Genomic DNA, 72089 nt, shown 5'->3' on the forward strand with positions numbered 1-72089 from the left:
GTCAAGAAATAAATAGAAGAAATGGGGGAGTAGCTAATGTGGGACTGATATCTTGGGAAAGTACTGGGGTGGAAGGATTGGAAGTCATGGTGAAGATAAGGAACAAAATTAGGGATTATAAGGCATAGTGGTAAAAGATGGAATGATAAAGATTACTATTAGATAAAGGAATACTCAATTCATGGGTATGGAAGTGTGTACTTCAAGGGTAGGACCAGCCCTGTTTGTGGCTGAGGTTGAGTAGAGGACTAGGTCATAGAAACTAAGGAGACTGAAGAACTAGAAAGTTGGGGTACTAAAGGGACATCAGTTTGTATCTTGTAGTCCTTTAGTATGAAGGCAGGAGATGAAGAAGACAGGGAGGCATTTAAATCTGTTGTAAAAGGAGTGAGGTTGGTAGCTAGCAGCCAAAAGAATGCAGGTTGATTGATAAATTTATGTAGTGTGAACCATGATGTGAGTAGATGAAGATCCAGGAAGTAGCAATTGACAAATGAGTGTCATGGAGACTTTTTTTTTAAATAGAAGTCCAGGGGTTCATATCACTCATTCATGCATGATTGGATCATCGCCACCAGAAATTACAGAAAGGTTATCCTTAAAAAGCCCAGGTTTAATGTTTGATGTATTATCAATTGGTAGAAATTGCATAACATACTGGGCCAGGTGGCAAAAACTGGTCATCAGTTGGACACCTAGAAATACATGATCAGGTGGCTAGATTGACACATCAGCTTCTTATACCTAATAGACAACACGCAGTCAATAAATTGTGCTAGAATCTACTAAGCACATCACTACTAGATGAAATGTTGCCTTCAACCTCCTGGATATAACTCTGGTTGATAAAAATTTAGAAATAAAGTTTTTGATAGATGTTGTCATATAAAACCCATTTCCAAATTTCATGGAATGTAAAGCTTTGAAAATAGAGATTTAGTGGAAGAAACTAAAACCACGTATATCATAACAGGTTGGGATAGAGGTTATCTTCATCCTATCTGCTGTCGAAATAGTCCTGAAGTTTGTTTCAGTGAGTCTACAGAAAATGAACTTATATTCCAGCGCCCTTATTTCAATTAAAAGAAATTAGGCAATGTATCTGATTGGACAATAGTCTGTATGACTTTAAGTAAGAATAAGAGGAGTCTATCAACGTCTGTCAGACTTCTTTTTCTGATACACTTCAAAGAAAATGAGAACTAGATAATAGATGATACTACTACCATCAAAAATAATAAGACAGTATGGTGTAGGGGATAGAGTTCCAGCCTTAGAAATAGGAAGACCTGGGTTCAAGTCCTCACCTCTGACATATGCTGGTTGTATGACTCAAGGCAGGTCACCTAGCCCCTCCTTACTCTAGGCCAGAGGTGTCAAACTCCTGCAGTGGCCTCCAGACTTTTCAGTGTAGTCTCAACCAGATTAACATGTAATTGGGAAATATTTAACAAAATAATTAAATACAATACAATAGCATGCTGATTTGTGGTTTTCTGAGTCAACATGTGGCAGTGATCCATTTCTATTTGACACCACTGTTGTAGGCAACACTCTTAAACATGAAAAATGATAATGGGTCTTGATTGAGAGATTTGAGGTTTAGAAAGCACTTTACATTATTTTAGTTGATTCCCATAATAATCTGGTGTCAAGTAGGGTCTACAGATATTTTCCCCATTTCACAGATGGAGAAATTTAAAATTAATAAGCCAGCAAGAGATTTTGGGCAGGGAAAGCCATTGGTCACTCATTTCTATACATGACTAGTTCTGAATTCACCTTTATTGATTTGTTACCATTACATCATTCAGTTATTTAGTTTCAAGCAAGATAGAATCATATTCAATGTAATATTTCAGTAGCGCTTACTCTTTAGTAGCCAAACAGTGTTGTGAGCCATACTCCAAATAAGGAAGACCTTTATACAAAAGTCCTGCCTTTGACATATACCGGTTGTGGGACCCTGAGTAAGTCATTGCCTCAGGCAACTCTGTTAAGCCAGAAGAGGTGTATACCTGAAGTGGTAGAGGAGGTTTTCTCATGTGGAAGTTCTCTTTGCCTGTGAAATCTGCAAGACTAACCTGAACCTTAAATGTTATATTTCTCTTGCATACATTGCATTAGGTTCTTAATAAGAATTTTTGAAAAATTAAGTGAGTAAAAACTTGTCTTTCTCACACAAATGTATTAAAAATTTAAAATTCCTTTAAAATATTAAACATTAAAATTTGATATTTAATATCACTTAACATAATATTACAGTATTTAAAGGTAAAATCTAATATCTATAACTTTATAGTAATGTATATGATTAATGTCTTTGAAATTATGCTATCTCTGAAAGTGGCATCTGTGATCATCTGTCTCTGTAGCCTTAATTTGTATAAAATGCATTGGACTGGGTAGGTGCTTATTAAACTGTTTGTTCAAAATAAAATAAAATATTTATGACTTGCTTGAAGGTGACTGGAAGCCTAACCTAACATATGCCAGAACTTCATATTTACTTTTCACAGAGATAGTCAGCTATTCTTAAATCTGATTTTTCACTCCTCCAGAACTCCAGCCTTCCTAGTCAGCTAATTTATCTATCTACTCATATGGTCCACTGGCCTAGAGTCCTTTGGAGAGTAGGGGAGCCCCGGGCCATGAGTAACTTCTATCTCTTCCATATTCAATGAAATCTATAAAATCCACCTACCTCCTACCTCCTACCTCTACCTTCTACCTCCTACCTCAGAGAGAGAAAATAATCTTTAGAATCACAAAATATCTTACAAATAAGAAAGGAAGAAATAATGCAACTCATCATGCCTCTGAAGAATTTAGATAGTTAGTCTATATCGTTATACCTATAGATAAATATCCTTTCATCACTGGGTTGGCCATAGCAATTCTCAAAAGCCATCTAAGGGGCTGTGATTTGCATTGGTGGAGGCTATACTTGCATGGATGAAATCCAAAATCCATGAAGTATTGAAACATTTAAATATTTTAAAACTCATTTCCATTTTCCATGAGAAAAGAGCCTAGAGTAACCATTTACTTTCAGGTGTGGATCAAGGGCTTAAAATATTGGGTTTTTTTTTTTTGAAAATTCTAAACTTGACCAAAGAGGGTAGAAAATCTAGTCCTACCCAAACTAAAATCTGAAATTTATAGAATTTCAGTCGGTAGGAAGGAAGCTCAGAACACATCTAATCCAATGCATCCCTGAACAAAAATCTAGCCTATACTTGAAGACTTCTAATGGGTGGGGGGGGGGGGGGTGGGACTTACTGAGGAAGCTCATTCCACTTTGTGAGAGTTCTCTTTGTTAGGAAGCTCCCATTAAATAGCCAAAATATTCCTCTTTGTAACTTATGCATTATTCCTAGTAGTTCCTTCTGGGGCCAAACAGAACAGATCTAATCTCTGTTCCACATGGCAGCCCTTAAAACTTATTTTATTTTTCCTTTTTTCCATATATACAATGATTTTGCTGTGACTCACAGTTTGTAAATTATGAAAGGAAGCAATCTTAATGTCCAAACCAGGAATTTGGAAGACTGAAGCTTTTGTGTTATGAAACCTAGGTAGTATGCAGCCTACTGGGAGATTGTTTCCAGAGCATCTTGGGATGTCAGTGAGAATCAGAATGACTTACACCACATCACCCAGAGTCAAAACTGTTGCATTATCTTTTCTCTTCTTGCTTCTAATATACTTTATAACAATTCTGAAGAGCCTTTCCCTATCTGAGGTAGGTCAGTTTTATAGGTTCCATTGAATATGGAGAAAATAGAAATTCACTTGCATGTGTTAACCATGGCCTGAGTCTCCTACTCTCCAGAGGACTCTGGGTTAATGGACCAGGTTTAAACCTTGGAGCCATCCCCCTTTCTTTATTATGCCTCTACTCCCTATTCTTTTTTTCCCTGGATTATTTATTCATTTATTTAAATTTTTAGTTTTCAGCATTGATTTTCACAAGAGTTTGAATTACAAATTTTCTCCCCATTTCTACCCTCCCCCCACTCCAAGATGGCATGTATTCTGGTTGCCCCATTCCCCAGTAAGCCCTCCCTTCTGTCACCCCACTCCCCGCCATCCCCTTTTCCTTTACTTTCTGGAGGGCAAGATAGATTTCTATACCCCATTGCCTGTGTATCTTATTTCCTAGTTGCACGCAAAAACTTTTTTTTTAACATCTGTTTTTAAAACTTTGAGTTCCAAATTCTCTCCCCTCTTTTCTCCCAACACCCCCTCCCTAAGAAGGCAGGCAATTCCACATAGGCCACAAGTGTATCATTACGTAAAACCCTTCCACAATACTCATGTTGTGAAAAACTAACTATATTTTGCTCCTTCCTATCCTATCCCCGTTTATTCAGTTTTCTCCCTTGACCCTGTCCCTTTTCAAAAGTGTTTGTTTTTGATTACCTCCTCCCCCTATCTACCCTCCCTTCTACCATCCCCCTTTTTTGTCTCCTTCCTCCTTCTTTCCTGTGGGGTAAGATACCCAACTGAGTGTTTATGTTATTCCCTCCTCAAGTCAATTCTGATGAGAGCAAGATTCACTCATTCCCCCTCACCTGCCCCCTCTTCCCTTCCAACAGAACTGCTTTTTTTTTTTTGCCACTTTTATGCGAGATAATTTACCCCATTCTATCTCTTCCTTTCTCCCTCTCTCAATATATTCCTCTCTCATCCCTTAATTTGATTTTTTTTAGATATCATCCCTCCATATTCAACTCACCCTGTGCCCTCTGTCTCTCTATATATGTATATTCCCTTCAGATACCCTAATACTGAGGTCTCATGTATTATACACATCATCTTTTCATGTAGGAATGTCAACAAAACAGTTCAACTTTAGTAAGTCCCTTATGATTTCTCTTTCTTGTTTACCTTTTCATGCTTCTCTTGATTCTTGTGTTTGAAAGTCAAATTTTTTACTCAGCTCTGGTCTTTTCACTGAGAAATCTTGAAAGTCCTCTATTTTATTGAAAATCCATTATGCTCAGTTTTGCTGGGTAGGTGATTCTTGCTTTTAATCCTAACTCCATTGACCTCTGGAATATCATTCCAAGCCCTTCAGTCCCTTAATGTAGAAGCTGCTAGATCTTGTGTTATCCTAATTGTGTTTCCACAATATTCAAATTGTTTATTTCTGGCTGCTTGCGGTATTTTCTCCTTGATCTGGGAGCTCTGGAATTTGGTGACAATATTCCTAGGAGTTTTCTTTTTGGAATCTTTTTCAGGACGTGATCGGTGGATTCTTTCAATTTCTATTTTGCCCTGCGGTTCTAGAATATCAGGGCAGTTCTCCTTGATAATTTCTTGAAAGATGATATCTAGGCTCTTTTTTTGATCATGGCTTTCAGGTAGTCCAATAATTTTTAAATTATCTCTCCTGAATCTATTTTCCAGGTCAGTGGTTTTTCCAATGAGATATTTCACATTGTCTTCCATTTTTTCATTCCTTTGGTTCTGTTTTATAATATCTTGATTTCTCCTAAAGTCACTAGCTTCCACTTGCTCCAATCTAGTTTTTAAGGTAGTATTTTCTTCAGTGGTCTTTTGGACCTCCTTTTCCATTTGGGTAATTCTGCCTTTCAAGGCATTCTTCTCCTCATTGGCTTTTTGGAGCTCTTTTGCCATATGAGTTAGTCTATTTTTTAAGGTGTTATTTTCTTCAGTGTTTTTCTGGGTCTCCTTTAGCCAGTCCTTGACTTTTTTTTCATGGTTTTCTCACATCACTCTCATTCCTCTTCCCAATTTTTCCTCTACTTCTCTTACTTGCTTTTCCAAATCCTTTTTGAGCTCTTCCATGGCCTGAGACTGGTTCATGTTTTTCTTGGACGCTTTTGATGTAGGCTCTTTGACTTTGTTGAATTCTTCTGTCTGTGTGTCTTGGTCTTCTTTGTCACCAAAGAAAGATTCCAAAGTCTGAGTCTGAATCTGAGTCTGTTTTCACTGCCTGGCCATGTTCCCAGCCAACTACTTGACCCTTGAGTTTTTCGTTGGGGTATGACTGCTTGTAGAGTAGAGAGTACTTTGTCTCAAGCTTGAGGGACTGTGCTGTTGTTTTCAGAGCTATTTCTATACAGCCAGCTCTGCCACACCAGTACTCCTCCTCCCCCAAAACCACCAACCTGGACCTGACTCAGATCTAAGCTGGCTCTGCACTCCCGCTCAGATCTGCTCCTTAATTCCTCCCACCAGGTGGGCCTGGGGCCTGAAGCAACTGCAGCTGTAGTTCTGTAGCTGCACCACCTCTGCTGCCTCTGGGGTGGTGGCCCAATTGTGAACTCCTTTCACTCTGTCCCAGCAACTTTTCCCACTAACCTTCTCTGTTGTCTTTGGTGTTTGTGGGTTGCGAGGTCTGCTAACTGCCACAGCTCACTGATTCAGGGCATTAGGGCCTGTTCTGCCTGGCTCCCAGTCTGTTTGATCCAGGTGGGCTCACACTGGGCTCTGCTCTGCTCCCAGATCTGTGCGATAGACCTTACCCCATGACCATCCAGGCTGTCCTGGGCTGGAGCCCTGCTTCCCTCTGGTATTTTGTGGGTTCTGCAGTTCTAGAATTTGTGCAGAGACCTTTTTTATAGATGTTTGGAGGGCCCTGGGTGGGAGCTCACACAAGTCCCTGCTTTCCAGCTGCCATCTTGGCTCCACCCCTCTACTTCCAATTCTAAGGAAATCTCTAAAAGAAAGCTCATGTTTAGTGTTTACCCCAGTGAGGAACAAGGTTCCTTCCACCAAAAGTACTCAGTATGCAATATAGTTATCAGGTATGGGACGCAATTTTATTTCTTCAATCAGAGAAAAATATGACAAATAATCCTATGATTCACATATGAATCATATGATTCAGACTTCTTTGAACAAGCATAGGATGCATAAAATACTCCAATAGCCCATTATAGTCATTAAACTCCATAAAGTAAAGATCTTTGGGTGGCTGCTGAACAAATGCTCCCTGCATACCTTTGACCTTCACCAGTCAAGCAACTTGGCAATGTCATGGAGGGTCAGTACAGCTCTCCAGGCCCTTCAAAGTATGGGTTTAGTCCTCCAGTTTCAGGATTCTTTTGTCTGGGAAGCACCTTGCTAAGGAAATCTACCTTTTAGAGGTTGGTGCCCAACCAAAACACATTAACTCTCATAGTCAGGATTATCTCTGAGGTGAGCCTCATGGTGGGAAATGCCCATTTTCTGCATAGATATTCTCTGATTTGTACTCAGAAAAGAAAACAAAAGCCATGATTTAGAAGTCTAGGTCACCTCTCAAGGTCCCTTGGGTAAGCATAGGTGACTCATCATGTCTTTGTCCCGTACATAGGTTGTCTTTTTTTTTTGGTGGTGGAGTGGGAATATGTGAGAGTATGAGAAAGAGAAATACTCCATTTTTCACTCCAATTTAGAAGAGAAAGCATACAAGAAGAATAATAAAATTGGTGGGCCATTTCATGGATAGCTTTTATAGATCACAATGCAGACAGTATTTCTTTCCCCTTCTACCTCCTTCCTCATGGGGTGGATGGGAAACAATCCTTGCAAATATTCCACAAATTTGAAATTTAAAAAAATTTTTAAAAAAAATTTTAAATTGCATATTCAATCCTTTATATCTATGTCAGGACACAGGTAGTATTCTTCATTAACAATCCTTTGAAATCTTCTTTGCTTATTGCTTTGATCAACATTCTCAAAGTTGTTCATTTATAGTATAACAACATTGTATACCTTGCAGTCTCATCCAGATGATCACGAAGTGTCAAATTGATCAGAATTTCTGCTGATCATCCCTTACACACCCTTCCCCTCCTGTATTATGCAGATTTCAACCTATGACTTGGTAGATCACATTAATAGCTAACATTTTAAGAGTCACAATATACTTAATATAAATGATTTTCTGAGCCTCAGAGTACCTTGGTGAAGTATGTATATACTGTACTTATTATCCCCATTTTACAGGTAAGGATATTGAGTTGGAGAGGGGTTAAGTGACTTGCCCAGGGTGACACAGCTAGTAGGTATCAGAGCCAGCCCTTCTTGAATCTGAGACCAATACTCTAGTCACCATATTTTTTCTAAAACAGTCACTAATCCCAGGCTACAAAATGGTGTACTCTACCTCTGAATAGGCCCAGGAAACTACTTTTGGCTGCAACAGATACCACATCTTCCTCCTATTATTATTAGAAAGAGATAATCAGTGTGTGGTCATTAATTCATGAAGTATGTCACTACTTCACATCAAGTTAGGAGGACTGTACAATGCAGGAAAAATTTGAAGAAAGAGGTAGGAGAAAAGGAATCACCAGGTACCAGGTAGCAAAGGAAGTAGGTGAAGCTACACCTAGAAAGCAAACCAACTTATCAAAGTAACTGCAGACCATTACACGGGAATTCTAGGAGCAGATGAGTGACAAATGGGAAGGATTATTGCGCTTTATCCAGAAAGCAAGCAATAAACTGAATAGTCAAAAGATGTTGGTCCCCTCCACAGGCCTCCATTAAATATAAGTAGTTTCAGAGGAATTTCAAAAGAAATAAGTGTGGGGCAAAAATACCATATTATTTCTTAAATGTTCTCCTGTGTGTACTAGTGAGAAGAGCTTTGATGCTGAAATCCAAAGACATGGGTTTGAATTGGGCTTCAGTTAAACAGCAGCTGTGTGATCATGAGGAAAGCTCATAATTTCTGAGCTTTAGCTTCTTCATGTATAAATGAAAATTATAATATTCACAGGGCTTGCTTTACAAGGCTGTTCTGAGGAAAATGAGCTAATACAGTGGAATGTGTCCTTCAAGAGCAAAGACTTTTTTTTGCGGGGGGGGGGGCAGTCTTTGAATTCCTGTGGCCTAGCACATAGTAGGAACTTTATAAATGTTTGAATTTAATTTTACTTACTCTTAAAGAACTATAAAAGTGAATTATTTTTCAGTGCAATTTCACAAGTATTAATTTGGCATCTATCTGCAAATTTTCAAACCTTCTAAATATATTTCATTATACCTTTAATGGTTGTTTTGGTTTCTGAAAAGTTGATGATCCCCAAGAAAATGTGATATTGAAACTGGATCTGTTCTCTTAAGGAAATGACATTGGAAATATGAAACGGAGATGCAATTATCTTCTTATGATGAGAAAAATGTCTCATCACAAATAAAAAAGTCTTTTCCTGAACTAAATAAAAAAGAAACCACCAAGTTTCTTTATATTTAAAAAAAATATAATCACTATGAAATCATGCAAATAGTATAAGAACCTAGTCAGGAGGTTGTTGACTTTTTAAATCTGCAACAAAAACCTCATGGTTCTACTTCCTTCTCCCATCCCCCTCAGTAATTTCATATCTATTTACTTTAGGGGAGGTAATCTTTGAAAGCAGAACAGAAATATACAGGCCTAGTTCATGAAAGGCATGAAAGGAAACATGTGCAGCTACAGATAGTACCTTGTGACATTTAAATTTGCTAGTTAATTTTTATCCACCTCATTAATTGAAAGAGATGTTTTCTTTTTTCTCCTTCTTTTCTTTGTGACAGAGCCGACAGAAAATCCATTTGGCACTTTGAGGACACTGCTGGATACTCCTGTTAAAGAAAGTTCTCTTTGAGTTATTTGGTTTCTTGCTTTCCTTTAGAAATGGGAGCTGTCAGTGGATTTATAAAATACTCTATGCTTATCTTCAACTTCGTATTCTGGGTAAGTACATATATTTTTTAAAAAGAATTTCATGATAGAAACAAGGCACAAAAAAAAACCAAACCAAATTATGGATGAACCTGGACTGTAAGCTAGAGAAACAAAAGGGAAAAGGGAAAACTATATTCTATGGATTTATGTTTATTTTGTTTTACAAAGCAATTCTTTGGCTAGTTTGAGTTTATTTGTGACATGAAAGATTTTTCAGAACCCCCAAGATAAGCATTTCATAAATGTTTTTGATATTGCTGGTATAAAACTGATGAGGGACAGGACCAATAATGAAAATTCTTTGTAGTTGTCAGTCCAGAAGGGATCATTCCAAATGGTGAACACTATTGTACAGAAAGATCTCTGATCCCATTTCATTTCCATTCCTTTCTCCTCCCAAACCTTCCCACCTAGGTAGGATACAAAGAAGCATATAGGTGAGATTGTAGAATGAAAAAATATACAGGAAGACAATGGTGATGGTCAAATAAAAACAATGGATTGGAAAAGGTTGGGGAAAAAAGGACACAATTATTTGTTTAATCTTAAAAGTAATAAAAGAATGATCACCTTGATATTGAGTAATATATCTTTTTAAATACTACCCTTAAAATTGAAACAAGTTTTGTTTTTCAATCATATTATGCTTTCCAAACTAGAAAGTACTTCGGTATAAACCAGATTCAAGTGGTGTCCTAGCTAGAAAGTCCCTTGGTATAAACCAAAATCAAGTGGTTAAAAAAAATCCAGATAACCCCGGAAAACTTGTCTGTAAGCACAAGTAGTGTAGACCACTTCACTGGATGCAGATGGGGGTGGGGAGGGGAAATTACTATGAAAGTTCTGTTGAGTACTTTCAGAGATGATTTTTAAGTGAGTGGTCTAAAACCTCAGAAAATGGACGAACACATATTTTCAAAATAAGTATAAATTTGCTTAAGTCAAATAATGGCATAGAGGATGAGGAATAATGAATGCTGATTAATTTTAGTAATAATTACTCAGTACATACACACACTCACAATAAATTGTTGAGGTTGGTGGTGAAGATATAGTGCTTATTTTTACAGATGGAATAGTTACATGACTTTTGTATTTTCATACAGCTAGCTAGTAAATGTTAAAGCCAGAATATGAACCCTAGTCTCTTTTGACTTGGCTAGGTAGTTCATTATAGCACACAGTTCTGTGCTGCTTGGAGGAAATAAGCTTGATGTGAGGCATCTAGGGATTGGTTAATGTTTTGCCATTATTATTTAGTCTACATTAAAGATCCAAGATTCCTAAGGTGGGGAGTATAGCATAATCACATGAATAAGCTAATTGTTAATGGACTGACTTTTTTTTTTTGTCAATCAGAGTTAAGTGACTTGCCCAGGGTCATACAGCTAATAAATGTCTGAGGCTGGATTTCAACTCAGGTCCAGTGCTCTATCCACTGAGCCACCTAGCTGCCCTTTGGATTGACTTTTTAAGCATTGGTAACTTGCTCTGAGAAGGACAGATAAAATTTCCTGGTTTGTTTTTCTTTCTCTAAATGAGTTTCAGACTCTTCTTGGAGACTAAGTAGCCCAGGCTAAGGAGAAATCTGTCTATCATGGTCCTAAAAATACAAGAATTTAGTCCAGTACTTTGAATGAATTCAGCAGGAGTCATTGATTAAATAAAGGTATGCTATAGAGAAGCAATGGATTAAAATAGGAAATTAGACAACCACTTCTAGAATGAAATTAGGCAACCACTTCTTCTAGAATGAGAGTTTGAAAGAGTTAGAATTAGGAAGACTCATGGCAAAGGTTTAGTTTAACCAACTTTTATTTTACATCTGCAGCTCAAATTTTCCTAGGCCCCTTTTCTGCCTTTCTGCTTTTGTCTCATCTCAACCTCATTATATTTTTGTGTACCTGCCACACTCCAACCACCAGTAGAATTTAAGCTCCATGATGGCAGGCACTTGTTTGTTGTTGAGTTGTTTCAGTTGTGCCTGACCATTTGGGGTTTTCTTGGGCAAAGATACTGGAGTGGTTTTACAGTTGAGAAAACTGAGGCAAACTGGGTGAAGTGACTTGCCCAGGGTCACACAGCTAGTAAGTGTCTGGGGCTGGATTTGAACTCAGGAAAATGAGTGATTTCAGGTCCGGCACTTTACCCATGCCTAAAATGTCTGAACTGAGAGTTTGAACCATCTCTAGACTTTAGCACTCTTTGTACCTAATAGATGTCGAATAAGTGAAATAATGTGTGAATTGAGGAAGGAAATAAGCTTAGACAGGTGAAGTAACTTCCCCAATGTCATAAGATACATAGTGTCAGAGCTGTTTCTTGAAACAATGTCTGAAGCAATTCAATTTAGCAAACATTTGCAGCTACTATGTATGAGGTATATAGAGACTCTCCCCCCCCCACCCCCCCAAAAGACCTTTAGTGCTGGAGGATACTATATATATATTTGTGATTGTTATAATACTAATAGTTATGGGGATGGAGGAAGGCTTCCTGTAGGAGGGTGCTCCTCAGCTGAACTTTGGAAACTGGGGATTCTCAGAATCTGAGGCATTCCAGGCATGGGTTGTGATAAGAGCTGGGCCACTACTTAGAGCACCTTCTTTCTTTGCTTTCCCCTCTTCCATAACCCCACTTCCCCAGCCTTGCTGCTTAGACCCCATCGGGGCTACTTAACTTTTTTTTTAAACTTAACTGTTTACACTGTTGGATGAGATGTGAGTCATTCTTTCCATTTCAGTGAAATGGAGGACCACTAGGCCTTTCCTATCTATCTCCCCTGCCAGTGCCTCCTAAGGCTCTCTAGGACTTACCATCTGCTCCACATTTACACTCTCCAGACTCCTGGCACTGCCATCTGACCTACCAATGTAACCTAAACATCCTTGGCTCCTAATCACCAAACTCTTAAGGCTTCCAGCCCTTTGTATCCACTGAACCTTCTTTTATGGGCTGTCTTTCCTTATTAGAATGTGAATTCTTTGGGAGCAGGGGACTATCTCACCATTTCTATCAGTATCCCCAGATTTTATCATGGTACTTGGCACATTGTTAGCTCTTAACGAATGTTGCACATTCACTGAGGTAAGAGGTGAAAGGTCAAATTTCAGGAACCGCAAATAAGCCAATTTGGCTAGAACACGGAGTACATGAAGGGGAATAATAGGTCTCAAGCTTGGAAAGGGCATTAAATACAAGGCAAGAGATTTTTTTTTTATCCTAGAGCCATTAAATGCAAGGTAAGGAATTTGTTGTTTATCCTAGGGACTTTAAATGCAAGATAAGCTATTTTAATCTAGGAGCAGTAGGAGCTACCAGAGATTTGAGAAGTGGCACAGGGTTTTAAGAATAGTATATTGGCAGTTGTTTGGAAGATACTGTTTTGGGGATAGGGCTTGAGTGAAGAATAGTGAGTCCCTCAGTCAGGCTGTCCTTTGTCTAAACATCTTTTTTTCTAAGACATTTTGCATAAAGAATTAGTCCTTCCTATCTTTCTCTAAGAGGAATAATGGCAACATTATATCTCTTAAATGAAAGTTCTATGCACATATATGAATATTTGTGATGGTCCATGAAACCTTGGAGACAAATGAACCAAACAGTGTATATCAAAAGACATGTTTGTTTCTCCTTCACGAAAGCTGGCCAGATGAAGTGGGAAGCACACTGGATTCTGGTACTTATATGACCTTCATAACAGTCTTGAATCCATCCTCTTCTTTTCACTCATCTGGCAACCACCCTAATTCAAACTCTCAGTACCTTTTACCCATGATATCAAAGAAATTGATTTGTAAGATGTAAAATAATACAAGCTATTGGTATTGTTTCTGTCTTGTTTTTATCTCGATGGCAGAATTTAGAAAAAGAATGAGATAGGATAACAGCTCAGGTTGATGAGAGATTTTGCAGCTTACAAACCACCTTCCTGATACAAACTCTTGAGATTAATATGACAGATACCTTGTCCATCTCAGAAAAGAGAAAAATGAAGATCACAGTTTAAGTGTGACTTGACCAAAACTGCCCAGTTTGTGATCTATTAATCCATCAATCCATAAACATTTATTAAGTACTTACTGTGGTCAGATGCTGACATACAAAGAAAATGAAAAGGCCTCTGCCTCAAATAGCTCGCTGGGGGAAATAACATTTATATGCATAAAAAATATACAAATAAATGTATGTATAAAATATATACCATGTAAATCCAAGGTAATTTCAAGGATGAGACAGAATTTTGGGGGATCCTGAAAGGTTTCATAAAAGGGGTGGTATTTGAGTTGAGCTTTGAAAAATCTAGTAATTCTCAGAGGGAGAATTTAAGATGGAGCACATTCTAGACATAGGGGATGTTCTGTGTAAAGCACTAAAAATGAGAAAAGATTATTTTGGTTGAACCAAAGTGTATGAGAATAGAAATAACATGGAAAATAAAATTGGAAAAGAAGGTTGAAGCCAGGAGAGAAAGGCTTTAAATGTTTAACAGAAGAGAATAGGTATGTATCCTAGAGGCAAAAGGGAGATACTAGAGAATAGAAAGCAAGGCATGTGAATTATGGATGACACTTTTGTAGTTGAAGGTGGAAGATTAATTGGAGAGGGGTGAGTATTGAATGAGAGACCAATTACGTACCGACTTATATGCCAGGTTCTATGATAGGTGAGGAAATGAAACAACAAAGATGAAATAGTCCCTGCTTTCAAGAAACTCATATTGTATTGGGGAAAACAACATGTACACATACAGGTATTATTTTATTATTATTTTTGTTATTATGAGAGGAAGGACCCTGTTTAAGCTCCATCTCTGAAATATGCTGGCTGTGAGAACTTGGGCAAACAAGTTAACCTCTCAGTGTTTTGTACAACTTTCCAAGATTATAAATTGCACAGAAAGTGCTGAGCTATATTGGTAGGAGTTTCTTCACTTGGGAATTTTCTATATCAATCCCAGGTTCGGTTATCTATCTTTAGCATAATCATCATTTCGCATCATCCTCATTGTCGTCTTCTTCCTCTTCATTCTTCTCTTGTTTTTGACACTGCTTTTTACAATTGGAAAAAAAAATGTATTGAGCTCTAAGCTTGTTTTCTTTAGGATCGCTGATAGCATCTTCTAGACCACTCTGGTAGCATGCCAAGGGTGATATGTACCTCATTCTATTCCCAAAGGATTTTGATTTCTTCTGCTAAGCTTTCCATGTTGCTTAGAAATAATGATTTTTTTTTTTTTTGCTTTGGCAATGTCTATTAAAACCAGTGCTCTTAAGTTATTAAGGATATCTGGGTAATTGAGATCAAAGTTCTGCTTGTGATAACACTCAGGTTCCAGGGGGAGGTTATTGGTTGGATTCTACAGGAAATTTTGAGACCTCTATTCATAGTACAAGCATTTGCCCTCTGTTAACTTGTAAAATATAATGAGCTTCTATATATAGGGTTGTGTCTTCCTATGTTTATATATGTGCTAAATTTTTGTAGCCTCCAGTAAGTAGTTTCTTTTGTTTCCATATATCATATGCATTGGTTTGTAAATCTAATCTCTCTAAGGATAATCTATGACCTGATTTTGAATTGCCATCATAAACCTCTTTGTTTCCAGGAAAATTCAGTATGACTCAGTCATTTGTTCTATGTTTCTTTGTTAAAACAATACTGGTTGAATTCATGCAGGTACTACCCATGCAAGACATTTTTATCTTTTACTCAGCCATTTTATGGGGATGTTACCCATGCCAGGTCCTTTTATCTTTTATGTTAGTCATTTTATAGGCTTCATTCTGAGACGAACAACTTGTAACTATATTAGAGAAATCCAAAGGCATTGATCTACAGCTTGTTCTAAAAGTTCTTCTATAAGGTTCTATCATGCTTCTTGTTTGCTCTGAGAATGTCTGTCAATCCTCTTCCTTATTTTTGAGGAGAAAGTGTTACTGTCTCTATAGTTTCATTAAGGTGTTAGACTCAGTGTTTTATTAATACCATTATTATTAATAATGAGTCATTATGCTTGTTACAAGCCCAGATTAGAGATGATATATGGCGATGAACCAGCCTTTGAAATAATTTCTGTTCTCTAGAGCACTTTATATAACCTTACTACTTCAGGTACAAATCCTATAATAGTGCATTATCTGAAATTGGTCAAAGGTTGGGGCTCAGATGATAGATATACCGGTTGGTTTAATGTGGAACCATACATAGGGAACTTTTACTGTGTGGTACTTTTATTGTTTTATTTTTATGATTATGTCCTCCTACTCAATTCTATGCTAATAAAGATACATTAAATTACAGCTATATAGAGCTAATGAAGGTATATCACTTATGTATAGTTTGATACTTCTAATTTCCCGTGGGAGTGGCAGTGTAGATTTCCTTTCTCATGGTATTTTGAGACCCACCCTACCCTGAGGGTAAGTTCTTGCCATGTAACTTTTGAGTGAAAGGAACAGTTGTGAGGACTAGCAGTATATCTTTTCAGCCCATAGATTATGTCAGTACCTGAAATTAAAACATGGCATGGGGGATGTAAGGAGTTTATGGAACAATTATTTCAAATCTTCCCACTCATTTTCTCACATATTTATTTTTTCTTTTAGAATGGACCCACTTACAGTTAACATTGAGTTTTAAAAAGAAAAATCCTTCAAAGGAAACTAACAATTTATCACAATCCTAACATTTATTGAAATTAATATAATGACCAATAATATAAAGGGTACACTGGTATGGTTTTTCTTGAAAATCCATTTCAATTTGGCTAGAACACAGAGTGCATGAAGGGGAATAATAATCCTTATCACTTTATATTTTCACAATCTCACTGTTTCTAGGGTGATTGCTTAACTAGAGCTTGTTAAGACCAGATAGGTGTTCGAATATTTTCAAGATGATACATTCAGTATATCAGAATATATTGATGTCTTTGAAGGGAGAGGAAATGATAGGTCATGTAAATTTTTAGTGCTTTCTATTTTATAGAACTGCTGATAAAAAATCAACAGCTTTAAAAGTCATTATAGGAGAGTTAAAACCATCCCTCATCATTCACTATAATATCCTGATTTATATCTCTTGGAACTGTATATGCTGAAGAGATGTCAGCCCTATTCTGAGTAGATATCTGCTCTGAATCATTTGATTTGTTAGGAGCTGATATTTCAAATTCTGACTTTTCTTTTGGACCTTCAAATACTCTAAAACCTGACTATACATGACTCTCCAAAAACCTGACTACATGACTGTCTACAAATGCAGCTGCCCAAACATAGTTTCTATGCAATATTAATTAACAGAATAAAGTGTGTGTGTGTGTGTGTGTGTGTGTGTGTGTGTGTGTGTCTTTTAACTCATGATTTTTCTGTGTGATGTTGGCCAAGACATTTTGTATTTCAAGCCACTCCCTGGTACTTTATCTACTAAATCAAAGATGGACTTTTGCTGGAGGTTCCCAAGAAAGGAATTCTTGCTGACAAAATCTCATGGCCTTTCAGGTGCAGTGACCCTACCACTGAAATGCTCCATAATTAAGTTTGAGTATAGCTAAAATGTATTAAGTTTTTGAAATATTAGGAAACAGGTCTTGATGATATATTTTGAAACATGAACCAACTCTACTTAGTTCAGAGAGAAGTTTTATGTCTAAATTTGAATCAAGATGCAGTGGGATAATCATAATTAAGATGTGAACAATACTTTTTCCTGGAGGCACAGGAGTTCTAAATCTCCACTTCTCAAACTCATTTTAAAAATGAACATTTGGATAGCTATATTTCAATGTAATTTATTTCCTTTATTATCTTATATTTTATTAGATGCATTTAATTCCAAGAAGGGGGGGCACAGGCTTCACTAGGGTTCATGACACAACAAAAGGTTAAGAATCCTTGTCCAGCTTTTTTTCCTGGCATTTTAATCACTTGCTTGACAGACTCAAATAATTTACGAGAATTACTCTAATAAATAAATTATGTTTGGTTGCTATTTGTCAAGGGATTTGATTTTTAATACTATAATAAGTCTTCTTAACCCATAGTTTTGTATGATACTTTACAATTTTCAAAACACTAGTATGTATATTATCTAACTTGATTTTCACAATAACCCTATGAAATAACTAGGGCCAATTTTATTATTATTCCCATTTTGCAGATATGGAAACTGAGGCCTAGAGCTGATAAAGTGATTTAAGATCACACAGCTAGGTAATGATAGGATACTCTCAGTCCTATGTTTTTTCCATTGCTCCACACTGTCTCACCATATTTAGTAACCTGAATTAACTGTTAACACAATTTTTCCAATCAGAACATTTGCATAGGCTTATTAAGACCTATTTTTAGTTTATATTCTATATATTAATAAATAAATTAACGAGTATTTATTAAACACCATGTACTAGGTATAATACTAAATATTAGGGAAATTTAAAAAATAATCCTGCCCTCAAGGGGCTTAAATTCTAATGGGGGAGGCATTAATTTGGAAATCAGTACATAAAAGATAAAAATAGAATAGATTGAAGGTAGTCTTATTGGGGAAAGCACTAGGAGCTCTGGGGACTTAGAATGGCATTTTGGAGAAGGTGGGACATGAGGTGAATCTTGAAGGAAGAATTTAGGAATTGGAGGCTGGGAGGGAGAACAGTTAGGCTTCAGTTCAACCAGTGCAAAATGACAGAAATGTGTATGAAGGATAGTTATTGGGCCAGAATGTCTGGTTTGTGAGTTGGGAGGTGGTGGCAATGGCAGAGTAATTATTTTTAAAAAAAATTTATTTATTTTTAGTTTACAACATTCAGCTCCACGAGCTTTTGAATTCCAAATTTTTTCCCTCTACCTCCTTTCCCACCTCCCCAAGACAGCATGTAATCTGATACAGGCTCTACACATACATTCACATTAAACATATTTTCACAGTAGTCATGTTGCAGAGAAGAATTATAACCAATGAAACGAACTATGAGAAAGAAGAAACAAAACAAAACAAAACAAAAGAGAGAGTGAGCAAATAGTTATGATTTGATCTGCATTCAGACTCCATAGTTCTTTCTCTGGATGTGGGATAGCGTTTTCCATCATAAGCCTTTTGGAGTTGTCTTAGAACCTTACGTTGCTAAGAAGAACCAAGTCTATCAAAGTCAGTCATTGCGCAATGTGACTGTAACTGTGTACAGTGTTCTCCTGGTTCTGCTCCCCTCACTCAGCATCAGTTCATATGTCTTTCCAGGTTTTTCTGAAGTCTTCCTGATCATCATTTCTCATAGCACAATGGTATTCCATTACATTCATAGACCACAACTTGTTCAGCCATTCCCCAATTGATGGGCATCTCCTCAATTTCCAGTTCTTTGCCATCACAGAAAGAGTTACTATAAATATTTTTGCACATGAGGGTTCTTTCCCCATTAGTATGATCTCTTTGGGATACAGCCCTAGAAGTGGTATTGCTGGGTCAAAGGGTATGTACATTTTTATAGCCCTTTGGGAATAGTTCCAAATTGTTCTCCAAAATGGTTGGATCAGTTCATGAATCTACAACTCAGTGCATTAGTGTTCCAATTTTCCCACATCTTCTCCAACATTTACAATTTTCCTGTTTTGTCATGTTAGCCAATCTAACAGGTGAGATGTGGTACCTGAGAGTTGTTTTGATTTGCATTTCTCTAATCAATGGTGATTTAGAGCATTTTTTCATGTGACTATAGATATCTTTAATTTCTTCCTCTGAAAACTGCCTGTTCGTATCTTTTGACCATTTATTAAAGGAGAATGACTTGTATTCTTGTAAATTTGACTCAGTTCTCTATATATTTTAGAAATGAGGCCTTTATCAGAGAAACTGGTTGTAAAAATTCTTTCCCAGCTTTCTGCCTCCCTACTAATCTTGGTTGCATTGGCTTTGTTTGTACAAAACCTTTTCAATTTAATGTAATCAAAATTATCCATTTTGCATTTAATAATGTTCTCTACCTCTTGTTTGGTCATAAATTCTTCTGTTCTCCATAAATCTGACAGGTAAACTATTCCTTGCTCTTCCAGTTAGTTTATAGTATCAGCCTTTATATATAAATCATGAACCCATTTGGGCTTTATTTTGGCATACAGTGTAAAATATTGGTCTATGCCCAGTTGGCAGAGTAATTATTAAAAGACCAGAAAGATAGGGAGGAGAAAGTTTGTAAAGAGCTGTCAATGCTTTTCAATATTGAAGTTGTTAGAATAACGACAACAATACCGCAAAGTTTACAAAATACTATAAATGATATTATGATAATTATAATAATTATTTCATCGACTATTAGGAGAAATAATTATCTCAAATGTTCTCATTTGATCCTCAAAACAATCCTGTGATCTCTGTGGTATAATTGTCCTCATTTTACAGATGAGGCTGAGAGGAGTGACATGACTTATCCAGGGTCATACAGTTAGTAAACATCTGATGTAGGATTCAAACTCATGTCTCCCTTACCCCGAGTCCCATATTAAGCCACCTAGATGCTTTCACAAAACAAAACAGTGTGCTCCATTAAATAGATTAAACACAACCTGACTTCCCCTCCCCCTCCTCCAAATCACCTTGTATTTATTTATATTTACTTCTATATGTATGTGTAATTTCCCCCTATCAGGAGGGTAAAGGTTCTTTTATTTTTCCTTACAACATAGCATAGCACCTAGTAAAGAATAAGAGTTAGGTAAGTTTTCATTGACTGATTTTATCACCCATCATTTTCATATTACTAATTTGCTTAGGAAATTCTCTCACTATAAGTAAGACCACTCAGGTCCATTGCTCACAAATATGAATTTGTGGAGTTTTGAATGAGATTCTATTCTTCAAAATACAACAACAAAAAAGAATCAGAAAGTCAACATATTACTGATCTCCCAACTCATAGTTGAAGAAATCATCAAGATTAAAAAGGACCAAAAGGCTCCAATAATAAAATCCAACTTAACAAGGAATGATGTCAGTGTTAGGCCCCCAACTGTAAGAACACTGAAAATGTCATAGAAAAGGCTAAATTGCTGAGGTTATACCAAAGAAAGGATTCAAATATACTTCCTTCCCATAATGGAATCCAATTTTGACCATGAATGAGTCCTTTTTTTAGACTAATATCAATTATGACCCAATGGTAAACTTTAATAAAAATAGAAGAGAAGTGAGCTTTAAGAAATATCAGCAAAGACTATCTGGATAATTTTAATTTGCCAAAACTTAACATATGAATTTAATTAGTTTCATCAGTGATCACTGACGGTATGAGTGAATAAATAATACATTTAAAATTTGTTTAGAATAAATAGACCCCCAGTCTTTTCATTTATGAAACCCATTGAACTGTGGCAATAAAACTGTGGTAGGTATAAACAAGCTTGTTTTGGCAACATAAAAGTCACAAGAAATTGTAGCTGTTTTGGAAGGTTGCGGCTTGACCAAAACAGTCTTAGTTCCTAAAATATTTAGATAATTACTCTTTTAATTCTTAGTTTACATTTATTTTTCCAATGGCTATCAAGACTGAAAGTTCTCATAAATAAGGAAAAATACTTGTTTTCATTACCTTTCTGCGTAGTTTGATCTTCAAAGTTGTTAAGAGATTAAACAAAAATTGTTTTATTCAGGACTTCAGTGGGTGTATATCATCCCTGTGGATACTCCCTCTAATGATGTAAATCAAAATCTCTTCATGCTCTCATTCTGTGACTCTTGTCTATGCGCTTTCATAAGTCCTCAATAGGGGGTCTATTGAGTATGATGGAGGACCTCTTTTAGGTCATTTAACTTTATTCTGGTAGTAGTAGGGCAGCACTCATCACTCATGCTTATGTTATCCCCTACTCTGGTTATGCAATTTCCCAATTGTTCATCTCCTGGAAGATATCTTTTTCAGTACATTTATTTTTTTTAAGTACATTTATTGTATACGGGTCAATATTTATAACATACTGCTTACCATGCACCTTTCTATTACCCCTTTGGGTCCTCCCCAATTTTAATGTGTTACAGACTATGGTGTAAAAAGATTCAAAGCCATAGAGAATAGTCCAAAGAATTTTGATGTTAAGAAAGATAGATTTGGGGCAGCTAGGTGGTGCAGTGAGTAGAGCACTGGCCCTGAAGTCAGGAGGACCTGAGTTCAGACCTGGCCTCAGACGCATGACACATTTACTAGCTGTGTGACCTTGGGCAAGTCACTTAACCCCAATTGCCCTGCCTTACCCCCTGCAAAAAAAAACAAAGAAAGATAGGTTTTTGTTTAAGAAGACAAAACAACTTGAGAATCATTGAAAGCATTGCACAATTTCCCTAAAGCCATCTCATCCTATTAAATTCTAACTGGGCCCAGCCTATTGTTCATTGTCATTGTCTGTCCAATTACACTTACAGATGGATCAGGTCTAAGAGATGTCCACCTAACTGCATATTGTAGGCTCAAGAGTAAGCAGTCTCCATGTACTTAGTTTTTCCTATATGGATTTAACATTGGTTTAAACACTCATGAGTATTTGTAGATCTCATTTTTTAAACTTCTCAGTATTCTAAGGCTTAGTGCAAATAACACAATGTCATCTACGAACACGAATATTTGGAATATTATACCACATATAGAGAATTTTTCCATTTGGTTCTCTACCCCAGATGTCATTTTTATTTGTTCCTGTCAAGGAATCTTGTGAGATCTTATAATGTCCATGAGAGGTATCTTATTGGATTACATTTATTTTCCCATGTTTTCAAAGAATAGAATTGCTAATGTAAGTGGGAGGAGAATAAAGATGTGTCTCATTCTAGTCAATTAAATAGCTTTAAAATAATAATAGTAAGATCTTTTATTTTCTTTATTTTTCAATTGTGTGAAAATAAGTCTATAGTCTGGTCATTTGCAAAAGTCTGCCTCTTCATATTTTCATCAAAGATATAGCTGGTGTATATATGTATATATATATATTAGTCTAATAAAGATTTTTTATCACTATAAAATAGTAGTTATATACATCAGTATTTAATTGATATTATCTATCACCCTTTTTTGTAGTAATACCATATATAACTTTCTCCCAATCTCTTGGCATCATCTTCAGTTTCATTTTTGAGAATCTGTCCCGCAGTGTCCTCAAAATTGTTCCACATTTACCATGGGTTAACTGTGTATATTTAGTCTAGTTTAGGTCCTTTTTTTAAGGGACCATTTCCACTTTTCTATTATATCTGGGCCTGAGAAGTAAAATATTGTAGTCCTCTGTCACAGATGAAGAAAAGAGTTGATTATAGAAATGTTGACAGGTCTGTTTCATATTTAATCTACTTTGTTAATCTTCAAATGTATAACTTGTGATGATCTAGCTTACCTTAATCCCATACTAAGCTTTCTACAATTTTCATTTTTCCTTCCACTTGTTTATGAGGAAATACTCCTCTCAATTTCCTATCATTCTTCTCTGTGAGGTTTTAACATTTTTCATTCTTGGTTACTGTATTTTTCTCCCTGGGAAGGAGATCAATTGCTTGCTAGTTGTGGCATTTTCTAGGCTCTCTTGGCCTTCTCATTGTGGTGACTGATTTTTATTAGTTAAAGTTCCATAAGAAATGGTGGTAATCCATGTTTCCATATTTTCCTTGAACCACTTCCCATTTTGTTCATTATGAATTGCTCGTTTGAATAGATCTTGTTGGAAATGTTACAATTTTATGCTGTATCCAAATGTAAAATTATTTTAAAATATTAAGTTTCAAAAATTTGAAAATTGAAAAATTTGATTTTAACTTAAAAATGTGAGGATTTTTATTTTGTTACGGTAGAAAGAACACTGCCTCTTGTCAGAGGAACTAGGTTCAAATCCTGCCTTTTGTTTAATTGGGGAGTAGGGGGTGAGGAAGGATTAGCAAAGCTGATGCAACCTCAAAAGAGGACCATTGAAATAGTCTTTAAGAATGCAAAGAAGGGAGTTATTACGTGCTGTTTTTTGAAGCAGGGTATAAAATGGAGACTCAATCCTTATGTTTCGCTGTGTACATATGAATTCTGTCTGTTTCTCTATTTTTGTCTGTCTGTCTTTACTTGTCTCTAACTCTATGACTCTCTGCCTTTGTCTCTGCTTGTCTTGTGTTTAGATTCAGAATTAAAAAAAGCCGAACATCTTTTTTTTTTCCCTCATGAGGTAATCTGGGTTAAGTGACTGGCTCAGGGTCACACAGCTAGTAAGTGTCAAGTGTCTGAGGTCAAATTTGAACGCAGGTCCTCCTGACTACGAGGTTGATGCTCTATCTACTGTACCCCTCTGTTGCTTTTTTTTTAAGGAAAGAAATGGAAGGTGGTGGAAGCTAGGATCCTAAGAGTTTAAAGGCATATCTATTTCTAAGCCTCCTCAAATGGGTGTGTGTGTGTGGGGGGGGGGTCAGCAAGGTAGAAACAGTAGGGTCCTCTCTGAAGCCCCCTAGAATGTTGTATCAGGAGGGCCGAGTTTATAATCTCAAAGAGGATCATAAACATGTCTGAAAGGTTCGGAACCGCCGGATATAAGAAACTCTCAAAGTAGAAGGCAGAAGAATCAAAACATTTATTTAGGCTCAACAGTAACCAACCCATGAACCAGCAACCCCATTTTGATATGTTGATCATAATCTTCCAGGCCCAATAAGTACGCCTTGAAAGAGTAACCAGGAGGCTACAGAGAAACATGATTGCGTAAAGCAAAATCATGTTTCCCCCTTTTATGGTAATAAGATTACCCACTGGACTGAAGTCTTTGTTCAGCTTCCTCCCGTAGGTCAGCTCTGCTACTGGCAGCTCCTGCCTCAGCTGTGTCTGTGGCTGAAACTGACGTAACTGTCGTAACTGCCTCTGCAACTGCCTCTGGCTCCAACTGTCGCTGTAACTGTCGCTGTAATGGCCTGAAGTCTTTGTTCAGCTTTCTCCCGTAGGTTAGCTCTGCTACTGGCAGCTCCTGCTTCAGCTGTGTCTGTCGCTGTGGCTGTAACTGACGTAACTGTCGTAACTGCCTCTGTAACTGTCGTTGTAACTGTCGCTGGCTCCAACCGGAAAAGGAAGAGAAGAATCTTCAAGCTGTCCTCTCCCCTCTTATAGGGTTTTTGACATCATCAAGCTCCGCCCAAATGACCAGGGCCGATTGGTTCCTGAGTTGGCTCCTCCCCCTAGGGTAGACCAGGTTCTGGAGCTAACACCTCCCCTCAGCCAGCCCCATGACTCATCACACAGGAAGTTCTGGTCCTGCCCCGGAAGAGCAAGCCCCAGTGTCCAGAGGCTCAATGAGGCAAGCTGAGCCATTCAAAGAAAACAAAAGCCATTATGGCTACAAATGTGGCACTGCAAAAGCTTTTTGCCGGTGTTACCATGAAGTAAACATAGAGATATAAAATTTAAAACCAAAAATTATAGATCATAGTTATTGAGTTCCATTAGGGAGGGAGGAGTGTCAGGGAACATTAAGTTACTGAATTTTAGCTTCCTATTTCTCCTATCTGCATGGTCACAAGACCAGAGCAGCTGTAGTATATTGGCTGCTTCTGCCTGTTGCCTTGTACTTCAACAGACACCTCAGAATCTCTTACCAATGAAGTTTCCTTGATTTATTCATTTTTTGCAGGCCATAATATACATCTTAACTCACCCTGCTCTGCCAAATACAAGAATTTTATTTAAAATAAGTCAATGTGTTTTACATTTTATATAGTGGCTGTGGTCCAAATGAAATAATCTGCTAAAGTCATTTAGGAATTAAAGACTAAGTACTGTTCCTCATTGTTTCTTTTACAAGTAAGTTCTAGGACGAAAGAAAGAGGGGAACAAAAAATGCAAGCATTAATTTTATTGGAATACACAAACCTTAACTAATATTCTAGTTACTTAACACTAAATTTTGTAAATACCCTCCTGTCTCCTGCCTTCTCCAAACAGCACCCTGCCTTTTGCATCAGGAATGCATAGTTGGCAATTAGTCAGCTCATATCATCCTTGGTCTGGAAAACCTCCTTGGAGATGACCCTTGGGGATTAGTAAGACTATGTTGTCTTTAAGTGGCTGGAACTTATTTTTGACTTAGTACTGTCTTAAAAATGGTATTAGAATTGAAGTGTGTGCATCAGAAATTTATGTACATATATATTAGTGCAAAACATACAATATAAAATAAATATAATTTATATATTTATATATAAAATATATTATTTCCATATATATATATATATTTCAAAAATATATTTTTCCATACTCCAATTCCTGTAGTGTGTGTGTGTGTATGTGTGAATGAGTGGATGTGTACATATATAACATATGTAACATTATATCTGTATACACACATTTACATTTCAGTTTGAGATGATTTTCTTTCCACAGATACATAAACTGTATATGAAGCACAGAAACATCAATAGGTCGTAACTCCACATATAGTCATTAATGAATCTGTAATCTATCTGACTATAGCCTCTATTTAAGGACATGCTTTTGTAATGGCAGTAGCTAGATGCCATAGAATTAGAAGATGATTTTCCTCTTAGGGGCAATGTGGCATAGTGGATAGAGTTGGCTTTCAATTCTTGCCCTCTACAACATTCTGGCTGCGTGATCCTGGGAAAGTCACTTTGCCCTGAGAGCTCTTGGCAATTCTGTAAGACTCAGGAACTCTAATCAGCATAATGACCAACTATGGTCCCAGAGGACTGCCGATGAAACATGCTATCCACTTCCTGAGAAGGGGTGAAGGACTGAATGCAGAAAGAGATCTACATGATGTTTTGGACTTGTCCAATGGAAAAATTTGTTTTGCTTGACTATATATGTTTGTATTGGGGGTTTGTTTTTACTTCATTATGAATTGGGAGTGGGTAGGTATTGGGAGGGAGGGAGGGAAGACAGATTTTTTTTGATTTGAAAAAAAAGATAATTTTTAAGAGTATTGCAAAGTAGGTTCTGCCCTTCATTGATTAGTTCACTGTAAGGAAGTTTTCTGTTTCTAGGAGTTCCCTAGAATATTCTAGGTCATGATTAGTGTGTATAACTAACTCCCCTGGGCATGGTAGTAAGTAAAAGAATTTGCACTGTACAAAGTTGAAATTATATGTAAAATATGATAATTACTTCCAGCACAAAGGAAATACACAGTGTAAATTTGAATAATTCAACCACATCAGGAGATTCTGGTTCCCAGTAAGTAAGACCTAGCTGTAAAATTAAAGATCTGATCCTAAGTATCAATTTACTCTAACCTGACATTTTTCCTTCAACCTCTAGGTATGTGGCTGTGTCATCCTGGGAGTATCAATATACGTACGTGTCAGCGACCAAGGGCAAAAAGTAAGTTAAATCTCCCACCCCCCGCTCCTCCCCCACCACCGGCCAACTATTCCATTCTTGTTTGTAAAAATGACTGAGAGCAAAATTCTATTCTGAATATTAACAAATAGGTGAGATCTCCTCCAGGAAGCCTTTATTAAGAACATTCTATGCACAGGTACTGTACTAGGCACTGGAATTTTTATTTTATTTGGTGTGGGTATCCAAAAGTGAGGAAGGAGGGGGAGAATGTGCAAGAAGTTTGGGAACAAGAGCCTGTAGTTGGTCACTCAATGGGGGCTGGATGGTCTGGGTCAAGGGAACAAGGGGCGAAAAGGGGAAAGAAAAAAGGAAGAGATCCCTGTCTGCCTTCAAGGTCCAGCTCAAGTGACATCTCCATGAGATCATTAACGTTTAGTGTTTTTCCCAGTCCCAATTATTTCACATTTACTTTGTATTAACTCCATGTCACCCGCCCTCCCTGCTCCTGTAGAATGCAAGCTTCTTGAGGACAAATGTCATTTTTGTCTTCCTAACTCAGTTGCCTATCCTAGTCATATTTGTATACATAGCTAGGCGGTGTAGCGGATAGAGTGTTGTACCTGGAGAGAGGAAGATCTGAAGTCAAATGTGGCCTTCAGTCACTTGACATCAGTGTGGCCCACAGCATGTCACTTAAACCTCTCAGCCTCAGTTTCCTCATCTGTAAAATGGAGGGTACCTACCGTCCAAGGGTTGTATTAAGATGAAATGAGATAACATTTGTAAAGCACTCCGCACACTTAGAAGCACTATATAAATGCTGGCTACTAATAAGTAGTAATTGAATGTTGAAAACACACCAATGACACATGGTACTAATAATACAGACCTGAGGAACACATTGGCCATGGAATGGTCCATTTTGATGACCATAATTTCCATAAATAATCTGAAGTAGAATATAAGCCCTTTGAGGGCAGGGATTTTTTCATTTTATCTTTCCATCTGTAACACCTAGCACGATGGCAGGTATTTAATTACAAGCTTATTGGATTATATTGGGTTGAACTGGAAATATAAAATCTTCCTCAAGAAACCTATGGAAATATAAGCAATGGTTACTCCCAAGTCCCTTTGCTGGGGAAGATGCCAATAGGGAATAGAGAGGATATTATACATTATCCAACTTTTTTTGTACTCCATCTTGGCCCTGAGAATCATGTATTTCCCAGATCCAGGCCCATCAGCCACTTAGTTATCCAGGCAGAACTAGAGGGTGTATTTACTGATATATCAGATTACAGGAGATGGTTGAATAATGATGGTTCTATTTACACCAGCAATCCTGGTTTCCTGATGGTCTTAGGTGCTGGGTCTGAGTGTAGGGCAGGGCACTTGAAGGTTATAGAGTAAAGAAAATGGTTGGAGGGCTAACTTAAAATCAATAACTATCCTAGAAATGACAGATATCCTAGAGATAACAGGTCTCCACTAGGGGGTGGGGGGTGGGGCTTTGGCTTATGGGAGATAATTGGGCTGTTTTTTAATGGGAGATATTAATAATATGAAAACATTAATCACTTCCTCCTCCCCCACCAGTTCTTTTTATTTTCCCCCCACTAGTTCTTGTTAATGAACAAATTTTCTCTTTGGTCTGTTAGTACATCACATTGTGAGCCTGTGACTTGCTTGGTATGTACTTTGGCATTTGTCACCTGCCTCTCCTCCACCCTAGGCCTCAAGGTTCTTATCTAAAAAATGTTGGGTTTTCCCAGATAATCTCTAATGTTCCTTCTATTATGAAACACCAATTTAGATTTTTCGAATCTAGAATTAGATTAATTGTCATGTGATGTTCATGACCACCACTGAGCTAAAGCTGAACCTCTAGGAACAGGGCAGCAAGTCCACACTAAGACAATTGCTGCTGAACAGATTTTGGTGGAGAAAATACAGTTTTATTTGAATTAAAAAAAAAACAAAACTTGTGTGTAAAAAAGGTTATGTTTTAAAGTGGTAGGGACTTAGGAAAGATAGACTGATATAAAATCAGGAATCACGAGAAAAAAGAAAGGTGGAGATGGAGAATTTCTTAGTTTCTAGGACACAAATTTTATGGTTCCCCCACGTTTGGAACGATTTTTCTTCTCATCTGTATTTCCTGGCTTCCTTCAGGTCCCAGCTAAAATCCCAGCTTCTACAAGGAAGTCTTTCCTAATCCCTCTTCATTTCAGTGCCTTCCCTTTGTTAATTATTTCCAATTTATCTTGTATGTAGCTTATTTGTATATGGTTGTTTGCATGTTGTCTCTCTCTTAAAACTATGATACAGCAACTTGAGAACAGAGACTGTCTATTTTTCAGTATGCCCAATGCTTAGCACACTGCATGGCAGACAATAGTGAAAATAAATGTTTATTGGCTGGTAATATTCCAAGAGACTCTTTGTTTTCCCTCAGGCCCAACCTCCATAAACACCAAACAGTTCACCTTCACTTTGATACAGCTTCCTTAATTTCAGGACATCTTGAACTGATGATCATTGACCACCTCTTAACTCAGATCCTCTTGCTTAGAAATTTTTGCACTGCTCTAAGACCCATGCTTTTATATGGGAGCATGGAAACAGGGTTGTCAAAAGACAACTTAAAATACTCCTGGTATTCTTTGGGAGTAAGCCTCTGCTTTCTTTTCCACTTTTATTTGTATTCATCCTTCCCATTCTACTAGCTCTTCTTTAAACTTTGCTTAAGAGTAGGAAAGTAGAGACAGTCAACACCTTTTTTTAAAAAACCTTTTTCTCAACACCTAAATTTCTCTGTGGGGTCAGGTGACCTTCCAGCTCCATAGAAAGTTATGGCTAGTACTTAACCAACCACAATTTTAGCAAGTCAAATGAAAGTTAAACTCATGATTTCTGAGTAAGTTGTGTTTCTTAATTAGACCAATTCCCATTCATTGCTCCTCTGTAATACTCATCCCAAGAGGGAAACCCTAGAATTAGAGACAGTACTCTAATGAGGTGACGACCAGTCATTAGCATCACATGAGAATTAATCTAATTGTACATTCTTGCTAAAAATCTGTTTTGGCTGTTTTGGTGTTCCACGGAGGAAAGGACAATAGAGATTATCTAGGGAAACCCATCTTTTTTTTTAGATAAGAACCTTGAGGCCCAGGGTTGAGGAGAGGCAGGTGATAAATGCAAAAGCACATACCAAGATAAAAGGCCAGTGGGATGAGAACCTAACTTACTGTTCTTTATTCCCTGCTCCCACCCCATACCATGTTTCTTCTCCGGCTGTTGAATAGGGAAAGACTAAAAGGCATTCACAAATTTTATATGTAAAGTGCCATTTTTGGTAGCAACAACCACAATAAGAAACAACAAAAGCAATTCTTAAGTATATTAAGGCTTTGTGAAATTATGTGTGGCATAAAAGAAGTGGCCTTAGAGCCAAGAAGACCTGGGTTCAAAGCCTGCCTCTGACACATATTGAATGAGTGATTCTGGGTAAGTTACTTGTCAGTGAAACCTAGAACAGGGGCGAATCTTCATTGGTGGAAAGAATTCTTCACTGGAAATTCACTCTTATGAAACACCAATGAAACCATAGGCATGATTTAATTTTTTTTAAAGGTTAAATAAAATACTGATGGAAGATGTTTAGGACAATAGATTCTCAAGGTGTAGGGAAGGGAAATTTTACGGTATTTTGAAAAGAATTTCTACTTATGTGCAAAAATGCCTTGAAGGGAAATGTACCATGAATTTTATGTAGCATACAAAATGGTGGTAGAGGAGAGCAGATCTGGGTGCTAATTCAATTTCTTTCACTTGCAAGCTTAGACAAGCTACCTCATGAGCCTCAGTTTCTTTACTTCAAGTTAAAATCCCACAAGCATTTACTAACTGCTTACTACAAGCAAAGTTACTATGCTAGATACTGGGATGACAATGACAAAGAGTGAAGATTGGGCTAGATGGTTTTCTCTTGGGATCACTTGAGTTCTTCCCAGTCCTTTGGCCCAAAGGGAATTGAATAGGTCTCATGACTTAGTGAGTCAAGGTTTAAGTAACTCACTCAGGGTCACACAAGTTAGTAAATGTCTGAGGCTAGATTTAAACTGAGGTCTTCCTGACTTCAGGTCTGGCATTCTATCCACTATATTGCCTAGGTCTCTCTGTAAAAGATTTTTTTTTTATTTTGCTAACCAATTCATGGATTCAATGTCACCAAATCTCGACCTTGTGCTCAATTTGAGTGTATAACTGGCCTATTATACAACTGCAAGTCACAAATCATATGAACTAAAAATTATATTAGCTATAGTGAAATTGTTTTCAAAGCTTTCCTAGCCAATGCATCTTTCCTATTCAACTCTAGTAATGATGATAATTATGATACATTATAACTAGCATTTATCTATAATGCCTTAAGGTTTGCAAAGTGCTTTACAAATATCTCATTTTATCCTCACAACAACCCTGTGAGGTTGTTCTAATTTTTTTTACAAATGAGAAAATTGAGGCATACAGAGATTTAGCTATTTGCCCAGAGTTCCACAGCTAGTAATAGTCTGAGGCCAGATAGGAACTTGGTTCTTCCTCACCTCAGGTCCAACTCTCTGTGCATTGTACCACTTAGCTGCCTAAAAGTATTTGGGGGGGGAGGGGCAGCTAGGTGGTGCAGTGAATAGAGCACCGGCCCTGGAGTCAAGAGGGCCTGAGTTCAAATCTGGCCTCAGACACTTGGCACACTTACTAGCTGTGTGACCTTGGGCAAATCACCTAACCCCAATTGCCCAGCCTTCCCCTACTGCAAAAAAAAAATTATTTGTGGGGAGTTGGGGAGCATGGTTGGCAAATTATTCATCATTGGAATAACCTAAGGAAACAGCTATCTTGTGATTAACTTGTCTTTTGTCTCCAGCTCATTAACGCACATGCAGAGGCAGGCAGCTTAAATGCTGCTGCAAATCTCATGATAGCTGTGGGTGCCATTATCATGGTCCTTGGTTTCCTGGGATGCTGCGGTGCTATGAGAGAAAGTCGTTGCATGCTGCTCTTGGTAGGTTTCAAGATCCTGGTTTCTGTGCTGAATTTTGGGAAGTCTGATGGTGCTTATCTTTCTTTCCTCAGGAATCTTACCAAGATCTATGCAATATTTATGTTTGTATTTAAGGATGGAACGTGGAAGTTGAGATATCTGAGGAGATCTTTCACATGGAAAGATTATTGGAACAGAGACCTGTGAAAACTGTCTTTGGTTCCGGTTCCCAGGTCTTGCTGGGTGGTGTAGAGGATAGAGTGCTGGACCCGGAATCAGGAAGATCTGAGTTCAAATCTAGCCTCAGACGCTTACAAGTCGTGTTGTGTTGGGCAAATCACTTAACTTCAGTTTGCCTCAGTTTCCTCAGCTGTAAAATGGTGATAACAATAGCCCGTACCTCTAAGGTTGTCATAAGGACCAAATGAGGAAAAATTTGTAAGAGTGCTTAGTGCAATCTCTGGCACGTAGTAGGTGCTATGTAAACATTTATTACCTTTTTCAATAGTATTTCGCCAATTGGGTGAGGACCATTTGTATCAGCAACTGCTTTCAGCCTATGCTGTTTAAAAAGAGATCTTGAGAGTCTAGAATATTGTGGCAAGCTTGATAAGATGTAATTTAGGAGGGAGAAAGGTAGAGTCATTTCTAGGAGATCAGGGGATTATAGAATTAGAGCTAAAAGGGAACTCAAGTCATTTAGTCCCTTGTCTTCATTTTATAGGTGAAAAACCTGAAGGCCCCGAATCTCAGGTGTGATAAATGTCAGAGCTCAGATTCAATTCTGGGTTCTCTGATCCCACTTGTGGTTCACTTCCTGCTCTATTTGCTGTTGCTGAGTGATTTTTCCATTGTATGACACTTTATGGAACCTTTTGGGGTTTTGTTGGCAAAGATACTGGTGTGGTTTGAGGTTTCCTCCAGCTCCTTTTACAGATGAGGAAACTGAAGCAAATAGGGTTAAGTGACTTGTCCAGGGTCACACAGCTAGTGAGTATCTGAGGTCAGATTTGAACTCAAGAAGATGAGTCTTCCTGACTCCAGGCCCAGCTCTATCCACAGCTCCACTTAGCTGCCTCATATTAATTTAGCAGTACATTAATTGTTTTTCCACCAAAAGAAAGTCTCTTATAAGATTTACTTCTTATTGTTCCAGGACTTATGATGTAGGTAAGGTAAGAGTTAAATTAAACTCATCAGCTGGCAGGCTTTGTTGCTTTTTTTTTTTCTGGTGGAACAAAGCCTACTCAGGGGGAAGTGGCTCTGCGGTTTTCTTTTGTACCTTTTTAAGCCCTAGGGGGAAAAAAAGGTATGTTTAAATTTTATTTTATTTAGTATCAAGTTTTTATGTAAATGTGACTCAGGGTTGCCTCATTCTCATGAGCTGTGTAGACGTGGAGAAAGGTTGGCATGTGGGGGGAGGAGGAGGCATATCTATCGATTTCATTTTTACAATCTAATCCCCAAACTTTGGCCTACAGTTTCAACCTTCTTTTTTGTCAAGCCATTCCTAGAATTGGTAAGGAAATCTAAGTGCATTTTGGTTTCGTTCAATCAATCAACAGACATTTTTTAAGCCCTTACAATGGGCCAGATACTATGCTGTTTCAATGCCTTCCTCTTCTGTCAAAATATTAAACAGTGAAATGGGGGGAAAATACTATGCTATTTCAATGCCTTCCTCTTTTGTCAAAATATTACTGAGCAGTGAAATAGGGGAAAAAAATGGGAAATGGAAGGAAGGGAAAAATGCCAGGTGTGGTAATATGCCATTTGTTGACTAATAGTGTCCCGAGTTGACCATGAAGTGACATTACTGTCAGGTTAGAATGACCTTGGGTTATTATTGGGTGAAATGGGACCATTGTTCACTCTGTCTTGCGTTCCTCTCCAGTTCTTCATCGGACTACTTCTGATAGTGATTCTTCAGATTGCTGCAGGTGTGGTAGGCGTTGTCTACAAATCCCAGGTGAGTATATGGAAGATGGATGATGCCACACTAAGCCAAACCCATGGTGCGTCTCATTGCTGTGGCTCACTTTTTATACTTTATTTTATTGTCCAGATTGAAGAAGTATTTAGAGAGAGTTTTGAGGAACAAGCAAGCACTTTGAGCCAAGATTCTACCGAACAGGAATCATTTAAAAATGAGTTGGCTGACTTTCAAAAGCAGGTAATTGGAGAGCTTTATTGGAGATCCTGGGAGTGAGGAGTAATTCTTCTCAGCTTTTCAATTTCCATCTTGTGTGCTGCTTCTAGAGGAGCATCAGAATGCCCATTTTACAGATAGTAGGATAGTTTTTGATTAGACTGTGAGCTTCTTGAGTGCAGGGACTATCTTTTGCCTCTCTTTGTATCCCTAGTATTTAGCATAGTGCCTGGGAACTTAAAAAATGTTAATTCACTGACCTATGGAAGAAAAAGATAAGTAATTATGATCCATGATTTCTTTAGGTGGAATTCGATGAGGGAGGGGATCATTTAATTTTTGTCTCTGCATCTTTTGTACAGTACCTTGTACATAAGAGGATATTAAAATTTTATGCAATTAGATTGAAAATGATGAATACAGGGGTTCTTAACCTGGGATCCATGGTAGGGGTCCATGGATAGATTTCTGTGGGGGAATTGTAGATGGGGAAAAAGCACATATTTTTCAATAGCTTCTAATTGAAATTTAGCATTTCTTTCAATAACTTTAAGCATGTTATTTTGAGGGTCAGCTAGGTGGTAAAATGTATGGTGCACTGGCCCTGGAGTCAGGAGGACCTCAGTTCAAATCTGACCTCAGGCACTTACAAGCTGTGAGACCCTTTTCAAGGCACTTAGCCCTGATTGCCTCCCTCACCCCTTCCCCCCCTCCCAAAAATAATGGAAAAAAATGTTATTTTGAGAATGGGCTCTGAGGCTTTACCGGGCTTTATGACCAGAGGTGGCCATGACACAAAAGGTTAAGACCCTCTGCTTTAGAAGAAGGTAATTGCAAAAAATATACTTTCATTTTTTAATTTAAATTTTAATTGAACCAGCTTTGTGTTATAAATAAAAAAATTTTTTTAAAAAAATTTTGGTCAGGACCTGTGATTTTTATCAGGGTGGAAAGCTCCTTTGGGAGAATGTTTTTTGATGCTGCTAGGTGGCATCCAGCATGCAGAACACTAGGCCTCAAGTCAGGAAGACCTGAGTTCAAATCCGACCTCAGATACTAGTACCTACCTCACAGGGTTCTTGTGTAAGGATCAAGCGAAATAATATTTGTAAAAAAAAGCAATTTAGCACAGTTTCTGGCACAGAATAGGTGCTTTATAGATGTTCATTTTCTTCCTTTTTTCCCCACTCCCAATGTAGTTCAGCAACTATTCTACTGTCCATAATCTTAGAGATTTGTCTGAGGGTACTAAAAGGTTGTGACTTGCCAAGAGTCACATGTCTCAGAGGAAGGACCTTTGAATAGGCCAGGTCTCTACAATACAAGGCTGCCTCTCAAAAGTTTTATTAATACGTAATGTTTAAAACTGTAATGTTTGTTGATTTTAATACTTTTTATTACAAGCTTCATTAATTTCATGGAGGTAGTTTGGAGTTGGGACTTGTGAGTTCATCATTGTGGGGAACCTTGAGTAGAGAAGATTCCTGTAGTTGAGTTCCATGAGGCCTAAGAGGCCCAATTCCCAGTAAGCAAGAGCTGATAAAGGTAGAGTCTAGGGAAGACAAGAGCTGGCAAATCAAGTGGGTCTGATACTAGAAAGGCCTCCAGAGCACAAGAAGTCTCTCAAACAAAGCTAGTATCCTTAGGCTTAGATCTGCAGCTTCACGGTGCCTTGAGAAGACTCTGGAGCATGGAGGCTACAGAATATCAGGCTAGATCCAGGCTAATTGCAGAGCTCACAGGAGTTAAGACAAAGGCTGAGATGGAAGGATGATTGTCCTTAATGAATACTTAAGAGAACCCACCCTTATGATGTAAAAACTGTGAATATCATTTTGTCCATTTCATATGTGAGGAAACCAAGATTCAAAGGTTTCTTTGAAGTGACAGCGTTGGTAAGGGCTTAGTCAGGATCTGAACCAGGTGTTCTAAAACCAAATCCAATATTTGGGTGAATGGGCATACCAATGACAACTTTAGAGGATCAACAATTTCATAATAGAAAGAACACTGAACTGGGAGTTAGAAGCAATAATTTTTGTTCTTGTCTCTAGCTCTCTCCGGTCAAGTTCCTTTTCATCTCTCTAGATCAAATGTCTAAAATGAGAAGATTTGCCTAGATAATCTAAAGAGTCTTTTTAAAATTCTGAGACATACTGAACAATCAAAAGGCATTTATTAAGAACCTGCTTTATGCCAGGTAGTGTGCTAGGTAATGTTTATACAAAGACCAAAATGAAATGGTTCCTGCCCTCGAGGAGTTTACATTTTATTGGTGAAAGCAACACACATGTGTAAATATGTCCAAAATTTATATCAAATAAAAATAAAGGGTTTTTTTTTGTTGTTGGTTGGCTGGCATTTGACACTAGCAGCTTTTGGGATTAGAAAAGGCTTTGAATGGAAGGCGAGTGACTCTTTAGTTGAGTTTTGAAGTAGACTGAGATTTCTACGGTGAAGGGATTATTCAAAGACATGGAGACAGAGATTATAGAATAGGCAAACTAGTCCTCTATTTTCTATGTAAATGTTGAATGACAATGAATCAAAGAGCTGGGATGGAGTGGGGTTACTTATGAGCAACATCATATAAGATAGGCACTACTAGTTATAGAGGTAAGCTTTCATCTCTCTTTGTCTTTTTCCCTCACAGTTTAAATGCTGTGGCTTGGTCAATGGGGCTGCTGACTGGGGAAAGAACTTCGACCAGTATGGTTCATCATGCGAATGTATAAATGCTACTAACACAAACGATGTTTGTGTATCATATAATGGAAAACTAGTTTACAAACAGGTAAGAACCAGCTGAATTCGGTGTCGTAAGTAGTTCTTTTGTTCTCTTTATGAGAAAATATTTATCACAAAGAAAATTTTAAACAGTTCAAACAATAGTGCAAAAATTCAGAATTTTCTGCATTAGAGTCTTTGGAAAGATCAAGAATATTAAGGCAGACATTAAAATAAAAGTAAGCAAATGTAGCCACTTTTTCCCATGAACTTGGCTTCATTTCTAGCCAACCCTGAATAATACTAGAGATGTTTTCTCCAGTAGGAAGGAGGAGAAAAATTAAAAATGATCTAAGAGAAATGGTCTATTCTCTACAGTGAACTCCATTACTAATCTTTTGAATTTTGCTTCAAGGTTTACACCACATAATTTAGAACAAAAGAAACCTATCCTTTGAAAACTTCAAAACTTATTTTAAAGAAATAACTGTTGCTTCTTAGTGAGAAATTGGGAAGGATTTTCATATATGTGTGTGTGTGTGTGTGTGTGTGTGTGTGTGTGTGTGTGTAGAATTTTGAGTTTTAGCACATTCATTTGGCACTTTAAAGTCATTGGCCCTAGATAAGTACTTGACCAGGAAACTATTGAATTCTAGCACTTTCTTGATGTTTGTAACAAAAAAGATATGTTTATGGGGTCTTTTAAATAGAAAGTATAAATTATACATAATTGATAACTGTCATTAATAGGATTATGTCCTACAATGACAGAAGGTTACTTTTGGCACTGGCATCTTTCCCAGTACTGGTTACCCTAATGGTGAATTGAAAAAAATAACAAGGACAAAAAAAAAAGATTGAGTGGGAAAAGAAAAAAACAAAATTCTTCCAACCTTTTTAACTGCTCTTATCAAGACATTAGTAGGTCTGTTCTGAAGAACTTAATACTGCTGCCTTGACTATAATAAGTTACAGGGGAGCACTGATGCTCTGAACTTCAGTATCACACAACCAGTTTTCTGGTCCCACCACTCATTTTTGTGGGAAAACAGCTAAGTCATGGAAGTAAATATAGAATTATTTAACAATTTCTATCTAGCTTTTGGGAGAGCAACTACACGTACTATTCATAATGATATTTTTTTCCTGTTAAAGATTTATTCCTTCAAGATTCTGAAAACCTCTGTGATGATCTACAACTATTAAAAAAAAAACACCCTCTAAGTTCACACATAATTCAGTTGGATATAGGCTCACTGATATATCACTTTCCCAAAAGGCAGGTCATAAATTCACAAAATATTTCCATCTGCCTTGTATCATTTGTTAGAAGTCTGGAAAACTACAAGTGCTGGAATGATCGTAATTCATGTTTGTTTTGTCTTTGTTTTTGCTTTTAGTTTTTGCAAAAATAACTGAGCTGTCTGGGAAATAAAAATGTGATTTTTTGTTTGACATGTTCATTAGTTTCCTAATTAACTCTGAATGAGTTGTAAGTTTTGTAAATTGTGGACTTCGTGTGAGTAGGAGAACAGCAAGCTATGTGAAAGGATGGAGATCATCTAATGCAATCTCGAAGGGGCATTTAAAAAACAAATGGAAAAAAGTCAGTTGTTCATTTGTTCATACATTTACAATTATTGCCGTACTAATCTTTGTGTCAAAAATGTCTATATCTGCTTGGTGGGGAAGCCATATTTATTTCACTTGGTTCAAGCCTCTAAACTCAAACCTGAGAATAATCTCTCCATTGGACAGCCCCCAAAGCTGATTTCAACTTCCCCCACTTGAAAGTATTCTGCTCACCTACCATATCAGAATTGCTATTTATTAAAAGAGAGGAGCATTATGTAAGGAAAAAGTTGAGGAGTTTTTCTACAACCCCACAACAAGGTGTGAAGGAGTATAAATGAGTTGTTAGATTTTTCTGACTGGCTGAGCAAACGAATTAGCTGCCCTTCTGAAGACTTTGAATAGCTAAGCCCAAGAGATTGGGAGGCAGTCAAGACTTGGAAACACTTTGTAGAGGAGATTCTTTTAAAGGGGGAAGAAAGACTTTTCTTCTCCCCTTCCCTGCCCCCCCCCCCCCAATTTGCCATAGTTTCTAGCAATAACTAGAACAAGGAGCTCCCTTCAACAATTTGAGAGTTTTATTGGTTCATAAGAATTCAAGTCACTTCAGGAAGTGGAGACAGATGTAGAAAGACAAAAGTAGTTGAAGCAGCTTAGAAGAATGAGTCCCTGGGCAGCAGAGAAGAGACCAGTTATCACCTTGAGAGCTATCCTTGGCAATCAAGAGTTGAACTGTGGAAAATAGAACCTGGACACATGAGTCACCTTAGGGTGACTGTGTGAATATTTTTCAAAAAGAACTTCCAAATCCTTCAAAAACAGTTGCGTTGCTGCCTTTAACAAATGTACATATTACATTTGTGGCTTTTTACCACTGTGTTTGAGTTGACTCTTCTCATGGCTAATGTATTTATTTGTGAGGGAAAATGCATGCTAGGGAATATTTAGGAAATAATTGTGTACACTACGCCATCTTAGAAAATACCTTCTCTAAGAATTAATTGTGTCTACTATCTGATTGTTAATGGGAAATCTGCTGGTGGATGATTTTTTGCTATAATATTAGGTATCGGTATCTCTTTCTTTGAACCTCAAGGTAGTAGTAGTAGCTTCCTTCTAGGGACTAAACTCACAAATATGGAAGTTAGGAAGGTAGCCTAGAAGTGATACTAAATTCTGCAACAGGTAAGTCCCAGCAACCTCAGATCCCACAATATTTCTTAACTTCTCAGAAAAAAAGATATTCCCAAGACATGATCTATATTCCCCTGGATAAAGTGCCCATTCTCCTTTGGAACTTAGCTCCTTGTCTGAGCAAAAGGAAAGACAACAGTGCTTTCTTGTCTTTGTACGAGTTTTTGAAATTTAGTTCAATCTGGCAAAAGGGAAGCAATATGACAAATTGTTATCTCACAGGATTATAGAGCTCTCTACTCACAGCTGGAAGGCACCTTAGAGGTCAATTAACTCATGGATGAGGATGAAGAAATTGAGGCCCACAGAGGTTGTGACTTGTCCAAAGACACAAAGCTAGTAAATGACTGAACTAGGATTCAAACCCTTGTTCTTTGACTCCAAATCCTAGAGGTATTTCCATTATACCATGTTTCCTTCCTAATATAGGAAATAGTATGTCTCTGTAAGTTGTTGCTATCATCCTTACTTTATACCCTTTCCCTATTGGTCCAGGGACCTTCAAGGCACCCCCGTTGACTTCCAATTTATTCTCACTAGGTGTAAGTGTTCATTAATTCTAGAGCTTTCAGTGACCAATTCTGGATTAGTATCTACCAATCCAAGTGGAGCTGTGTCCTGGACAGTTCCTGAGTCAATCATGCCCTAGATACCTGCCTATACTTCTCTGAAATTGCTATGGGAAGTTGAAACATTTTGAGCCCAGGATTTTGGCTTGAGTTTATTATTTATTAGCCAGACTCCAGTGGGACATTGTGTATATTTTGGTAATATTTACAGCATTGATGTTAATATATGAGGCTACATTTTATATTTTGATTAACTTTGACTTTATAGCCTTAAGATTTGGAGAAACAAAACTCATTTTAATGTAGAATGGGCAAAAGGGACAACATTTCAAGATTCTTCTCCTGACCCATAGTAGAATTATAATTATGGACATATCAGAGTTATACTTAGATGTCAATAATCCAGAAAGTGTTGCTTCATTAGGATACGCTTCCTCCACTGACCTAGATCATACAATCAACCAAGATTTATTAAGCATCTACTACAGGTCAGGGCTAAGGATACAAAGGAACTAAGGATGCAAAGACAAAAATGAAATAGTCCTTCTCTCCAGGACCTTACACTCTATCAGAGGAGGTAACACATAGATGTATAAACACAGACAAAATATAAACTAAATACATAGTTTTCATTAGTGAGGAGAGAAGGCACTAGCAATTGGGGAAATCTTGATAGGTATCTTGTAGAAGGTGGTGTTTGAGTTGAATCTTGGAGAAAGTGATTCAGTGAGAAGGAGGTGAGGAGGGAGTACATTCCAGGCACGAGGGTTGACCACTGCAAAAATATGGAAATGGGAGATGGAGTGCGATGTGTGAGGAAGAGCAAGAAAAGAAGTTCAGTATGGCTAGATTGTAGAGTATGAGAAGGGAAGTTGTGAGGAGCTTTAAAACCAGAGCAATTTTTGTATTACCTTAGATATAATAGGGAACCACTGAAATTTATTGAGTAGGGAAGAGACATGGTCAGATCTGCACTTGAGAAAAATCACTTTGTCAGGGCTTCTGGCTAAGACGGCTGCCTGAAGAGAGGCACGACCATCCAGGTTGCACATTCTCTCCCTCTAGCAAAAACCTAAGGAGTACATTAGATTTCATAATGAGAAATGACAGAAAGTAATATCTTCAACCCTATACTAGACAATTATCCGGAGGCTCACGGGAAAGAAGAAAGGTAGGTGCCAGCAAAGCCAGTGTCCATGCCATACAGACAAACAAGATGGTAACCTCCCAGCACACTAGAGCCAGAGACTTTTAGTATATAAGGCTATGCATAAAAACGGCATAGAAAATGGCTGCACCAAGAAAGATCAAGAGTCATTGGAAACCTACAGTGTAGACCTTGAATGTGATCAGGAATGGTAGTGAACAGTCTGGGTGATGCAGCTCTCAAAAAGCACCAACCCCATGGGCTCCAAAGAGCTCTTAGGATGTTTTCCTGAGATTCCATAGAGGGCCTTTGAAGGTCAAGTGCTCTGAAATTGAAAAATCAAGGGGACCTAAACCCAGGAGGTAAAGGTCAATGTGGGAGCCCAAGTGACCCAGAGTGAAGCCAAGCAAGGCTAACTATACCATGCAAAGGCATAGCAGGGAGCAGAGCCTGGCCCTTGTAAAAATACCCTAATGGGGGATGCTAGAGAGATTATTAAACAGAAGTCATCCATCACCATAAAGAATCATTTAAGATCTAGACATAGTCCCAAATCTCAACACAGAAGGAGAGAGTAACTTCATGACTCCAGACTAACTCAACTGAAAGGAGAAAAGATGGATTTTCCTTACAAGGAATTCATGAATACTTAGAAAAAAATGAAGGAAAGTTTCCAATAAATGAAATCCCTGAAAATCATGACTTTACAAAACCATAAGAAACATTAGAAAAAAAATTATGAGATTAAAAAAATAGAAAAAGTAAACTGTTATCAAAAACAACTACCTAGAAGACAGGTCAAGGAAAAATAATTTAAGACTCATCTGATTCCCTAAAAACTATAATTTTTTTAAAAAAAGACCCCAATCTATAGCTGAAAAAATCATAGATGAACACTTCCAACATTTTCTGGAAGTACAGGGCAAAGTGAGAAAAGAATCCACTGATCACTTCCTGAGAGAAACTCCCAAAGAAATATCACAAGAATTTCATGGCCATAATCAAGAGCTCTTGTGGTGAAGGAAAAATATACTTTTAAGCAACCAGAAAGGGAAGAGTTTAAGTACCAAAGAACCACAGGCAGCATCACATATGACCTGTAGGCCTCTTTATAAACTGTTTATAAACTTCCAACCCAGAATACCTTATCGTGAGAAACTAAATATAATCATACGGTGGGGAAAATGACCTTTAATGGAATAGAGAGCTTTTAGGTGTTATTGATGAGAAAAAGACAAGAGTTGAGTAGCATCTTTGAAGTGTAGGCATAAGTTAAACAAAACCTAGAAAAGTCAATTTATTTGAGCAATTGAAGGGACCACAAGATAATGTAATAATAAAATTCTACTGAGGGAGAAGAATGAAGAATATTTCAGAACCTTAATGTCTTCAAAGGGTATTGAAGGAGTTCAAGAAGGATCTGGGGGATGTGGATTGATTTTTGTTCTGAGGGAAAGAGAGTAAAAGGAATATACTGTAGTAAAAAAGAAGAATAAGGGAATGTGACTTGATATTGCTGACATTTGAGGTGGGTGAGAAGAGTATACAAACAGAAAAGGAAGGAGTAGGTATCAGACAAACTACTTTTACCTGAAATGAACAATAGAAGGTGGAACATGGATCAAGGAGGAAGTAGTTACAAGCAAAACAAACTTCCTAGTCTTGAAATAGGAATTAAAAGGGAGAAAAAAGACCTAGAAACAAAGGAGAAGCAGCCATCCATCCACTGGAGAATGGCTGAACATATTGTGTTACATGAATGTAGTGAAATATTACTGAGCCATACGACATAACAAAAAAGGACGATTTCTGAGCATCCTGAAAAGAATGAAACTAATGTATAGCAAAGTGAGCAGAACAAGTAGAATGATTTATGTAAGGAAAACAAAAGTGTTTTGAAAAACAACCTTAAAAAAGCCTTCGATGAAACACATTACCCAGTTCCTAATAGAGAGGTGATCATCTTAAGCTCCAGAAAGAGACACATTTTTGAATGTGGCCATTGTGCTCTCTCTCTCTCTCTCTCCCTCCCTCCCTCCTTCCCTCCCTCCCTCCCCTCCATTTTAATTGGGGGTGGGGAGATTAACAGCAGTGAAGTAGTGAAGCAAAAAAAAAAACAATTGGAAGAAATGATAGGAAATGGAGATTCATGGATTCTTGTACAACCCTCATTCCTTTCTGCTGTGTATATTTCCTGTGTAAAATTTGGAATAAAAAACAACTGGTAGCTATGTGGAGAGGAGAGAAACTTGAGGCTGTTAGATTAATTAAAATCAAAACTTTGGCATGGTTTGGAAAAGATGGTTTTTAAAAGTTACTGTCCTCAAAAGAAATTCATCAGCTGGTCTGTGCAATCAATTCTGTGTGTCTTTCAGGATCACTATTCGTCCCAGACTCATAGGACCTTCCAGAGCTGGTTTCCCACTGGTTTATTCTTTGGAAACTACTGTTTCCCCTCTTACCTCAATAAAGTACCCAACTAGGATTTTAGCCCAAGTGTGATACCTAGAGTTTCCTCTCTCTCTTTTTAAAGTAAACAAGTATGAGGACTAATGGGAGATTTACAGAAATTTTTATGTAAAAATAAGAATATAAATTTATTTTAAATTCTGTTTAAATTAGGAACTGATTGGGAATAATCATAGATTACTAATCAGAAGAAAGATTTCTTTTTTAGATGGAATATAAGCTTCCAGCAGGGCAGGGACCGTTATGTTTTTGTCTTTGTATCTTCAGTCCTTTGCGTAGTACCTAGTACATGGTAGATACTCATTAAATGCCCATTGATTGATCAACTGATTTAGAAGATTTAGAGCAAAAAGTACAACTTAAGAACAAACAGAAAAAGAACCCCTATATTTCCACTTAATTTCAAAGAAAAAGTGCCTTAGTGTAATTATTGTATGGGTTCAAAGAGTTTGTCGACCTTTTTAGGCAGTTGACAAGCATTTTTAAACACTTACTATGTATCAGGCACTGTGCTAAGCAGTAAGGATACAAAGAAGGGAAAAAAGAAAGTCCTTGCCCTCAAGGAGCTCCCAATCTAGTGGGGGAACCAACACGCAAACAACTACGTATAGACAAGATATAGACAGAAGAGACTGGAACTTATCTAGTCTGAACAAAGCAAGAGTCAGTACAATTCTTTCCTTTGTAGTAATTCAGTTTGTATTTGCTCCAGTGAGTTTCAGTAGAGTAAGCTCAGTTTAGTCTCACTATTGAACAAATGCTTAAGTATATTGCATTGAAGACACCGGATGGGCACAAAGATGATGAGCTTCAATTCTACTCTATTATGTTGTTCCAATTTTCCAGTGCATCTGTAATCTCATCAGCGGAGGTTGTTCTCTTCCCAGCCACGTGGATTGTGACCCATTCACGATCATTTGTCCAATGTGACTCTCTTGTACTAACCAAGCTAACATATACGTATACCCTTCATAATATTAACCTCCCACTCTTTCTTTACAGACATGCGGTGACGTCATGCTAGATGCGCTAAAGCAGAATTTGATTATTGTTGCCGCGATTGCATTTGCAGTGGCGGTGATTGAGGTGAGTGACATTTGCTTTGTGCTTTTACTTAGAGTTTTGTCTTTGAGGTTTGATCGCTGAGGGCTAGGGAGAAGGCTACTTTATGGGATTTCAGTATTAAAATCAAGGAATTGGCCAATGGGAAACAATTAAAAGTGAATCCAGCTTTTACACATTTAGAGAAAAACCTTACAATTTCTTATCTCCCAGATAAAAAATGAAAGTTGAACCGGTGCAAGGCTCATTCCTCCCCCTCCCCCCAGATTTCATTTTAGACAAGGTAAACGAGTTTTAGAAATTAAGTAAAACATTGCAACCCCATGAACAACTCCCATCTTAGAGTAAGGAGCATGAGTTCATTTCAATGAGCTTCTGAATATACCTTATGGACAGCTAAGGTTAATTAATACCTCTCACTCATTTACTAATGTTAAATATAAAAAAGATACCATACCTTGCTGGGGTTAGGGACTAGACCTGTTACATCATTAGCACAGAGAACTCCCAAGAGAGGAAACGCCCTCTACCAATACAGGTCAGCATCTTTTCTATACCACTTAGAGTTCATGTGACTGGCTAAAGGTCACAGACCTAGAATGTGTTAGTGTTAGAGGTGGGATGTGTGCCTAGCTCCTCATGTGTTTGAAAACAGCTCTTGATCCTCTGCACCACCCTGCATCCATACCTTTCCAAATGGAATTTTATTTTTATACATTTTCGTTTTGTGGTTTGCACATCCTTGATGGATTTTTTTACATGTCTAAGAGAATAAAAGATGACTCATTTAGAGATCTATATTTTGCAATTTTTCCCAAACCCTGGAAAATTCATAATTCATTTATATATTCCTGCTAAAAATGTAGGTTCTTTTCTTCCTCCCCTGACTTCTCTCCTTGCTCCCATCACAAATTTGGGATCATTGTTTTGTGGCAGCTATACACATGCCTTCAGAATGTCAATGTCACTCATGGAATGCCATACAATTTTCTCCCCAGAGTTTTTGTGTCTCATTAATCTCTCATTGGAAACATAGTGTAGACAGGGAGGAATTTTACCAGGGACCATTTAAAAAGGATGCCACTTAGGTGACTTTTAAAAGTGATGCCATTTCCCAGTCAAGTTTTTTGGGGGAAAGGAAGTGGCAATAAACACTAACTTGTGGGAAGGAACCCTAATAAATTCCCTGTTGGTTGAATTCTAAGGGGTGGAGCTAATTTGGATACTAAGTAGCTCTGTGACCTTGGGCAAATCATTTAACCTCTCTAGGTCTCAGTTTCCTCATCTGTAAAACGAAGGGTTAGATAGATGACCTCTGGTATTCCCAATCCATGAACTAAATGAAAATATCACCTTGATTTTCTCATCTTAGTCTTTTCTAAACTTGCCCTTGGTTCCAAATTATGAGTATGCCTCTTTTTTTTATTTTTGACCTCACTTGTGATTTCATCTGTGTAGGGAAACTCCTGGTGTAAAAATAAATAAATAAATCCCCTTTACTGGGATAGATCAGTAACTACTGTATAACTTATAGTCTTCAAGATTTTCCAAGGTCATTAGATCAGCAAGTGTCTTGCCATCATATTGTTAATATTTGTTAGAAACAGGATTTAGACCCAGGTCTTCACAAATACACTGCCATCCACAGCATCATCATTGCCTCTCTCCCAGCTAATGTGGAAATTGAAGCTATTGGTTACAGAGATGAGGGGATATCTTGTGCTTTTGGCAGGTGATAAATGAACAAGTCTCCACCTCAGAGACTTCAGTCTTTCTACAGCAATCCTTAAATCAAAGGGGCAGTACATAAGGAGTAGTGCATTAGAGCCATGAGCACATGGGATATTTTCTTAGTTGCCCCAAGGACAGCAGCAGTACAGGGAAATATCTTTTAAACACAGATCAGGTTATTTAAGGAGGGTGGGGAGGGGGAAGGAAGGCACTTTATAGCAGCTCCACAATGGAAATGAGGTGTGACCATGTTCTGAGACATACCACATAAATAAAATGGGAGGTTAGGTCTTTCTAGTAGTTACTAAAATGGTTGTGAGTAGAGTAAAAAAAAAGACCCATATAAAAAGTATATTTTGCTCAATTCATTAAATTGAAGCTGTTTTTTGGCTATTAATCAAGGTGATTTTATTTTGTAGTCCCTCAGGTGTTTTTCTTGGCTGTATTTGACTCCCTATTTTAGGGTAGCCTTGGAAAGAGTTTCTGCTATTCTGCTTGTGAAAATTTGGCTCATAAAATGAGTATTAGTCTTTCACACACTTTCTAAGGCTGCCTTCCTATTGCTTAGTCCATTCTTAGCTTTTCTTACTATTCACAAAATAACTCATTCGGGAAAATATAAATTTCTACTTAGAGCAAGTAAATGTACTTAGGTTAGGGTCATTTAGTCCAGCCCTTCATTTTTCAGGTGAGGAAACTGAGACCTAGAGAGGTTAAGTGATTTGCCTAAGGTCACTTAGCTACTTAGTATCAGAGTTAGGATTTGAACTCTGATCATCTCATTTAAAGCCAATCTTATGTGGTCTTCAGAGAATCCCACCAATTCAAAGGGAATTAAAAAAGATAAGTGATATTCTATCTATCTATCCAGTAGTATGGTGAAGCTTATGGATCCCTTCCTAGAAAAATGTTTTTAAATGTGTGAAAATAATTATATTGAAAGTTTCTTTTATATATGTATGTATATAGTATACACACAGACACATATTTAAAACTAAGTTCATGGGCCTCAGGTTGAAATCCATTGTTTTAGATTCTCAGATTTGCTCCTGAAAAATTTGTCCTAGAGTCAGTAAGACGTATTGAATTCCTACTTCCGACATGTTAGCCATGTGACTATGGACAAATTGTTCAATCTCCCAGGGCCCCATAAAATTACAGACTAATTTCTGATCTGCTTCTGTGGAGGGAATTTAAAAGCCTTCATTATGATCACAAGGTTGAACTAGAAGAGATCTTGGGAATTACCTTATGCAATTCCCTCACTATACAGATAAGCAACTGAGGTCCAGAGACATTAAGTGACTCACTGTATCTTATCCCAAGTACCCTGATAAAGTCATATCTCAAAGGAAAAACAAGCCACCTAGCAAAAAGACCAAAATCCTATCGGCTCTGGCAAATTAGACCTTGATTTGTTTTGATGTCTCTGTTAAGGTTGGAGACCACGTTGATGACCCATCTCCTGAATCTGCCCCCTTAAGTTAATATTTAAGATCAATTAAAATGACATAGTTTCTTTTTTAAAAAACATCAATATATCTTATTTTCACCAATTATATGTTAATACAATTTTTAACAGTACCAAATTCTATCCCTCTCAACCTACCTTGCTACCTGCCTCCCTGAGACAGTAAGCAATTAGATATAGCTTATACATATGCAATCACATAAAACATTTGCATATTAAAATGCTATGTTTTCAAAGGAAGTTCTTCTTCCAAAGAAATTTCCCAAGCCTTTGTCAGAATTGGAAGTAGAAATAATCAGACTATTAGATCTGCTCAGTTGATTACTGAAGTCAATAAGCATGGCAGTTTGGGTAAAGAGCAAGCCTCAAAACCCATAAGACTCTAGTGTAAGTTCTGCCTTTGACAGTGCATCACTCAGTGCTCTAGGCAACGTTAATACCCTAGACTGCTGAGGTCATGATGACCTGCATTGTTAGAGGGAGTTTCCCCTCTCAGGAATCTCTTACACCATCAAAATCACAGATCCAATATCTAACCTATGAGTGTTCAACTTGTCTAACAAAGGGCTACTGACTGACCTTGTCAGTCAACACGCCCTAGAGAAAGGTTGCCCTAAAAAAGGCTAGCATGGTTATTACTCCCAGGAGTTTCATCAATCATGAATCAATAACAACTTTGAGCAACCATTCTAGAAAATGCTTCTGAAAAGTATGAGCTTTTCTTGCAGAGAAGGGCATGACATTTTCACTACTTTATCATGAATATAAATGGCCTCTCTTAATTGTTTGCTCATTCCTCAAACAATGATAGATTGTCTTTCCACTGACAGCATAATATGAGAAATTGAGTTACTAGCTGTCTTTTCAGCTAATGAATGCTGCTTTTGTTTCATGAATGGCACAGTGGATTTTTGTCATCTTGCCTTTACCCGTCATTTTGTTTATTTCCATTCTTTTTTTTTTGGAGGGGGGAAGGCAGGGCAATTGGGGTTAAGTGACTTGTCCAAGGTCACACAGCTAGTAAGTGTGTCAAGTATCTGAGGCCAGATTTGAACTCAGGTCCTCCTGACTCTGGGGCCGGTTCTCTACTCACTGCGCCACTTAGCTGCCTCTATTTCCATTAATCTTTTATGGATATTCTTACTTTCCCCCTCCTCTCTTCCTTGCTCTCCAAAGGCAAAGTAGTAACTCTTCAGAACCATTTTTTCCCCAAAATTCAAACTAAAAATCCTACTTTGATGGTGAAAAGTCTTTTTTTTTAAGAGAAAAAAGTAGACACTCCTAATCATTTCTGATTCCCACCTCTTAGAATGCCAAGTTTCTTTCAGTCAGTTCAAATACCATCTTGTACATCTATATGAGGATTTTTCTATTCCTTCCAGATGAAAGTGATGGAATCCTAATAAAGCTGCCCCCATCCCCAATATTCTAACTTCCTCGTAGACCCCACTGAACAGCAGGCCCCCACTGCCCCTACCTAGCCACTCACTCTCTGCCCCCCCCCCCCCACTCAATAGCCTAACTTCTTCATATATGCTTCACTGCTCACTAGAACAACAGGTGGGTCCATGAACTCCTATTTCTCACAGAACAGCAGGCGTGTCCATGTGATGGGATGCCAGCCAATGCCTCAAGACCCATTCCTCATATTTCCTACATATGTGTCCATGCAAGCAACCACAGCCATATCCATCTAGTCTCAGACAGGACCATAACACTCAGCCAATCAGAAAGCAGCACCACCAGGATGCCCAAGCAAGATGTGGACCCCAAAACAATAGAAAGGACTTTCCTGTATAGGCACCTGTGCATTAATAGTAAAGAACTGACCTAGAGTGAACTTACGACATAGAGAGGCTTATTATAATATCATTATCATACAACACGCCCCACTGCCATGGGTTTTTCTGCGTGCATTGTGTAGGCAAGTGCATGTACAATTCCACTGTGGCTGGGACCTCTGCCCTATTACCTAATCTCTTAACAAACATCACCTGCCTTTTTAATATTCACAATTTCTTTTGGGTAATTGCATCTTTACCCTATAAAAATCCATCTTGCTTTCTCTGAAGTTATTGGTTCCTCTTGGAACTTAGCCCGCTTCATGAGAGGCATCAATCTCAATAAATGCCTATATTTGGATTAGAGGTGGTCTGACTGAATTCTTTGAGATGGTTCCACCACAACACATCCTAAACAATTTTTGGTGTCCCTGGATGGGCAAAGTCTCTGACTCTGAGTCCTCCCCACTCCACTTGGAGCAGAGTCTCAGGGTAGTAGGATGTTGAGATGGCTACAAGATAAGGGGAAAGCTGATGGTGATCTCTTGGAAACCGATTTTTTTTTCCTGAAACACCTACATAATGGCATGCTTTTTCTTTTTCTAGATTCTTGGTTTGGTGTTTTCCATGGTCTTGTACTGCCAGATTGGGAGAAAATGAAACTACAGGAGTTAAGCAGTCACCCATCAAGTCTACCTTCTAACAATTCCCTTTGCTCTTAAAAAAAATACAACTTTGTGAAGAAATATTCAATTTGCTAAAATAGTACATTTTGCTGAAAGCATGGGTAATTTCATTATGCATCAGATGACTTTAAGAATTAAATGACAATGATGTGAATGTATATTTTTATTCAGAATAAAAACACATTTTGTTCTAATTGACCTATTTTCTTTGATCATTGTATTCAGGTGGTAATATATTTTAAATGTTCATCTAGAGTTGTTTGGTAGGACAATCTGGATCTCCAGATGACACAAGAATTATTCAGAGTTATAAATCTGAACATTCTGAAATTATTTGCTCTTTGTGGTTTGCAATATACTCAATGTAAAATGGTTGGATTGACTTTGTAGCTGAAATCTAGTATAGGTTTCTCATTTTATGGTGGGGATAACTGATGGTCAGAAACACAAATGATTTACTCAGGGTAACACAATTACCTGACAGATTCAGGACTCAGAGCTGATTTCTTGAATCTCCTATTAATAGGATCATAGATTTAGGTCTGAAAGAAACTTTAGAGGTCATCCTAATCTACCCTCTACCCTCAACCTTCATTTTACAGAGAAGAAAACTGAAATTCAGAGGGGTTAAATTACCTGCTCATAGCTATCTGGCTAGTGTCTGTCATGGATCCCTGATTCCTAATTCAGTTGAAATATGGAGATTTTCCAGCCAGTTGTATTCCATGGCCCACCAGCATATGACTGCCCCACCCCATTATCTACCTCTTCTTCAGTGCCTCTTACTGTCCTCAATCTAGTATCTCTCCTGCCATCCTATCTTTAATCATTCAGAGATCATAAATTTAGAAACTGAAGGGACAACAGAAGTCACCTTGTCCAACCCCGTCTTTGTTGCCTATGAGAAAACTCATTCCCAAGAAGATTGTGACTTGTCTAAGATAACTTGGATAATAAATACTGGAGGTAAGATTTGAATTCAGGACCTCTAACTCCCAAGACAAGACTCTTTCTGATGTTCCATATTTTAACAGAGCATGAGGATGTAGAAACAACCTATATTGCAATGACTGGCCTTTTGACAAGTGTCAAAACCAGATCCATTGGAAAGTATGAGATTTATTGGAAAGACCTGGGTTTTTAAACCTGTCTCAGATATTTACTAGTTGTATAACTTTTGGGAGGTCACTCACCATATCAACCTCAGTCTTCTCAGCCATAAAATGGAAGTAACTAGTACTTACTTTATAATGGCTTAGGGCATCATGGAATGTGTGTAAGATATACATAGGACAATAATTGGTTGGAAGTCAAGCGGAAATTCAGAATTTTCTTCACAAAGTGTATAGGTTATTTCTAGCTAAGGAAATCATTCTGACTCAATGTCATAGGTCATGGAACTTTAGAAATGTAAGAGAACTTGGAGAGACACAAATTACAAAGAGCGTACAAAGCCATCTTCTGATATTGACAAATTAAAATTCCAGTGCTTTTTGAAAAGGAGTTTCTGCTTAGAGAAAATCAGAATCACTGAAGGACACCTAGAGGGCTTTAGATTTTATAAAAACATGAATCCATTATGATGAAATCATTGAAATGTCAGCCCAAGAAACCAAATCAGGGAGACTTAAAACAACAACAAATTCATGTTCCTGGCTCATGTGGCAATGTTTATTTTATATAAAATCAGTTTGTTTGTTTTTTTGCCATGGATCTTTTGGAATTTTGGTGAAATAAGCCTATGGATCCTTTCCTATAAATGCAAAAAAAAACCCACAGGATCACTAAAAAACCGTATAGTTAACAAAATATTTAAAAACAGGTTCATAATTAGAGGTAAAGAACCCTCAATCTAAGAGAAGGATCTATTAAGATCTTTTGGTTGGACAAATGTGAATTTTTATTGTGATTGATAAAATTAAATGTATGGACAACAAATTAGATGTACAAGTAGGTGGAGATTCGCTAAACAAATTGTGATACATAAGGGTATTGTATGAAACATGTATTAGTTAGAAAGATTCATGAATCTATGCTAAGTAAGTAGGATCAGGAAACTTACACATTACAAAAAGTAAATGGAAAGAAAAGGAAAAAATGAAACTGAATACCATGTAATTAATTCTGAACACTGGAAATAAGCTTGACCCCAAAGAGATGAAAGAGTGTACCTTCCTACCTCATTTCAAAAGGGTGTGGTATGTGTGCATGTGCATGTGTGTGTGTGTGTGTGTGTGTGTGTGTGTGTGAGAGAGAGAGAGAGAGAGAGAGAGAGAGAGAGAGAGAGAGAGAGAAGATTTGGTATTATGAGTGGACTGTTGCATTCACTGTGATAGTTATATTTGCTGAACTTCTCTCAAAAATTTCCACACTGAGTGCACCCCTGTGGCCAACTTTTGGGAGGATATGGATAAAGATCACAGAGATGGACTCAAATGGATAGGTTATAAACTTCATTATTGGACCGATAAGATCCTTCTGAGTATTTGGGTTTATTTTCTTAGTTTTCTGGATAGAGAAGTACAGAGGGATATATTTGAAAGTGAAGAGCATAAAAATCATCTGTATAACTTCTTTTAAAAATAGAAGACATTCATCCCATCACCTTCCAGGTCTAGAATTCAGGCCTAGAATTCCTGAAATGGAATTTGATGTTAAATCTACCACATAAATCATTGTTTTCCACAGTGAATGGATCCAAGGTTCCATCTAGCTGTCAGGTGAAATCAAGGGAACCAAGTAGACAGAATAAAGATAATGGGCCAAGAAATGCCCCATAAAATGGTGACGAGAAATTACAATGGAACATAGATGTCAATTCCAGGGATGTTTGAAAAGTACAAGAAAAAGAAGAGTAACTAGACAACCCTAGTCATCTTTGCCAGGCAAGGTGAGACCCGAATAAGTCACTTCTGTTTAGGGCTATCTGAGGATCAGCCACAGCAAAGCCAAAAGGCACAGCTAAGTAAAATGAACATGACATTAGACCAGGCTCCAAATACCTCCACAGGAATTTTGTGACACTATTTCAAAGAATTCCAGTACAGTCTGCTATTTTCCACAGGGATTAAATGTCTGGAAAACAGGTTTGAGTTCTTGGCAAAGTTAAGCCTACAATTTTCAGGAATCTTCTCAACAAGCAACAAATGAATAACTGGAAACTAGAACTTCGAAAAAAAGAGATAAATACAACAACAACATGACAATAAGCTTGCAGTGGATTTAGATGGGTCAAACAAAACCCAGCAAGTTCTTAGAAACAGAATAAGTATCGGTTTTACTTAATGGGCTGGAATGATGCAGCATTTACTAGATGAAGGGGGAAAGAAAGAGTCTCATGGGTCTGGGACTTGGAGACTTTATCTGTATTTTTGGTTTTGGAAATTGCTTTGTATGACATTGGCTAAGCCTCTAAATCTTTATTCACATACCACTTTTCTTATTAATTGCCTTAGTGGTTTTGAAGGACTAATGATTTCTCAGACACCGAGAAAAAAGGTGTGAAAGTTTTATTCTTGGAGTGTATCCAGCTACAATAATTTAAAAAAGAAACCTCAAAAGCAGCATATGTACATCAAACACTCTAGCTGAAAGGCATTCTTCATCTCATTCAATTTACCTTCATATGTAGACAACCCATTTTACAGAATGTCTTTATGATTGAACGTTAGCACACATGTATACCTGGTTAAACATTATTGTTTTATGCTTTTGTTTTTGGAAAAAGGATTTGAGGTGGTTAGGGTAGGCTATTTTTTTTTGATGGCCTATGATTTAATCAGTATGTGAATATCCTGATAAAAATATAATTTCATTTGCAATTTATATTCTTCAAGAATTTCCTGACGTTCTGAAAGTTTTAAGTGATTTTCCAAGGGTCATAAAGTCAATGAGTATCAGTGGGAGGGCTTCCTGATTATAAATAAGGCTGGTTCTTTTTTATACCATGCTGTTACATGGAAATTTGATTATATACTGATAATATGGCTGCTTTTGAGAATGAGTGCTTAAATTGCAATATTGAGTGCTTTCTTTGGGGAAAAAATGATGCTAAAATAAGCAAAATACCCAACATGTCAATGGGTCTTTGAATGTAAAGTTGATCTATTTCCTCGTTTTCCCTTGTCATTTAAAGCCCTTCACTCTCTGGCTCTGGCCTACCTTTCCAGATTTATTTTGTGTTATTTCCTTTCTTGCCCTCCGTGTTTCAGCCCATCTGGCTAATTTGATGCTCTCTGAAACAACATTCTGACTCCCTCCTCCATGTTTGCATATATTGTCCCACACACCTGGAATGAACTCCATCCTCTCCCCTCTGTCTTAGGATTCCTGCCTTCCTTTATGATTAGCTCTGGTTTTATCTCCTTCATGAAGTCTTTCCTGAAATCCACAGTTAGATGCTACCCTCTCCCTCTGTATATTACTTTGTTTTTGCCAGAAGTGAGTGTGTATGTGTGTCTACGTGTGTAAATATATGCAAAGTATATGGATATAGAAGTAATCACATATTTCGAGAGTTTGGGAGGATCTCAGTGGCCCTCTATCTACGCCAACCTATAAACAAAAGGAATCTCAGTATAATAACCTGTCAGGTGTTTGTCTGGGTTCCACTTAAAGATCACCAAGGAGGGGGAACCCACCACCTACCTGGGTATCAATCAATCAAAGTGTTATTAAATGCCTACTATGTGCCAGGCATTGTGCTAAGCCCTGGGGATACAAAAAGAGACAAAAATAGTCTCTGTCCTCAAAGAACTTACAGTTTAAGGGGGAAGACAACACGAAACCAAATAAAGACAAGTTATATGCAGGATAAATAGGAAATAATAGAGAGAAGGCACTAGAATTCCGAGAGATTTTGGGAAGGCTTCCTGTAAAAGGTGGTATTTTAGTGTCGATGTAAAGGAAGCCAGGGAAGCTGGTACACAGAATTCAGGAGGGAGAGTTTTCCAAGTATGGGAGACAAACAGAGGAAATCCCGAGTTGAGAGATGGAGGGGCTTGTTCATGAAACAGCCAGAAGTCTGGGTCAGTGGATGGAAGAGTACATGACAGGGAGTGCTGGGTACTATACCCAGTATACTATACTGGGTATAGCAGAACCAGTTCTGCCCTAGTATAGCTCTAATTGTCGGGAAGTTTTTCCTGACATTTAGCCTAATTTTGCCTCTTTTCATTGTCCACCCATTACTTCTAGCTCTGCTTTCTGTGGCCAAATGGTACAAATCGAGTTTCTCCTTTACATGGCAGGTCTTCAAATGCTTAGAGAGAGCAATCATTGCTCTCTTCCCCTCCTCCTCCAATTCTTCTCTTCTCCAAGTTAAACATGTATGACATGGATTCAAAGCCCTTCACGGCTGCCATCCTCTGGACATTTTCCAGATTATGCACGTTATTTTTATGCTGTGGTTCCCAGAACCGAATACAATACTATAGATAAGAGGTGGTGAGGGCAGAGTAAAGAGAAACTGTTATCTCCCTACTCCTGGAAGCTCTGCCTCTCTTAATTCAGCTCAAGATTGTATTAGTTATTTTTTGGCTGCTATACCATAACTGCTGATACATATTGAGCTTGTGGCCTACTAACGAACCCATCTCTATCGATTTTTTATATAACATCCCCTACATATCTGTGCCTTCCCGTCTTCTATTTGTAATGTTGATTTTCGTTCCCAAGTGCAAGATGATATATTTATCCTCTATTGAATTTCCTCTTATTAGATTTAGCTCGGTGCTGGAGCCTGTTAAGATCTTTTTGGATCCCGACTTTGTCATCTTCAGTGTAAGTTATCCCTCCTACCTCTGTGTCATTTGCAAATCTGATGAGTTTATAATCCATGCCTTTATCCATGTCATTGGTAACCCTGATAAGTAGCACAAAGCCAAGTACAGATCCCTTGGCTATCCCACTGGAGACCTACCATGCTAACAGTGAATGATTAATAACTTTTCTTTGAGTCTGGTCATCCAACAGCTCTGAATCCATCCAATTGTATTATGGTCTAATCTATATCTCTCTATCGTCTCCACAATAATAGTATGAACCACTTTATCAAAAGTTTTGCTAAAATGTCAGCAAACCATATTCAACACATTACCCTCTTCTGCTGGTTTAAGTAATCCTATTAAAAATGAAAATGACTTGTGCTTTTTGAAGTCCTGTTGGGTCATTGTAATCACTGCTTTCTTTCTTATATTTGTCAATCTCTTTAAATGATCCCTTCTAGAATTTCCCTAGGAATTCAAGTCTAGATCACTGGCCTCTAGTTTAGAGGCACTGTTCTCTTTTCTTTTGCAAAATTGGAGAATATTTGCCTTTTTCCAATATTGTGTTACATACCTCAGCTATTATCCATGATCTTTTATGTATAATTTGAAAGTGACTCAACAGTCAAATTTGTCAGTTCTTTTAAGACCCTAAGGATGGAGTTTGTGGGGCCAGGTTATATGAATTCATGAAAGGTAGTTAGACACTCCTTTACTTATTATGCATGTATGTGCATATAAATGAATGAATGAATGAATAAAAGCAAATAAATAAATTAACAAATACAAATGTGTACACAAATTCATATGTGCACATATATAAATACATACATGTACCTTAATTATATATACATAATTGTTGTATTATTATTATAATTATTAATTATATATACATGTATATTTATTTACTTACCATTTACTTTAGTTACATATATGTATACATGTTATTCTCCTAGTAGAATATAAACTCTTTGTGGGCAGGATTAATTTTTTTTGTTTTTGTTTTTTCATGCTCAGAACCTAGACCAGTGCTTTGCATATAGTATGAATGAGTGAAAGAACAACTAACTTATTCAGTGCTTACTGTGATGTTCCAGGCCTTCCTATATAGGAAGTGTTTATCAAATTCACATTGAGTTGAATCCTGAACTGAAGCTAAGTTTTTAGAGAAGAATCAGTTTATTCTAAATGTCATCCAATGTCCCAGGGATCCGCAGCTAGCTACAGACAGTTGAATCAGCCAGAGGGATAAGAAAGATAGCTGAATAGCACTTTCCTAGCTAAACCTTTCCTGTTTCCCATATGCCTTTTATATGGTGGGACCCTGAAATGGGCATGGAAATTGAGTAAGATTCTGGCAAATGAGTATAATAGGAAGGTTACTTCATGGTTCTTACATGTTTAATCCCCATGAGCATGGTTCCCTTTCAAAAAATGCAATTATATGGTTGACTCATAGTCAACTAATTATCCATTCTTCCTCTTAGATCATTTTACCACTTTAATTACATCTATCCTATCATTTCCTATTTTATATTGGTATAATTATTCCAGTTCTTAAGTGTATAAAGGACATCAATCTGTAAGCACTAGCCTTTTGTCATTACTCTGAGGGAAAGCCTTCAAAAAATAGATTTTGTAGAGAAGGTCAAGGAATTCCCATTGTGCTCGGCCATCCTGTAACTTATCAAAGCCAAATATACAAGATGCTTTATATAGCTGGGTGAAGGGGTGAGGAATAAATGAATAACAAAATTATTTTAAAAGTACTTATTACTGTGCTTAAAAAAAGGGAAAGAAAAGGTAAAGAAGAGAAAAGAAAATGAGAGTGCATGTGATTTGTTTTGTTTGTTTTTTGAGACTGGATCTTGCTACCTTGCTCAGGTTAGAAATGGCAGCCACCACACATGGGCTTAATCTCAGTCCTGATTGGCACTTGAACTTGGACTTGGCCCATTTCTGCCCTGGGCCAGTTCATCCTTCCTCAGGCATCCTGGTAGCCCACTGCTCTCAGGGGTTCATCATATTGGTGCCAGACTTAGGGTGGATCATCTTAGCCCTTTCAGCTCATAACTCTCAAATTCAAGAGATCCACCAAGCAGTTAGGTGGCACAGGGTATAGACCACTGGGTTTGGATCCAGAAAAACCTAAGTTAAAATCTGGTCACAAATACTTGCTAGTTATATGACCCTGGACAAGTAACTTTGCCTCAGTTTCTTCCACTATAAGATGGGGATAACAATACCTGCTTTATAGGCTTATTGTAAGAATCAAGTGAGATGATATTTACAAAACACTTGGCTTAGTACCTTGTCCATTGTAAGTACTATGTAAATGCTTATATCCTCCCAGGCTTGTTTCCTTAGTATCAGAGATTACAACCATTTAAGCAAAGACTAGCTTTTTTTCTACAATTTCTATTAGGCATAAGGACTCTTGTCCAAGTCATGGTTTACCATTATGAAGGAAGATTAGTTATTTTCAATTAAAGAGAGTTAATATTCTTATGTCTTCAATTTCTGTCTTTAAAAATAAGAAATTGACCATCTAGTATACAAACTGTTATAATCATAAAAATGACCAACATTTCTATAGCACTTTTAAGGTTTACAAAGAGAGGTTATAAAACATAAACTTCACAGGGTGGTTGTAAGGAAAGTATTATTTTTATCCTCACTTTACAGATGAAGAAATTGACTTAGATTGATATAATGACTCCCCTAGTTAGCTAGTTAGAATGAATCAGAGCCAGAATCCAAATGAATCTACATTAAGCCCCCCTTTTCTAAAAGAGGGGTTCTGAAACACAGTACAACCTAATGTTTGGAACTTTTGGAACTACATTTACTTCTAAAGCTGAGAGCCAAGCAGAGAAGGATGCTGGATAGGTTGGGCGGAAACCCAAACATTTCTGCAGGGATAATTTCAATAATTCAGATAAAAATGAGTCTTGTGGGAATCCTGTTGGCTCCTGACTTATACAAATAATAGTCTGTATTGCTTTTTTGCCTTCTTTTCTAAAGACTAAAAGAGGTCCCTAAGGTGGTGTAACAAAGGCCAATAATAATAGGTAGCATTTATGCAAAGCATTTTGTATTATATACATTATCCCTTTTGGTCCATTCAACAGCTCTGTGAGGTCCCTAACTACAAATACTATCATTTCCATGTTACATATACAGAAATTAAGGCTCATGAAGCTCATTACCTACCCACGGTCAACCAGCCAGTGCCAGAGATAGCATTTGGACCTAGATTTCTCCTCACTCTCAGGCTAGTGCTTTTCTTACTCACCAAGAAAATGAACTCTAGCTGAACCCTAAGGCAGAAGAGAGGAGGCAGATGTCTCTCTGTCTTTTTCATTAGCTTCAAGTAGTACAGAGAGGGCAGATCAAATCTTCCTAGGCCAGAGGCCCAAGCATCAGGGAGGAATTATGAGTTGGAAAAGACAAGTGAACAGCAACATTTCAGGAAGCTATAGAGAATGTTGTAAAAAGGAACAAGGGGCTTATGAGGGATGAGTCCAATTGCTTTGACTGGCCTTGTTCCTTTTTTTTCCCCTTCTAGTTGTACTTGGAGATGAGGACTGTGAAGAAGAAAAGAAATTATAAAAAACGAACACAAGAATTGAAAAGCATCATTGCTTAGGACCATTATAGCAAGGGAAACATAGCACGCAGGGGTGGGTAACCTGCGGCCTCAAGGCCCTTTAAGTCCTCAAGCATGGCCCTTTGACGGAATCCAAACTTCCTGTGAACTTTAAAATTATAGAAGGTGAGTTCAAATCTGCCTTTTATACTTACTAGCTGGGTGACCCTGAGCAATTCATTTACTTTTAGTGTGGTGCACACAACTCTGTAAGATGCATCTGCTAAGTCATAGATGAGATGTGATCTGTGATGGAAAACCCACAGATCCTTTACATACTCATGGATGTATGGGGGCAAAGAGGCGACACACCTTGATAACCACCAACAGCATCACTATTACATCATGTGTGCAAAAGATAGAGAGGGGTAGGCTGACACTCAGAGCTCCACTGTCCTCTACATTGGTCTGACCACATCTGTATCATCATGCTTAATTATAATATATTCCTCTGTAATCCCATGTATTTTATTTTATGCATTTAAATACATTATTCTGGAAAGGGTCTTTAGGTTTTATTGGACTGCCAAAGTTGTTTTGACATAAAAAAAAGTTAAGAATTCCTCCTATAAAGGAAAACAATTCTTTTTTTAAAGATTTAATTTTTTTTCAGGGAGGAAGGCAGGGCAATTAGGGTTAAGTGACTTGCCCAAGGTCACACAGCTAGTAAGTGTGTCAAGTGTCTGAGGCCGGATTTGAACTCAGGTGCTCCTGACTTCAGGGACAGTGCTCTACTCACTGCGCCACCTAGCTGCCCCCTTTTTAAAATTTTTTAAAAAAATTTATTTCTATTTCTGTTTTTATTTTTGGAAAACAATTCTTAAGAGGCCTGATCAGTGCAGTTACCAATCACAGATCCAGAAGAAAGATGTTGAATCATCTCACTTCTTGGTAGAGAATGATGGGCTGGAGTTGCAGAATAAGACATACATTTTCAATCATGACTAGTATATGAATCTGGTTTGCATGGAAATACTTGTTTGCTATAATTTGCTTTTATTTCTTTTAGGGAGTTTTTGGGGAAAGGAGATTGAGGGGGGTAGTCAGTCAATAAGCATTTCTATCTGCCAAGGACTATGATAAACATTGGAGATACAAAGAAAGGGAAAAACATAAGCCCTGCCCTCAAGGACCTCACATTCTAATGTGAAAGGAGGAGCTAGCATGCGACATGGAAGTAGTAATAGTAATTCCTTCCCTTTTCAAAAAAAAGAAAGAAAAAAACTTCAATTCAACATTAAAAATATTCAAGGAAAAAGTACAGAAAGTTTAGAAGGGGAGACTGACAAGCAAGGCAGTGTAGGAATTATATATGTAAATTATATGTATATATGTTATTACATGTTATATAATTATATATAACACAATTATATACACATTATATGTGTATAGACATATACATATATGTAAATTTCAAATTATATATGTATATGTACATATATACATGCAATTCATCTATCTACATTTACATAAATATGCATATGAATATATACATGTGTATGTGGATATCTATGCATATTTATGAATATTCATGTATTTAAATACCAGTAGCATGTAGTAGAGATTGACAGCATCATATACAATACCCTTTCTCTGTTTTTATTTTTTTGTGTATGAGGAAATGTTTATTTGTCAAGTTCATAATAATTGAAAACTTTTAAAAAGAAACAAGAATGTTTAGCAGGAAAAAGAAATGACTTAGGACAGAAATGGTATGTATATGCCTATTTGTCATATGAGAGGAGTTAGCTTTATTCTGCTAAGAATCACAAAAACTTGGAGTTGAAAAGTCATCTAATCCAACATTCTTCTGATGAAGAATTCCCTTTATAGAGCCCCTACAAATGTTCATAGGCCTCCTTGTGAAGCACACTCTAAGAGTGGGATGTTGGGCTGAGCGTCATGTATTTACCTCTGTTTTGGTTTGTGATTCCAGTCTTTTTCAAGCATATGGGTGCAATTAATTTTCTGTGTTGTATGTTTTTAAAAAATGTGATAGGAATAAAATAAAAAAATACAATTATATAAATACTGTGGGAATCGTTAGACTGAGTAGTCTATTTTTGTTTTTGTTTCTCCTTTTTAAATAAATGATTTGAATTTCATTTCCTTTTATTGTATAAATAAAATGTTGACACATAGACTTTTTGAATATACTCATGAACTGAAATAATATGGTTTAATGGTTAGATGATTTGCATTATAGTGAGGCAAACCTGGGTTCCAGTTCTTTTTGCATTCTTGCTGTATGATCATGACAAATCATTTCACCTCTGAGTGTCCTAGGGAACTTCATAACCCCATTAATTATCAACAAGTTAGAGTCGCTTATTCACATTAATAGAAATAATTTCACACACTAGAATTCCATATACTAATGAAATCACAGATAATAGGGACCTTTCCTATAATTCACTTCCCCCTTCCCTTCACCTTTCAAAAATGTACTCTATATAGTGAAATTTAAGTCAGGGCATATCCATATTTTCCATAACATCAATAAATGGTAGGGATAAAGCCCAGATTTGCCACTAATTAATTCACCAGGTGATCTTGGGGAAATAGCCATTTCTTTGGGTTTTAGTTTATCTAATACCATGACTAAGAAGAATATGGTGGAAAAAAGGAACAGAAATAAAGTTGTCTAAGAAAAAGAAATTGAGACCCCAGATACCTGGAAAAATACAATATATGACAGACATACAAGTGGAATGATATTCCCTTTTGAAGTAGGTAGAGGACAGCATTGTTGGGATAACTTTATAATTATATCACTTAGCAAAAAACCAAAAAAATCTTAAAGAATATTTGGCGAATGAAAATTATGCTAGTATGAGCAGGAAACATAGAGGCATCATTGATTCACCAAGTGTTTGTTAAGTGTCTACTATGTCCTTGGCAGTGGAAATAAAAAAGACAAAATGTCTTCAGGGAGCTTATAACTCTATGCCAAAGGGACAATGGAATCCACCCTGACAGCCCATCTTTTATCTTAGTATGGCTCTGGTCATTATCTGCACTATCCTGGGTCAGTGGGATGAACAGTGTCCGGCACATGAGGGCCACTCAAAAGCTTCTTGTTGATAACGAAGAGATAAGATCAATGTTATTATATCATCACTGTAAGTCACCAAGTAGCATAGGTAATGATGAATGAAAGGTTGATGAAGACAAATTGGTGGCTAAGTGTCTCGTTGTGCTATTGTTACAGATGCCACTGGGGGACAGGATTTGATATCCAATTCAACTTCCCTTTCCAGACAATGACCCTTAGGCTTATTGTACATTTGTCTAATAGGAACTTGAGGTAGATTTCAATGAGACAAGTCAAATATAGCTGACCTTAAAAATGGTTCTTTAATGGGGATTAATGAACACCTGAAAATTCAAGGGAACATTTAGCTCCATCCAAAAAGTCTGTAGAAAACAATTCCTATATATTAAGAATGTATCAGACAACAAAAGTAATAGTGTATATGTGTGCATGTGTATATCTATCTATCTTATAAAAAGGAATGTATTTTAACCAATAATAGTAATGGCAAATATACACATATACACTTCTGCAACTTTGAGAATAATTGACAGTAAGCTATATTCTAAACCATTAATAAGAGGAAGAAAAGAAGGTGGGATTTAAAAAAAATAAGAGTGCAGCATTGAGATTTGGCTGGGGTATTGGCCTGGCAGAAAGAGAGAGAGCAAAGACAAGGATGTCATTTACTCCAAATGGCTGATTTGGAGTCTTGACCTGATAGAGTCAGCCTGAAGCGTATCCTGGATGTGTGGGAAAGTATGACAAGGAAAACAAAATGCCACTTCATGCTTGGAAGAGAGCCAGACCAAGAGAGTTGGAGCAAAGCATCTGTTTGTGTCTTCCTAACATTCTTCATGCTGCTTTTAGCTATAGGTAATAGAGTCCAACAAAATTAAATTACACCTTGTCAAGAAGGTGCTTCTGAGTACATTCTAACTTCTGCATTCCAAGCTCAATGCCAGAAGTTATGGATACCAACTGCTTCTTGGGGATGTTGTTCCCCTCCCCCCATTTAAGATGTTTTATTGATATGCACAATATACATATAATGTGTGTGTATGTATGTATGTATGTATGTGTGTGTGTGTGTGTGTGTGTATTTTGGGGCAGCTAGGTGGCACAATGGACAGAGCACTGGGTTCGGAGTCAGGAAAACCTGAGTTCAAATCTAGCCTCAGACACTTATTAGCTGTATGACCCTGGGCAAGTAATTCAACCCTGTTTGCCTCAGTTTCCTCATCTTTAAAATGACCCCATATGCTTGCCAAGAAAACCCCAAATGGCATCATGAAGAATTGTGCAGGACTAAAACAACTGAAGAATGAATATATATTTTTTTATATCATCCATGTTTCCCCCTTTATCCCTCTCCCTTTCCCCTCTTGGAGATCCATCCTGTATAACAAAGAATTAAAAAAGAGGAAAAGAAAAATTTAGCAAAATTGATCAACACATGAGAAAAAAACAAGAAAGAAAAAATTTAGCAAAATGTGTTAATACATTGAAACAATCTGATGTTATATGCAATAGACCTGACCAAAAGAGTGGGAGTATGTACATATTCATATCTCTTCTTTGGGGAGTCAAGCTTGTGTGTGTATATATACACATATATATGTATATATATATATATGTGTATATTTACACACACAGACACACATATATACATATATAATTCCTTAGTTTTCATTTTCAATTGTTTTGTAGAAATTGTTCTTTCCATTTATGTTCTATTGTGTATTCATTGTACATATTGTTTTCTTGGTTTTGTTTCTTGCTTCTTTCACTTTGTATTAATTTATGTAAGTCTTCATATGTTTTTCTATATTTATCATGTTTGTCATTTCTTACAGCAGTAATGTTTTATTATATTTGTGTACCACAATTTGTTTAGGCATTACCCAGTGGATGGACATCTATTTTATTTCCTTTCTTCACTACCATGAAATATGTGTGCATATGTATATATGTACATATATATGTGTGTGTACATATACACACATATTGTAAGTATGTGCATGGGAGAAAGAGAGAGAGAGAGAGAGAGAGAGAGAGAGAGAGAGAGAGAGAGAGAGAGAGAGAGAAAGAGAGAGACTTTCATTATTACCCTTTTTCAAGATAGGCCAGTTTGAATTAGAAAAGTCCTGCCTTATAACAACAGATAGTTGTCTCCCCCATCCAATCACATGGAGCATCTCTGTCAAGACCAGCTGTGTTGGTGGTAGCTGAGTCAAAATAGCTAGAATGTAATAAGATACTGATTAATAATTAGGAACCTACCTATAGCATTTTCTCAGTTGATCACTTTAGGAGCATTGTGAAAATTACTGCTATAATATTTAGCACACAGAACTTGCTCAATGAATGTTTGTTGAAGTTAACTGATCTGAAAAAAAGAGTTTCTGTTTAAGATAGGGGACATTCCATTATCTTAAGGCTGCAACAGGATTCAGGAAATAATTTAGCCCAATCCTTTCCTCCCACACTGTTTATAAATCATTCAAGAAGACATCTATTAGTTTTAATTTTAGAGATGCTAAAAGAAGATTATAGTATGTCCTGATAGCTCATTCTAATGTACTTGCAATTTTATGATTTTTTTGGAGGGGAGGGGTGGGAGGAGGGGAAGAGAGAAAGAAAAGTGAAAATGCTTGTTTTTTATTTTGTCTCTCGGCCATTATTTCTTCATTCTGATATATTGCTTAAAGGCAGGATAGAGGATGGCAAGCCTTACAGTCAGGAAGGCCTGGGTTCAGATCTTGCCACATATGCCACTGTAGGGCCATAGATAAGTCATTTAACTTCTTAGGGACCTGGGTAACTGACAATTCTCTCTTTCTCTTTTTTTTTCAGAAAGGGCAAGGCAGGGCAATGTGGGGTTAAGCAACTTGCCCAAGGTCACACAGCTAGTAAGTGTCAAGTGTCTGAGGCCAAATCTGAACCCAGGTCCTCCTGACTTCAGGGCCGCTGCTCTATTCACTGCACCATCTAGCTGCCCCCAGTAACAGACAATTCTTGAAGACACTTGCTGGCCTATACCAAAGAAGGAAACTTTCACATTAGGAATACCCCCACTGATGCTGCAATTTAAAATAGGTTCTTTATGTCTTGTGTCCCTAGTGAAAGCTTTTCCTTAAAGGCAAAGATCATGTTACATACATACATATAGATATACATATACATGTACGTATAGTCTCCTAATGTATCCTGGGCCATCTCCAGTCATCCTGGTGAATGTCAGGCCACTAGACCCAGATGGCTCTGGAGGAGAAAGTGAGGCTGGTGACCTTGCACAGCCCTCCCTCATTCAAATCAAAGTCAACAGCAAGTCATGTCATCATTTCCCTGATGTCATGGTCCTCTTCAAGATCGAAGGACAAACGCAGCAACATGTATGCATACATGTGTACATGCATTTTTCTTATTTAATTTCAATAGGTCTATGATATTAGAACAGAAAAATGAATCTTTATTTAATCTCTAAATGAAAATTTGCATTTCCTTCAAATATGAATATTTTAAAAAGCATGATTCTGAGAAGGAACACTGCACTACTAAATGAATCCTCGGTACAACAAAGTTAAGAATCCTTGCTTTGGACTTGCATGGTATCTAACATTGTACTAACAGTGAGTCTTAATAAATATTTCTTGCTAGCTTATTTTAAAGAAAACAACTAAAATAAAATATCTTAATTATTCTTCATTGATCCTCTTCACAGAATTAGTGAAACATAAACCTTCACAGTAAGATAGAGTATGAATTTTATACCATTGGAAGGAGTCATCTTATTTATATGGTTCTTACAACAAGGCTCATAGGCATTCAGTCTATTTCCCTCTCCCCTTCATAGGAGAAGTAGGCATATTCAAAGGGATAATCTAAACACCCCACTAAGAGAATAGAAATGACTCAAAATGATTTCAGTATGCTACAGGAGAAATGTGGGTTACATTAAGCAAGAGAAAAAGGGTTTATCATGCTTCAAGAGGGGCTTCAAATGGCAAATGTCAGTTCTTACAAAAGCCAATTCTTACATAATAGATGCTTCCTTTTCAGAGAAAATGTACATGGAAAGTTACAAAATTCTTTGGAATCTCTTCTTGCAAGAGAGAACTTTGTATGATTTAATTTTCAAATCCATGTGGATGCAAATCTACACAGTCGAAAAAGAAGATTGGGCATTTATTCTAAAGACTCTGGCAAGAGGACCCCATTCTCTGAAGTATCATGCTGGCCCCCAAATTTATTAGATAAACATCTATTTCCCTTTGACTGGTCTGGCCAGTCACTAGAGTGCTTGTGTATATATTCTTGGAATGCCCCAAATGATCAACTTTTAGGTTGACAGTTTGAGATATAATGCAAGAAAAACTTTAATTCATTCCAAAGGGGCCAAAGGGGAAAGGGCCACAAAGTTGAAGACTCAAAAAACAGAGAATTTTCAGGAAAATATGCAAGGGACCAATAAATATATTTTTACATTGTGGCTATATCCTTATTCCCCCTCAACATAAAATTGTACTCTCAAAGAACAAATAGAAATACGTGAAAAGGAGAAAAATCATTGCCTTCCTGGCTACTTTTCCTCCTCTTCAAAGTACATTTTAACTGAAATTCCATCAACGAGTGTACAAACTCAGCGCAATACAAGCAAAAGAAAAAGATTATAAAGTGGCCATAATTCTTGTGATTTGAACTTTGTTAATTAAACCTAACAAAACAAAGTGAAAGGTACACACACACACGCACACGCACGCGCACACACACACATATATTATATAGAATTTTACCTTTAGCAATGTCACTATCCTTATCATTTGTATAAGAATTTATGATTTTCAAAGTGCTGACATAACCTTATTTGATCTTCATGATAACCCTATAAAATAAGGACTATATGTATTACACCCATTTTCCAAATGAGGAAACTGGTGCTCTCTATATTAGGTCCTTGGGAGCTTGTTTTTTTTTAATGGTATGGAACTGAACAGTCTTTCTTGTCAAACCACGTTGCCACCATTTAGTAGCCATTATTCTCAAAATGAATGGTTATATGATAAGTATGACAACAGGCAGAGAAAGGGAAGATGGTTCATATGCAAAATGTAAGTATCCTAGTGATATTCTTCCATTTGCTTCTAGGAAGAATGTGTTTTTCTTTAGGCCATAGATTGCATCTCATACCAACCATGTGTGACAGGGAAACTAACATCCCAAGGCTACTTGGCGATCTCTAGCAGAACAAATTGGTTTCCCAGGTTTCTCTCTCTCTCCCTCTCCCCCCCCCCCTCATATTTCTGTGTCTCTGTGTCTGTCTCTGTCTTTCTCTCTTTCTCTCTCTCTTTATTTCTCTCTGTCTCACTGTCTCTCTGTGTCTGTCTCTGTGTCTGTCTCACTTTCTCTCTGTCTCTCTATTTCTCTCTGTCTTACTGTCTCTCTCTGTCTGTCTGCGTCTGTCTCTCTGTCTGTCTCTCTGTCTCACTTTCTGTGTCTCTCTGTCTCTATTTTTCTCTGTCTCACTGTCTCTCTGTGTCTCTGTCTCTATCTCTGTCTCTATTTCTCTCTGTCTCACTGCCTCTCTGTGTCGTCTGTCTCTGTGTCCCTCTGTCTCTGTCTCTCTCTCCATACCCACACCCACACCCACATCCACATCTATCCACACCCTACACGTATACATTGGATGGAAAAATTAAAGTACAATGGTAGTGAGACGTGTAGGGAACTGATGTGGCAAAGACAGTTTTGCAAATCTTGGCACTAGGAGTCTTTTTTGTCCTTTGTAGAGTCCTTGTGGGCTCTAGAATCAGAGCCTCTAGATCCCATAGCCAGCCTTCCCTAACATCTAGTTTACCTTGTTCATTGATTGGCTGGGGGTGGGGATGGAATCTGTGGAATCATCAGTCTTGGAGTCCGGAAGACTGACTCTGACTCAACTACCTCTGAATGTCACTGGGTGGGTCACTGAACCTGTTTTAATCTCAATTTGCTTATCTACAAAATGAGGATAATAAAAGGACCCACCTCTCAGAGTTATCATAAGGATTAAATGAGTTAATATATAAAGCTTTTTGCAAACCGTAATGCATGATGTTAATGCTAGCTATTATCCTCAAATGACAGCTTACTATTCTAATATAGTATAAGTCCTGTATTTAACATGTATCAATGGCACCTTACTAGTTTTCTTGATTCCCAGAGATTCTAGGATTATGACTGGTTAGTAGATAAGGTGTTATCTGTGGCATCTAATCCCAGAGTCATGCTTTGGGGCCTTTAAATATTATAATTGGTTGAGAGGTTTAAGAGGAAGGGGAAAAGAATGAGAGAGGAGGCATTGTGTCTGCCTTATTTCCATTTTTTCTTCATGGAGAGTAGAGGTTGTCACAAGAGCTTGCCTCAATTTCAGAAACACCTGGCCCCTGTCTTGTCTTTAAAGATATAACGTCTATTCAAGGGTGGGGAAACCTGTGGCCTCCAGGCCACACGTGCATCAAGGCTTTAGTTTAGTACTTCAAATATTGGAATATCTTGTATATTTGAGATAGACCAGCAGACATGCACAAGGGTCTACAATAGGCTTTCTTTTTTTCAAAAAATTGTTTATTTTATTCTGAACTTAAGGAATAAAATAAACTTTTCCATAACATAATAGAAAAGAAAAAAAGATGATTGCATATGAAACTGCAAATCTATTATGTATAACTTGCTATTCCTTTTAAATATATAAGAAAATTATTTAATGTTCCTTTTTTCCTCCCTCCTCCTCCCCTCATTCTAGAGATGGCTTCCATTAGACACAAATATGTGTATGTGTGTGTGTATACATATATAAATGAAATTATTCCAAAAATATTATTTACCAGTTCTTTCTCTGGATGCAGATATCTTTCTTCATGTCTTTTGTAGCTAATTTGGCTATTTATAATAGTCAAAATGACTTAGCGACCCAAAGTCATTCTTTCCTTTTTTTTTTTTTTTGCTTTTTGGCAGGGCAATTGGGGTTAAGTGACTTGCCCAAAGTCACAGGGCTAGTACATGTGTCAAGTGTCTGAGGTCGGATTTGAACTCAGGTCCTCCTGACTCCAGAGCCGGTGCTCTACTTACTGCACCACCTAGCTGCCCCCAAAGTCATTCTTAAAAACAATATTGCTGTTACTGTATGCAGTGTTCTTTTGGTTTTGCTCATTTCACTCTTCATTATTTCATGAAAGCCTTTTCATGTCTGTTTAAGAGGAGCCCGTCATTTCTTACAGCACAGTAGCATTCCATCACGATCATACACTACTACTTATTCAGCCAGCTACGATAGGTTTTCAGTTCAGGCAGAGACAGGTTAAATGCCTTGCCCTGAGTCACATAACTCACTCGTTAAATATCTGAATGAGAATTCAAACCCAGGTCTTCATGACTCCAAAGTCTGGCTGTTTGTTTCCATAACCCCTTCTGAAAATCTTTTTCTGTGCATTTAACAAGTTTCATTCTTATTATTATTGTTGCTTTCATTTACAGAGTTACAGTCACTATGGACTCAAGATCCAGAATAAGATATACGTTTTTGGACATACCCAATGTGGGAATTGATTTATTTTTTGACGACGGATCTCTATTGTAAGAATTTCATTTTTGTCTTTGTTTTCATTCTTTTATTTTTCAATAGGAGGGGAAAGAAACAAAAGGGAAAAAAACTTACTAATTAAAACATAAAAGGAAAAACTTAAACTTTCATTCATTTCTTTTATATTCTTAGTTCTGTTGTCATAAAACTGTGATAATGTGTGATAATTGTCTCTAATAATCTTTAATTCTCCATTTTCATGTTTTCTTATTTCTCAGTTTTGATTTTGGAAATAAGACTTTCCTGTCTCTCTCTTTTTCATTTAATTTCCTAATGGTTAACATATTTAATACCTTCTATTATTAATTCAAAAAAGTTTTTGTCTCTAATTTTGTTAATTTCTCCTTTGTGATAATTTGTTTTATGTGTATTGATTTGTTCAATATTTGATTTTCAACATACGTATATACTTTTTCAATATATAGTTTCATAACTAAAATTTGGTCTTATGTTAATGCTTTTCTCTTTTTTTTTTCTTTTGTTGATACTGGCCTCCAGGAATATGTTTGTTTCTGATAAATATTGTATATCCATCCCATACATTTTTGTGTGTTGTGCCTATATTGTTATTTTCTTTAGCATAATTTTATATTTGACACTAGCATTATTAGCAATTCAAGTCTGTCTACACGTTATAGCTTTTGCTTTTATTTTCTTATTGATTATTGTGTTTATTTTGCTACAACTTCCACAACAATATTTAAATGTTTGCCTTGCTGAATCTATTTGTAATTTCTTTAAGCCATAGAATATATTTCAATTAAAAAAGATATTCCTTACTAACCATTTTTTTCTCCCCATATATCTATCCAATACAGCTTTTCAGCATTCTATTTATCTGTAAGTTATTTCTTGCCTGACTTTCTGTTTGTTTTCTCACATTCCTTTATTGAGAAATTGAATTTTCTTCTTCTATTTCAATCTTGGGATTTTTATGATGTGGTTAATTTTCCCTTTAAAATAAGTTATGATGTTGTTAGTTTAATGTAATCTTTGTTTTTTTTTTTTGGCAGGGCAATTGGGGTTAAGTGACTTGCCCAAGGTCACACAGCTAGTAAGTGTGTCAAGTGTGTGAGGCCAGATTTGAACTTAGGTCCTCCTGACTCCAGGGCCAGTGCTCTACTCACTGTGCCACCTAGCTGCCCCTAATATAATCTTAATATTGATATTCTGTTACTAGTAGCAGGTGATGACTTCCAGGTCAGGGAACCCACAAGATGGTGGATTAGACATTTTCTTCAGATCTTGTTAACTCTGAATAACTCCCTGAAAGAGTAATTTTATACCTCATGTGTCAATCACAGCTGAAACCATAGTACAAAAAGAGAGACTACCAGCAAGGTAAATATCCTTATGAATTAAAATAGAGATTCTATTCTAAAATAGAGAATCTCTACTCTAAAATAGAGATTTCTAATT

At 37.2% G+C, this 72089-nt stretch overlaps 1 protein-coding gene across 1 annotated transcript; it reads left to right on the forward strand.

Annotated features, from left to right (window-relative positions):
- Positions 1-9387: 9387 nt before the first annotated feature.
- On the forward strand, positions 9388-50799 carry TSPAN8 (tetraspanin 8). The gene is made up of 8 exons (XM_036761211.1): positions 9388-9706; positions 26970-27032; positions 31927-32064; positions 33938-34012; positions 34109-34216; positions 36846-36986; positions 44873-44956; positions 50522-50799. The coding sequence occupies exons 1-8, from the start codon at positions 9647-9649 to the stop codon at positions 50573-50575; spliced, it is 723 nt and encodes a 240-aa protein (XP_036617106.1). The 5' UTR covers positions 9388-9646; the 3' UTR covers positions 50576-50799.
- Positions 50800-72089: the final 21290 nt, after the last annotated feature.

The sequence above is a fragment of the Trichosurus vulpecula genome, chromosome 5 (assembly GCF_011100635.1).
Source record: "Trichosurus vulpecula isolate mTriVul1 chromosome 5, mTriVul1.pri, whole genome shotgun sequence".
NCBI lineage: Eukaryota > Metazoa > Chordata > Mammalia > Diprotodontia > Phalangeridae > Trichosurus > Trichosurus vulpecula.

What these genes read in the sequence shown, in the direction of transcription:
- TSPAN8 (XM_036761211.1), top strand. Translation starts at nt 9,647, where the DNA reads ATGGGAGCTGTCAGTGGATTTATAAAATACTCTATGCTTATCTTCAAC. An exon ending in TCAGCGACCAAGGGCAAAAA is followed by an intron (nt 27,033 to 31,926) that starts GTAAGTTAAATC and finishes TTTTGTCTCCAG; the next exon opens with CTCATTAACGCACATGCAGA. An exon ending in TGGCTGACTTTCAAAAGCAG is followed by an intron (nt 34,217 to 36,845) that starts GTAATTGGAGAG and finishes TTTCCCTCACAG; the next exon opens with TTTAAATGCTGTGGCTTGGT.